Here is a 68,533-nt window from a genome sequence, read left to right on the forward strand (position 1 = left end):
TTCAAGACACCACTGACTTCCTGAGGAAACTACAATCCATCGGTGATCTTCCTGATAACACCATCCTGGCCACTATGGATGTAGAAGCCCTCTACACCAACATTCCACACAAAGATGGACTACAAGCCGTCAAGAACACTATCCCCGATAATGTCACGGCAAACCTGGTGGCTGAACTTTGTGACTTTGTCCTTACCCATAACTATTTTACATCTGGGGACAATGTATACCTTCAGATCAGCGGCACTGCTATGGGTACCCGCATGGCCCCACAGGATGCCAACATTTTTATGCCTGACTTAGAACAACGCTTCCTCAGCTCTCGTCCCCAATGCCCCTACTCTACTTGCGCTATATTGTTGACATCTTCATCATCTGGACCCATGGAAAAGAAGCCCTTGAGGAATTCCACCATGATTTCAACAATTTCCATCCCACCATCAACCTCAGCCTGGTCCAGTCCACACAAGAGATCCACTTCCTGGACACTACAGTGCTAATAAACAATGGTCACATAAACACCACCCTATACTGGAAACCTACTGACCGCTATTCCTACCTACATGCCTCCAGCTTTCACCCTGACCACAGCACACAATCCATCGTCTACAGTCAAGCTCTGCAATACAACCGCATTTGCTCCAACCCCTCAGACAGAGACAAAGACCTACAAGATCTCTATCAAGCATTCTTACAACTACAATACCCACCTGCAGAAGTGAAGAAACAGATTGATAGCGCCAGAAGAGTTCCCAGAAGTCACCTACTATAGGACAGGCCTAACAAAGAAAATAACAGAACACCACTAGCCGTCACCTTCAGCCCCCAACTAAAACCCCTCCAACGCATTATTAAGGATCTACAACCTATCCTGAAGGATGACCCAACACTCTCACAAATCTTGGGAGACAGGCCAGTCCTTGCCTACAGACAGCCCCCCAACCTGAAGCAAATACTCACCAACAACCACATACCACACAACAGAACCACTAACCCAGGAACCTTTCCTTGCAACAAAACCCGTTGCCAACTGTGCCCACATATCTATTCAGGGGACACCATCACAGGGCCTAATAACATCAGCCACACTATCAGAGGCTCGTTCACCTGCACATCCATCAATGTGATATATGCCATCATGTGCCAGCAATGCCCCTCTGCCATGTACATTGGTCAAACTGGACAGTCTCTACGTAAAAGAATAAATGGTCACAAATCAGATGTCAAGAATTATAACATTCATAAACCAGTCGGAGAACGCTTCAATCTCTCTGGTCACGCAATTACAGACATGAAGGTCGCTATCTTAAAACAAAAAAACTTCAAATCCAGACTCCAGCGAGAAACTGCTGAATTGGAATTCATTTGCAAATTGGATACTATTAACTTAGGCTTGAATAGAGACTGGGAGTGGCTAAGTCATTATGCAAGGTAGCCTATTTCCCCTTGTTTTTTCCTACCCCCCCCCCCCGACGTTCTGGTTAAACTTGGATTTATGCTGGAAATGGCCCACCTTGATTATCATACACATTGTAAGGAGAGTGGTCAGTTTGGATGAGCTATTACCAGCAGGAGAGTGAGTTTGTGTGTGGGGGGGGGGGGGGTGAGAAAACCTGGATTTGTGCTGGAAATGGCCCACCTTGATTATCATACACATTGTAAGGAGAGTGATCACTTTAGATTAGCTATTACCAGCAGGAGAGTGGGGTGGGAGGAGGTATTGTTTCATGGTCTCTGTGTATATAATGTCTTCTGCAGTTTCCACGGTATGCCTCCGATGAAGTGAGCTGTAGCTCACGAAAGCTCATGCTCAAATAAATTGGTTCGTCTCTAAGGTGCCACAAGTCCTCCTGTTCTTTTTGTCTACACTTCAGAGGCTGTAGCTGGAGCTGCACTGCTCTAGCGCCTTAGTGTGGACACTTCCCAGAGTGGTGGGAGGGGTTCTTCCATCACTGTAGTAAATCCACCTCCCCGAGAGCTGGTCGCTAGGTTGATGGAAGAATTCACAGAGACTTGCTGAGATAAATCTCATGACTGAAATATTGGTATTGAGGAGTACGGCTTGTTCAGGGAGGGCAGGCACAGGAAAAGGGAGGAGGAGTTACATTCTACATCAAGAATATATGCACTTGTTCTGAGAGCCAGACGGAGGTGGGAGGCAGAGCAGTTGAAAGTCTCTGGTAAAGATAAAAGGGGAGAAAATGGGGGTGGCATCATGGTAGGAGTCCACCATAGCCCAGCAAATCAGGAAGAAGAGGTGGAGGAGAGATTTCTAGAACAAATAACAGAAATATCCAAAACACAAGACCTGATAGTAATGAGGGATTTGAACTATACAGACTCTGTTGCAAAAGTAATATAGCAAACCACAAACTGTCCAGTCAATATTTGGCATGCCCTGAAGACAACATTTTGTTTTAGAAAGCGGAGGAGGTAACCGGGGGAACAGCATTTTTCACTTGATTCTTTCCAACAGGGAGGAGTTGGTAGTGAATCTGAAGGTGGAGGCAGTTTGGGTGACAGTGACAGAAATGACAGATTTCATGATTCTGAGGAAAGGAGTGAGAGAAGGACGATGGACTTTAACCAACTCAGAGAACTGGGAGATGAGGTCCCATGGGAAGAAAATCTAAGGGGAAAAGGAGTTCAGGAGAGCTGGCAGTTTCTCAAGGAGACAGTACTAAAGGCACAGCTGCAAACTACCCCATGTCACGGAGTCCCCGGGCGATGCTCTGGAACTGCTCCATATGAAGCCGGGCAGGACTCTGAGGGAGCCTCCTCTCTGGGAGCAGACTGTCTTCAGAGCAAGAAGCCTCCACAGCTCCCACCTTCCTGGGTCTGACCTCGGAGCATTCAGCATCCCCTGCCCCACCGCGTGCTTCCCACAGCAAGTCCGCACAGGCGGGGTCCTGGGGAAGCCAGTGGGTCCTGCCCCCCAACTCCACAGTCAGATAGGACTCTCAGCCAGCCACTAAAACAGAAGATGTATTAGACGACAGGAACATGGTCTAAAACAGAGAACAGGACCCCTCAGTCAGGTCCATCTTGGGAGGCAGGGAGGCCAGAGCCCCATCCATTTCCCCAGCCAGCTCCCAACTGAAAGTCTCCCGCCCCTCCTCTGGCCTTTGTCCCTTTCCCAGGCCAGGAGGCCACCTGATCTCTTTGTTCTCCAACCCCTTCAGTTGGCACCTTGCGGGGGGGCCCAGGCCATCAGTGGCCAGAGACAGGGTGTCAGCCATTCTCTGTGCAGACACCATCACGCTGGGCCCCTAGGGCTCTGCCACAATCACGCCCCCTTATCTCACCACCTGGATACTTAAGAACTACACTGGGGAAACTGAGGCCCCCACACAGTATTCAGAGAAAACATTAAGAACGTTCCCACTTCCTCACACCCTGACACAAAACAAAGATAGGAAGAATAATAAGAGAGCACTATGGCTCCATCAGGAGCTCTTTAATGACCTGAAACTCAAAAAGGAATACTACAGAAAGTGGAAAGATGGCCAAATTGCTAAGGAGGAGTACAAAGGAATAGTACAAGCTGGTAGGGACAAATCAGAAAGGCCAAGGCACAAAATGAGTTACACCTAGCAAGAGACATAAAAGGCAATAAGAAGAGGTTCTTTAAATACATTAGGAGCAAGAGAAAGATCTTGGAAGGTGTTGGTCCTCTACTTAGCGGAGAAGGAAAGAAAATCACATCAAAAAGGCTGAGGGCCTAAGGCCTGTTTTGCTTCAGTCTTCACTAAAAGGTTACAGTGACCAAACACTCAACACACTTACCACTAATAACAGTGGAGAAGGAACAAGCCAAAATAGGGGACAAACAGGTTAAAGTCTATTTAGAGGAGTTACATGTATTCAGGTTGGCAGGGCCTGATGAAATTCATCCCAGGCTACTTAAGGCTCTAGTTGAAGCAATCTTGGAGCTGTTAGCAACAATCTTCGGGCACTTGGGGAGGACAGGTGCAGTCCCAGAGGACTGGAGAAGAGCAGACATAGCCCGTTTCTTTAAAAAGGAGAGCAAAGAGGACCCAGGGAATTATAAACCAGTCAGCCTAACTTTGATACCTGGTTTCAGAGTAGCAGCCGAGTTAGTCTGTATCCGCAGAAAGAAAGGGAGTACTTGTGGCACCTTAGAGACTAACCAATTTATTTGAGCATAAGCTTTGATGCTGGAACAAATTATTGAACAATCAGTTTGAAAGAACCTGGAGAATAATAGGGTTCTAAGTAAAAACCAACATGGATTTGTCAAGAAAATCACACCAAACCAACCGAACTTCCTCCTTTGACAGGGTCACTGGCCCAATGGCTGGGGGAAGCAGTGGACGGGATATATCTGGATGTCAGTAAGGCTTTTGGCACAGTCCCACGTGACATTCTCCTAAACAAACTAGGGCAATGTGGTCTAGATGAAATTACTATCCGGGGGGTGCACAACTGGCTGAAAGGCCATACCCTAAGAGTAGTTATCCAGGGTTCATTGTCAAACTGGGAGTGTGGATCTGGTGGGGTTCTGCAGGGGTCAGTCCTGGGTCTGGCACTATTCAATATTTTCAGTCATGAGGTGGATAATGGAGTGGAGAGGATGCTTATGAAATGTGCAGATGACACCAAGCTGGGAGAGGTCACAAGCACTTTGGAGGCAGGATTAGAATCCAAAGCGACCTTGACATTGGAGAACTGGTCTGAAATCAACAAGACGAATTCAATAGAGACAAGTGCAAAGTACCACGCGTAGGGAGGAAAACTCTCCTAGGGAGTAGGGGAACTAACTGTCTCGGTGACAGTGCTGCTGAAAAGGACCTGGGGGTTGAATATTGAATACGAGTCAACAATGTCATGCAGTTGAGAAAAAGGCTATTCTCATTCTGAGTGTCTTAACAGGAGCGTCGTATGGAAGACATGGGAGGTCACTGTCCCGCTCTGCTCAGACTGGCGAGGCCTCAGCTGGACTCCTGTGTCCCGTTCTGGGCGCCGCACTTTAGGAAAGATGCAGATAAATTGGAGAGAGTCCAGAGGAAAACAGGCCTGGGATCAATAGCTCTCCATGTCTACAGAGAGTAGGCCAAGGGGTCACTCTGCAGCCAGGGAGATTCAGGTTAGAGATTGGGGCGTTGGCTACACTACCAGTTTTTTTTCTAACACTTTTGTTGGTCAGAGGTGTGAAAAAAACACGTCTGACAGACATAAGTGTCACCGACAGAAGCGCCGTGTGGACAACGCTATGTTGGCAGGAGAGGCTCTTCCAGCGACACAGCTACCGACGCTCCTTGGGGGTGGTTTAATTGTGCTGACAGGAGCGCCCTCTCCTGCTGGCAAAGAGCGGCTTCACAGCAGACTTTACAGTCTGGTACACTGTGCTGCAGTCAGGGCCATAGTGTAGACATAACCTAGGGAAAACTTTCTCTCTGCGTCATTAAATTCTAGAATAGGCTCCCAAGGGAGGTTGTGGAATCCCCATCGGTGACCCTCGGTAAACCCTGATTCACACCGTCAAACATTACTGGAATAATATCTGTACCAAATATGCCTCGCGAGCGATCACATGAAAGCTAATAACGTGCCGGTTGTTAGTATCAGTGTAAAAGGCAAGAGTTAATGTTCCATGTGAAGTTAGGGATTCCCTCTGTTTGATGTTACTTGACCATGTTTAAGACAAGACAGACCACCCTAGGTAAAGGTGATAAACAGGGCTGTCCTAGATAGAGGAATGTGGGTTTACCTCAATTTACATATTAGCAGTAAACAAAGCCATCGAGCTAACATAGCCGGGGTTATCCTGATCCTGAACTCGAGAGACAAAGAATTGTTAACACCACAAAGAGACACAGGAGACTGAATCCCCAGCAGGCCTGGGATGTAAACCAGGGTCAGAACCTTTGGGAATATAAGGAACAGAAAGCGACTCCATCTTTATCCTTCATTTAAGGAGACAAAGAATTCTTCTGTCAGCAGCCCTCTGATAAGGCTGCCTTTTTTATGCTTACCTGTGTGCTTTTGTCACCTTCCCCTTGAACCTAGCTTAGAGCACTCCTCGCTAGGTTTCTGAGTCTGTGTCCTCCATCTCCTCCCACTGACCTCCTGCCTGGAACAGCATCCCATGGTCACGGAAGCCAAAGCCCTCCTGTCAAGATTCCTTCCCCACTCTGAACTCTAGGGTACAGATGTGGGGACCTGCATGAAAGACCCCCTAAGCTTATTCTTACCAGCTTAGGTTAAACGCTGCCACCACCAAAGTGTTACACAAAGAACAGGGGAAGTGCCCACTTGGAAACGTCTCTCCCCCCAAAATATCCCCCCAAGCACTACACCCCCTTTCCTGGGGAAGGCTTGATAAAAATCCTCACCAATATGCATAGGTGAACACAGACCCAAACCCTTGGATCTTAAGAACAATGAAAAAGCAATCAGGTTCTTAAAAGAGAATTTTAATTAAAGAAAAAGTAAAAGAATCACCTCTGTAAAATCAGGATGGTAAATACCTTACAGGGTAATCAGATTCAAAACCTAGAGAATCCCTCTAGGCAAAACCTTAAGTTACAAAAAGACACAAAAACAGGAATCTACATTCCATCCAGCACAGCTTATTTTATCAGCCATTTAAACAAAACAGAATCTAACGCATCTCTAACTAGATTACTTACTGACTCTTCACAGGAGTTCTGACCTGCATTCCTGCTCTGGTCCCGGCAAAAGCATCACACAGACAGAGAGAACCTTTGTTTCTTCCCCCCAGCTTTGAAAGTATCTTGTCTCCTCATTGGTCATTTTGGTCAGGTGCCAGCGAGGTTATCCTAGCTTCTTAACCCTTTACAGGTGAAAGGGTTTTTCCTCTGGCCAGGAGGAATTTAAAGGTGTTTACCTTTCCCTTTATATTTATGACCTCCCATGGACACCATCTGCACAGCCATGAGTTCGTCTCCAGCACACTTGGGCTCCTGCCTGGCCCTGGCCCTCAACCAGGAGGATGGACAAGAACAACCTGTGCCCCTGACTCCCAGGCAGTTGGTATCTACAATCATCTCCAAATCAGTGTCACTTCCTTCCAGACTGTAATTCGCCATTACGTACGTATGACCTGCAGTCTTTGTCCCTAGATGTGTGACGTTGTGATTGGCCATATTAACCCGTGCTGTTGATTATGCCCAGCTGTCCAACCAATCCAGATTGCTCCATGTAGGGGTTTGGTCCTTGTCACTATTTACTGCCTCACCCCAAGCCTTACGTCATCTGGAAACTCTCTGAGCAATGATTGGTTTTCTTCCAAATCATTAATAAAAATATTAGATAGTGTTGGGCCAAAAACCAGTCCCCGGGGATTCCACTAGAAACACCCCCACTTGTTGGTTATTCCCCATTAACAGTTATATTTTGAGATCTATCAGTTGGCCAGTTTTTACTCCTTTTAATATGTGTTGCACTGATTTTATACAGTGCATGTAGTTTAATCAGAATATTGTGCAGTAATGAGTCAAGTGCCTCACAAAAATCCATGTATAGTAGGTCAACACCAATCCCTTTTTCAGACCCACTTGTAACCTTGTCAAAGAATGATCTCAAGTTTGTCTAACAAGACCTGCTTTCTAGGAAACTATATTGACTGGTATTAATTACATGGTCATATTGATAGTCTCATATCAGCTGTTCAATAATTTTCCCTGGGAGTGATGTCAGACTCACTGACGTATAGTGACCTGGGTTATCCTGTTTACCCTTTTAAAATAATTACACAACTTTAGCTTTCTTTCAGTCCTCTGAAACTTCTCCAATTTTCCAAGACTTACAAAAAATGAATACCATTGATTTGGAGAGCTCCTTGGCCAGCTCTTTTAAAACTCTAGGGTGCAAGTTATCTGGAATGGCTGATTTTAAAATGGTTAGCTTCAGCAGGTGCTGTTTAACATCTTCCTTTGTTACTGATGAAAAAGCAAGTAAGTGATCGTCGTGTATAATGTGGAGACATCATTCAGCTTGGTTTGAGATACAGACCGGAAATATTTATTGAACACTTCTGCCTTTTCTACATCATTATTGACATTTTTACTGCTCTGTCTCGAAATGGGCCCATACCATTGCTAACACTAGTATTTTTCTGATATATTGTATAAACTTCTTCCTATCTTTAAGCCAATTGGCCACAGATGTTTTGTTGATACTCTGGGTGAGATCTGAGCAGCTTCCCTCGCTGTGGTTCTCAGACGTGCCAAGGGAGCTTTAGCCCACAAGCCAGACCCATCCCTGTCCTGGCAGGGGAGACCTGCTGGGGTCGGGAGGGTGTTGCGCTCACCGTTGGCTGAGGTTTATGGCCCTTCCCAGGGCAGAGCGTGGGGCCAGGCTCCTAGGCCGTGGGTATTAGGCCCATGCCCAGGAGACCAGCCCTTGTCTGACCCTCATGCTTTTTCCTACATCCCCTTTCCGCTCTCTGCTCTGCACCAATTGCGTCAGGCGCTCTCCAGTCACCACCTCTCCCCTTCACCATCCCCCGTCCCTCAGGTCTCCACCCAGCTCGTCCCTCTCCAGGGTATTTCAGTGCTTGCCGGGCTCCCCACCCTCTGATAAAGCCCAGGCCCTACCTTACTGCATCAGGAGAGATCTGCACTGCAGGTGGCCTCGGTGGTACAAAGGGGTGCAGGGCAGGAGCTCACCAGCAGCCCATCACATTCCTCCCTTGCTGACTGGCAGCTGCTGCAGCCAATGGAAAGCTCAGGCTGATTGTGATGTCAGGGCAGTGCACTGGGAGGTTACAAACTCTTGATGTGCCTCTCGTACAGTCATCGAGGTGAAGGCCAGGAGGGACCTTTAGTTCACAAAATCTGACCCCCTCTCTAGCCCAGGCCATTCCCTGCCTGGAGCCCAGGGACTTGTCCGGCAAAAGCATCATCCAGGAAGGCACCAGGCCGGATGGGAAGCCAGCCAGTTGGCAGTGCCCATGGCTAATCACCCGCACTGTTAATTTGTGCCTCGTTTCTCATTAGAATTAGTCTGGCTTCAGCTTCCAGCCCTTGGCTCTGGTTCTGCCTGGCTCCACTAGACTAAAGAGCCCGTTAGCACCCACTGTGTTCTCCCTGAAGGTCCTGACACACTCCAGGCAAGTCACATCTCGAGCTTCATCTCGAAAAGCTAAACAGATGGAGCTCTGTAAGTCTCTCGTGGCAAGCCGTTAGCGCTGGCCCTCAGTCATTTCTGGGGCTCTTTTCTGTCCCATCTCCAATTTTTCTACATCCCTAGAGAGGATCCTCCTTTCAGGACATGCCTTTCAGTTCCTTGTGGGCGTCACCCTCGCTATTAACCCTTTCGCTGCTGACGTGTGTTACTGTTTTTATTTATTATCCAGACATTGCCCGACTTGTGCAGAACCCCTGACATAGACGTGCTCCATCGGGTCACACAGGACACCTAGTCCTGAGCCCCCAGAGACACTGAACATGCTCAAATGCCCTGCTGAAATTCACAGCACCCAAACCCAGGTTGTTGTATGAACTAATAGGTTCTGTGTTGGTCGGTTTGTGGAGCTGGAAATTATTGTTCTGAGCCTGGATCATCTGTCCTGTGTTTCTAGCGCACCTGTCTCCTTGGGGTGGAGCCGCGAGGTCAGCCACTGCTGGGCTGGGTTGGTGAGTGCCAACACGCAGCGCTCCAGGACGCTCCCAGAGTCCCCCCGGCACGGACAAGGTGCTGTTCCGAGGGCGCTGGCGCTGCCTACTGGAGTCCCAGGTGAGCTCGAATGGGCACTGCCAGACACCCAGCACACACGGCGCTGATAGGGCGTGGGGAGGCTGACGTCCCTTGTGTGAGGCTCCTAGAATGAGCGGGGGAGGGAATCGCTTCTGTTGGACCCGTTTCTGTAGGTGAGAGGGACAGAGCTCTGCCTCAGGCCTGCTGAAGAGATCTGTGAAAGCTGCTCTCTCTCACCTACAGCCGTGGGTCCAATAAAAGCTATTCCCTCCCCCACCTTGTCTCTCTCACGTCCTGGGACCGACATGGCTACCCCCCTAGAACGGGCTGTTCCTCTTTGTAACCTCTCCATGAGTGGTTTCAAAGCTGTTTAGATTCCAGCAGCCGTTCCTCCCAAGAGCACAGTTGCTAGGAGCCAGGGGGCATTTTGGGACAGTCTCCCTTGGACGGGGTGACACAGAGCGAGTCAGCCCAGGGGACAGAGCAGAGAAGGGGTGGAGAGCACTTAGGTTAAAGGAAAAGAGAAACAGGAAAGGATGCTAGCAAGCAGCCATCGGTCCTGTGGGGGTCCGAGCTCTCAGGATCGGCCCCTGCAGCGCTCTCCCTCCCTCCCGGCTGACAATGTCATCGCTAACGGCTGTCCAGGAGATAGGGGAGCTCAGACAGCCTCTCCCACCCAACCTGACTGCCTCATGGAAGGAATTATTATTGCCAGACGGGTGACCAGTGGATGGCCTATGGGTCTAAGGTCAGGGGAAGACCTCTCCCCTCCCCCTGTATTCTTAACCCCACATTGAAGGAGTGAAGCGGGTTCCAAGGTGCCAGGGTACTGGAACATGGAAATGGATGGATACAGTCAGTCCTCTCATCGCCAGTATCTGTGTTGTACGAGGTCCCGTGTGAAAGGTATCGGAGGTGACATGGGAGGCAAAGGGAAAAGCTAACCAGCAGAGATGGACGAGAAGACCTGGGAGAGCAATGAAGAGACCAGGGAGGGTTATTTCTTAGCAGCACCATGGAGGAGGGTTCCGTGTCCCCAGCCAACATATAGTGTTGGATTGGGCCCATGATCTGTGGGGCCCATGTGCTGGCCCCAGCATCCCGACCCCAGGGATCTACACAGCCCACCGGTTCCCCTCTTCCCCTCCATCTGATTCTCCCTGTCACTCATGACCCAGTCGGCATTGTCTAGGGTTAGGGTCTGTGCGCCTCACCGGGAGCCCCTCGCCCAGAGCGGAGCCGGGGGATGGGACAATGGCACAGCGGCTCTGTCTCGAGCCAGTGAAGTGCGCTCGGCAGCTGGCAGATTGTAGAGTTCAGCCTGGCAGACAACGGGGGTTGCGTCCACTTCCTTCCTGTGGCTGCACCAGGCGTGGGATGAAGGGGCATAGCTCAGATTGGGAACAGGTAAATGGGTGCAGCAAACTAAAGCCCTACAATGTGACTGGAGGAACTGTTTTATTTAAGGTGGACAATCGTCCCAAGTGCATCAGTGAGGAAGACATCAGGCTGATTCCCAGCCATCCAAACAGGACATTTACCCTCTAGTATTCATCACCTTCCTCTTCCTCTCCTTCTCCATCCACACTGTCTGTCCCCACCTCCTCGTAATCCTTCTCCAGGGCAGCCATGTCCTCCCGGGCCTCTGAGAACTCCCCCTCCTCCATGCCCTCTCCCACGTACCAGTGCACGAAGGCCCGCTTGGCATACATCAGGTCAAACTTGTGGTCCAGCCGAGCCCAGGCCTCGGCAATGGCCGTGGTGTTGCTCAGCATGCATACGGCCCGCTGCACCTTGGCCAGGTCGCCGCCGGGAACCACCGTCGGGGGCTGGTAGTTGATGCCAACCTTGAAGCCAGTTGGGCACCAGTCTACGAACTGGATGCTGCGCTTGGTTTTGATGGTGGCAATGGCAGCGTTGACATCTTTGGGCACCACGTCCCCGCGGTACAAGAGGCAGCAGGCCATGTATTTCCCGTGGCGGGGGTCACACTTCACCATCTGGTTGGCTGGCTCAAAGCAAGCGTTTGTGATCTCAGCCACAGAGAGCTGCTCATGGTAGGCCTTCTCTGCCGAGATGACGGGGGCGTAGGTGGCCAGTGGGAAGTGGATGCGGGGGTAGGGCACCAGGTTGGTCTGGAACTCTGTCAGATCCACATTGAGGGCACCATCGAATCGGAGGGAGGCGGTGATGGAGGACACAATCTGACCTATTAGCCGGTTGAGGTTGGTGTAGGTGGGGCGCTCGATGTCCAGGTTCCTGCGGCAGATGTCGTAGATGGCCTCGTTGTCGACCATGAAGGCGCAGTCCGAGTGCTCCAGGGTGGTGTGGGTCGTCAGGATGGAGTTGTAGGGCTCCACCACCGCGGTGGAGATCTGAGGCGCTGGGTAGATGGAGAACTCCAGCTTGGACTTCTTGCCATAGTCAACGGAGAGACGCTCCATCAGCAGGGAAGTGAATCCGGAGCCGGTGCCGCCCCCGAAGCTGTGGAAGATGAGGAAGCCCTGGAGCCCCGTGCACTGGTCGGCCTGCGGGGATCCAGGAAAGAGAGAGGGCTCAGCCTGGGAAAGGGGCAGGCAGCCGGGAGTGAGATGTGTGTCCAAGCTCAGCTCTCCCAGGCCGTGTAGCAGAGCAGCCTGTATCGCTCAGCACCCTGCCAGGGGCTCAGTCATCCCATCCCTTGTGCAGTAGGGCCCCAGGATTTCACAGCTGTGCTGTGAGATGACAGGAGGGCTCCGGAGGACTTTCAGTGCTCAGGAGCCCGTGGGGGAAGGTGGAAGTGTTCCAGCAGAAAGAGATTTATGGAAAATGTGTCGGCTTCCAGGACCCCCGTACTGACTCACTGTCACCCGCTCTCTGTCTTTCACCCCTTGCCTGTCTTTATCCTGACTCCTGAAAGCCCCCTACACACACACCCAACTCACCTTCTGCTCCCAGAGCCCTATTACTAATCCTCGCTTTAGTCTCCTTCTCACCATGCCGGGCCCGGGGCTTCTCTCTGCCAATACCACTCACCTCCCGGCTCACCGAGGAGCATGCTGGTGTGAGCTCTGGTGGCACCAGCATGGCTTCAGCATTGGATGCGCAGTCACACCAGCACCACTGAAAGCAAGAAGAGGCTGGAGGCACAGAGCCTGTCCACCGGCTCCTTTCCCTGTGTGGATGGAGAACCCATCCTCTCTCATCGTCCCCCGTCCCAGGCTCTGCCATCCTGGGCCTCCCAGGCCAGAGCCTGTCCTGGAGCTGCACTTCTCTGCCTCTTCCCTGAGAGCAGTTTGGGGTCCGCTGCCCCGGGCGTGAAGGGACCTGTTCTAGCTCCCTGGGAAGGGGTGAGACAGCTCCAGCCAGTGCCCGAGACAGCTTGAATTCACGGCACACACTTGGGCACCGAGTTCCCCTGCACCCTGAGGGCATGGACAGAACCCAGATGAAGGCTGCATTAGCAGGTCACATAAACACCACCCTATACCGGAAACCTACTGACCGCTATTCCTACCTACATGCCTCCAGCTTTCACCCTGACCACGCCACACGATCCATCGTCTACAGCCAAGCTCTGCGATACAACCACATTTGCTCCAACCCCTCAGACAGAGACAAACACCTACAAGATCTCTATCAAGCATTCTTACAACTACAATACCCACCTGCGGAAGTGAAGAAACAGATTGATAGAGCCAGAAGAATTCCCAGAAGTCACCCACTACAGGACAGGCCTAACAAAGAAAATAACAGAACACCACTAGCCGTCACCTTCAGCCCCCAACTAAAACCCCTCCAACACATTATCAAGGATCTACAACCAATCCTGAAGGATGACCCAACACTCTCACAAATCTTGGGAGACAGGCCAGTCCTTGCCTACAGACAGCCCCCCAACCTGAAGCAAATACTCACCAACAACCACATACCACACAACAGAACCACTAACCCAGGAACCTATCCTTGCAATGAAGCCCGTTGCCAACTGTGCCCACATATCTATTCAGGGGACACCATCACAGGGCCTAATAACATCAGCCACACTATCAGAGGCTCGTTCACCTGCACATCTACCAATGTGATATATGCCATCATGTGCCAGCAATGCCCCTCTGCCGTGTACATTGGTCAAACTGGACAGTCTCTACGTAAAAGAATAAATGGACACAAATCAGATGTCAAGAATTATAACATTCATAAACCAGTCGGAGAACACTTCAATCTCTCTGGTCACGCGATTACAGACATGAAAGTTGCGATATTACAACAGAAAAACTTCAAATCCAGACTCCAGCAAGAAACTTCTGAATTGGAATTCATTTGCAAATTGGATACAATTAATTTAGGCTTGAATAGAGACTGGGAGTGGCTAAGTCATTATGCAAGGTAACCTATTTCCCCTTGTTTTTTCCTACCCCGCCTCCCCAGACGTAAACCCTGGATTTGTGCTGGAAATGGCTCACCTTGATTATCATACACATTGTAAGGAGAGTGATCACCTTAGATAAGCTATTACCAGCAGAAGAGTGGGGTGGGGGGAGAGAAAACCTTTTGTAGTGGTAAACACCCATTTTTTCATGGTTTGTGTGTATAAAAAGATCTTCTGTACTTTCCACAGTATGCATCCGATGAAGTGAGCTGTAGCTCACGAAAGCTTATGCTCAAATAAATTGGTTAGTCTCTAAGGTGCAACAAGTCCTCCTTTTCTATTAGCAGGTCACTGTGACCCTGAGGGCTGCGCCTAGCTGCCGTACAATGGTGCGGATTCTAGCCATCCTCGTATTCCAGACTGAGGTGTGGCCTGGGCAGGCAGTTGCAGGTCTCAGCCTTGCAGCCTTCCAGCTAGATCCAAGCAGAGAGGCCATTCACCTCTCAGTGGATCCCTGCATGCTGGGCCCTGCAGACTCTGCAGTCCAGCTGCATGTTGGCCACCACTGCTCTTGCCCCAGGCTGACGGAGGAAGCTGGTGATGCCCAGCGAATGTGTGGGCAGCAGAAGCTGATTTTGCTCCCTCACCATCCAACCACCACTCAGCATTATCTCCACCTGGAATCCGAGAGCTTCCCAGAACCCTGCCTGCCCTAGCGTCTTTACCAGCTTCCGGATCCTGTCCAGCACCAGGTCGATGATCTCCTTCCCAATGGTGTAGTGCCCGCGGGCATAGTTATTGGCAGCATCTTCCTTGCCGGTGATGAGCTGCTCTGGGTGGAAGAGCTGGCGGTAAGTGCCGGTCCGAACCTCGTCTGGAATTCACAGCACAGCCCGGTTAGCGCCCGCCCCACCTGGAGGAACCTCGGTGCCCATGCACACCTGAGCAGGGCTGCATGGATTAGCGAGTGAGAGATGAAGGGCTCACGTAGCTTTGTTCCCAGCAGCTGTTCCTGTGACACTGACCAGCCCATGGACCCTGACGTTCCCGCCCTAGATGTTTGTTGCCCCTACCGGCCCCACAGAGGGCTCATAAACCTGCTCTGTGCTATCTGATTCCAGAGGGTGGCCCAAAGAGTCAGAGCCGGGATGCAGAGCCTTTCACACCAGACCAGTGGGGCTGGGTGGCTCAGTTTATTGTGACTGGTGCGTGCAAACGCCGAGGCAGGCCGTGCTCACACAGGGATCACTAGGTCCCCAGCCCCATCCCTCCCCCCGGCGCTCAGCACTCACCAATCACTGTGGGTTCCAGGTCCACAAAGACGGCTCTGGGGACGTGCTTCCCGGCGCCCGTCTCGCTGAAGAAGGTGTTGAAGGAGTCGTCCCCTCCCCCAATGGTCTTGTCGCTGGGCATCTGCCCGTCTGGCTGGATGCCATGCTCCAGACAGTACAGCTCCCAGCAGGCATTGCCGATCTGCACGCCGGCCTGGCCGACGTGGACGGAAATGCACTCGCGCTGGGGGCGAAGAACAAGGAACCGTCGTGGGACAGGGGGCCCAGCCGCTGTCTGTGGGGCATGTCGTGCAAGGACAGGACCCGCTGCAGACCGTCTCTGGGAGTGAGGGATCCCGAGACTAGGGAGAGCCATCTACCATCCCCGCCCACCTCAAACTGGGCTCGGGGGGGGCAGGGAGAAATTGGCCAGCTGCTTGTGCATCAGAAAACCGGATTTGTTCACTGGCCTCTCCACGGTTCTGGTGCTGCTTCCTCCAAGTTGCTAGCTGCAGCCCGGAGTTATCTTTCCTCTCCATCCCTCTGCTTCCCTGCCGGGCACTGCTGTCCTGCCTCTCGGCCCGGCTCAGGGCTTTGCTTCCTCACGCTCGCCCCACATCTGGCCTCTCCCGCTACATTCCCCTACAATCGCCCCTTCCCATCATCTGCACAGATCCAGCCCCCGACACCTCTCCCCTCCTCCTCTCTGGCCTCCCTCCATCTCTCTGGCCCCTCTCTCCCAGCTCACCTCCCTTCCCTGGCTGCCCCTCTCCTTCCCCAGCCAGAGTCAGGCTGCCTACCCTCCACACAGCCCCACTCGCCTCCGTCTCAGCCTCCTTCCAGCCTTCACCTGCCCCCCTCCCACTGCACGGCCCCAGCTTGTTCTGTCCTTTGCCCACTCCTGAATTTGTGCTGTCTGCACCCCCATCCCCCTCCCAGCCAGCAACAGCTGCTGGACAAACACCCGCCAAGCACCATCCCACTCCTGTGACGCCTCTGAGCTCTGGAGTCTGCTCTGCTCTGGGGCTGCTCCGCGTGCTTCTGCCCACATGGATCACCTTTAGGAGCAGGGACCAATCCCCCCCGTACAGCTCTCTTACGTCTAAACCCTCCCAGGGCACCACAGGAACCAGGGAGCTCAGGAGACCCTGCTCCTCCCTAGCCTGGGACTGCCCCCCACTCGCGCTGGGGGGACAGGCAGCCCCAGTCCCAGGCAGGACTCACCATGCTGCAGAGGTTCTTCGATCCGACAGCAAAGGGCTCGGAGGACGAAGGCTGGGAACGGGGGGGGGGCTCCGAGCTGCGCCTTTTATAGTAACCGGGAGGGAGGGTTTGTTGTTAGTAACAGCTGCGGTGGGGTGGCTGTGCTGGGCACTGCTCATCACGCTGCCCTTTGCTGAGCTGTCTCTGGGTTACAGCTCCTTGCAACACACAGCAAGGGCCTCATAGGGCCTTGGTTACACCAAACAAATCAGTAACTGGGCCTGGCTCCTCCCTGCCACTGCCCGGGGGTCTCGTGTTGGCCCCAGCGCAGCGCCGAGCTGCATGTCTCTGCAGAGCACAGATCTCAGGGGCACAGGAACGCAGGCATCACCAGAGGGATCAGGCTTCAGGTCCTTCGAGCTCCATCTCCTCTCTGGGACAGTGCCCGGCCCCAGATGCTGCAGAGGAAGGTGTAAGAACTAAGCAGCAGCAGAGGTGGGATAATCTGCCCCTCACCCACACCCACACATTAGGTCTCATCCTGGTCTCTAATAGTTCGAGGTTGGCTGAAGCCCTGCATCCAGAGGGACCAGAGCCCTGCCACAGTCTGTTCTAACAACCTCGGAGGGTCCTGTTTTCCAGAGAAATGTCCAGTCCCTTTTTCCATTTTGTTAAATTATTGGCCTCAGTGGCTTCCTGTGGCAGTGAGTTCCACCGGCTAATTAGACAATATGAAAAATATTTTTGTTTCATCAGTTTTGAATTTCCCACCTTTCAATTGCATCCATTGTCCCCTTTTTCTTGTTCTATGAGATGGGAGAACAGACCCACCTTCTCTCCCTTTTCTCAACCAGTCAGTATTTTATAGACTTCTGTTACCTCCCTCTTTTCCATCTCCATAGGTTCTGTTTAGGGGTTGGGGTGCAGGAGGGTACTCTGGGCTGGGACCGAGGGGTTAGAGGGTGGGAGGGGGATCTGGGCTGGGGCAGGGGGTTGGGGCATGGCAGGGGGTCAGGGGTGCAGGCTCCAGGCGGCGCTTACCTCATGCAGCTCCCAGAAGCAGTGGCATGTCCCCCCTCCGGCTCCTACACGGCGACATGGCCAAGCAGGTCTGCACGCTGCCCTGTCCGCAGGCATCGCTCCTGCAGCTCTTGTTGGCCACGGTTCCTGGCCAATGGGAGCTGCGGGGGCAGCGTGCAGAGCCCCCTGGCTGCCCCTATGTGTAGGAGCCGGAGGTGGGACATGCTGCTGCTTCCGGGAGCTGTGCAGAGCCATGGCACACACGGAGCGGGGTAAGCCCCAAACCCTGCTCCCCTGCTGGAGCCGTGGAGGGGCACAAGCCCTGGACCTTGCTCCCTGGTGGGAACTTGAGGGCCAGATTAAAATGTCTGAAGAGCCAGATGCGGTCCCCGGGCCGTAGTTTGCCAACCCCTGAGCTAGAGGCTGGATGAGATTCTGGAGAATTGCAGCATCTTCAGCAGGGCGCTGGTGTGGCACACCCCATGCTCTGGCTGTTCCCGAGCCCTGGCCCTAGGAGCGAGGTCGGCCTATCTCTGGGGCCCATTCACGCCTCGGCCTCTCTGGGACTCACTAAGGGGGCAGCTGCCCGCTAGGAACAAGACCGAGACACCCTCCAAACTCATCTCACATGGTGGCTGCCGCACAGCCACCGGGTGGAAAGGACTTTGTCACGTGGCCAGCGTCTCTCCCAGTTCTCAGCACTGGAGCTAGATCCGACTGCGGGGAGCAGATGAGTTCCCCCTTCTCATAAATGTGTTAGTCTCTAAGGTGCCCTAGTCCTCCTTTGCTTTTTGTGGATACAGACTAACACGGCTGCTCCTCTGAAAAGTGTTCAGCAGCTGTGTCAAGTTCCCAGCGTCCTTGTTACACGCTACGGGGATGGGAACAAACCACAGAACAGTGGCAAGGGACTCGGACTCCCCTCCCCCATCAGCACAGTGTGCACCGGGATGCCCCTCACAGCTGGGCACTGGTGATTGCATGGGGCGGGGCGTCACTTGGCAGCCCTGCAAAGGCTCCTTGTCTAGTTTAGTCGCCGTCGCACCACGGAGAACCCATTTCCAGAGCCCGGTCTGTGCCGATCGCGCTCCGCCCAGCCGCACGACAGCTAGTGACAGGCAATGACTGGAGACTGTGCTGTCACCCAGGCCACAGTTCACCCCGGGCAGCAGGCCAGCTAAAGGCCTCTGCTCCCCTGAGCACCGAAGCGCTCTGCCCGCGAGGAGCTGCACAAGGTGACCAAGTCAGGGAAGGAGAGTAACAAAAAAATACCCAGGTTGCTACAAGCCTGGGGCCTTCTTGGCCATCCCAGGTGGGCAGGGCTCGGCCTTGTTTGCACAGCAATTCCCTCAGCGTGCCGTGACTATGGAGACGTGGCCTGTGAAGGGGAAGGAGTTATTGCTGCCTGAGTTCAGGCAGGTGGGGCAGGCTCTGGGTGCTGCCCAAAGGCTGGGCAGTGCTCTAGGGTCGGCAACATCCCCCCAGGACCCAGTGGCCCAGTAGTCAGCATCAGCAGCCTCCCCGGGTACGACTGAGGCCTGCAGTCCTGCTGGGCAGGGAGCAGCAGGGTGGCGGAGGAGTCCCCACCGGCCAGGAGCCGTGCCTGGGAAGGAGAACGGCAGCACTCAGTGGGATGTCCTGGGCTGCGCTGGAGGCCCAGGAGGCAGAGACCCCGAACAAAGGCCTGTCTGTCTGTGCACCTCTCCCGGTGCCGAACGAACGGCCAGTGCTCAGGACCCCCGCTGTCGCTGCAGCCCAGCAGGCGTGCCCAGGAGCAGGGGCTCCGCAGGTAAGAACAAATGCAGCAGCATGGTCAGGAAAGGGCACACACCGGAGGCATGGCAGTGGGTGTCTGTGCTGCGGGAGCTCCCACGGGCCCGTCAGGAGCAGGCTCCATTGTGCTGGGCACTGCCAACACCCTCCAGTACCCTTGACTCAGGCACATTCTGGGTGCCCCCCACAGAGGTTCAGCCAGGTCGGATGCCACGTCCCTGCGGTGTGCTGGCAGGGGCTGCCCCAGACTGGGGACACCCTGGTGCCCAGAGTTCATCCCCTGTGTCCCCTCTGGAGGAGAAGGGCCATGGCGCCTTGCATGGGGCTGGAGCACCCTCTTGTGGTGGTAAGTGGCACCGTGACAGGCTGGAATCTGCAGTGGGGCTGTAGCCGTGTGGGTCCCAGGATATTAGCAAGACAAGGCGGGCGAGGGAATATCTTTTATTGAACCAGCTTCTGCTGGTGAGAGAGACATGCTGTCGAGTCACCCAGAGCTCATCTGCAGAGCTCACGAGAGCCCTGGGCAAGCTGGAACGCTGGTCTCTCTCCCCAGCAGCAGCTGTTGGCTCACCCGCCTTGCCACATGAGGCTGGAGGGCAGCTCTGGAGTCAGCAGGTCCCATGGTGCCTGAGCAGGGGTCCCTGTAACTGGAATAAAGGGAAACACAGAGGAAGAAACATCTCGCTCAGCCCTGGGAGGTTACTATTGCATTTCTCTCCCTCTCGCTACAGGGGTGAGCCACTCTCAGCTATTACCAGCAGGAGAGTGAGTTTGTGTGTGTATGGGGGTGGGGGGGTGAGAAAACCTGGATTTGTGCTGGAAATGGCCCACCTTGATTATCATGCACATTGTAGGGAGAGTGGTCACTTTGGATGAGCTATTACCAGCAGGATAGTGAGTTTGTGTGTGTGGTTTTTGGGAGGGGGGTGAGGGGGTGAGAGAACCTGGATTTGTGCAGGAAATGGCCCACCTTGATTATCATGCACATTGTGTAGAGAGTTGTCACTTTGGATGGGCTATTACCAGCAGGAGAGTGAGTTTGTGTGTGGGGGGGTGGAGGGTGAGAAAACCTGGATTTGTGCTGGAAATGGCCCAACTTGATGATCACTTTAGATAAGCTATTACCAGCAGGACAGTGGGGTGGGAGGAGGTATTGTTTCATGATCTCTGTGTGTATATAAAGTCTGCTGCAGTTTCCACGGTACGCATCCGATGAAGTGAGCTGTAGCTCACGAAAACTCATGCTCAAATAAATTGGTTAGTCTCTAAGGTGCCACAAGTCCTCCTTTTCTTTTTGCGAATACAGACTAACACGGCTGTTACTCTGAAACTCTCAGCTCCGGCGCTGAGGAGCTTCTAAAGAACTGGGCCTGGCTTCTGGACCCTTTCTGGAGACGAAACAGCTGCAGGGTTGTCCGGCCATGGCTGGTTCAAGGCTCACAGGAGGTAGGTCAAGTACCCACCAGGCCTGGCACTGGACAGCAAGTGTCTAGTTATTGCCGATTCTCCAGTAACTTGACAGCATGGATGGATGGACAAATGTGTCCAGGAAGTCCCTAAAGCGCCTCCCTCAGGCCTGTTCTTGTCTCACGTTTGTGGCCAGGATGGCTGCATGTGATTCAAGGGAACAAGTGCGTGATTCCTTCTGGGCTGCTCAGCTGCTGGTGCAGAATCATAGACATCTAACTGGTCCCTGTGGCTAGACTGAGCCCAGCGCCCCTGGACTAGAGCAGGGGAGCCCAACCCAGCCAGTTAAAGAGGGCGGGGTGGCACCAGAACCTATAAAGGGCTGCTCGGGGCAGCTGGGAAGGAAAGACTGAGACAGGCTGAGCCCTGGGGAGGGAAAGCCACGCTGGAGTGGAGCTAGCTCCTGTGGTGAGTCCCTAGAGCAGGGGGCCAAGGGCTCAGGGAAACAGCCCTGCAGGAGCTGGAGTCCATAGGCCCCTGGATGCCTGTTCCAGACCGTAACTACTCTGAGAGCTAGAAAGTTTTTCCTGACATCTAACCTCAATTTCCCTGGCTGCAGATTAAGCCCATTACTGCTTGTCCTACCTCCAGCGGACACAGAGAACAACTGATCCCCGTCCTCTTTATAACAGCCCACAATGTATTTGAAGCCTGTTATCAGGTGTCCCCCCAGCCCCCCGTCTTCTCTCCTTCAGACTAACCATGCCCAGGGTTTTCAGCCTTTGCTCAGAGGTCAGGTTTTCTAAAGTTTTTATCATTTTTGTAGCTCATCTCTGGACTCTCTTCAGTTTGTCCGCATCTTCCTAAAGTGCGGTGCCCAGAACTGGACACAGGAGTCCAGCTGAGGCCTCGCCAGTGCCGAGTAGAGCAGGACAGTGACCTCCTGGGTCTTACATACAACGCTCCTGTTCATACCTCTCAGAATGAGATTGGCCTTTTTCGCAACACACTGTTGACTCTCTGTGAGGATGTGACGCAGCAGGGAGGGGGGGTGTTGACCTGGGAATGTGCCCTGGGGATGGGAGACCTGAGAACCTGTCACCTGAGCCAGGAGGGGGAGGGGGAGGGGACACCTCTGCCCAGGAATGTGAACAGAGGCTGCAGCAGGGAACCTGGTGGGTGGGTTTAGTTTCAGTTTGGGGCTGGGTGGAGGAACACAGGGAACCCCAGGGCTGGGGTCTGAGCTCCCTGCTCCCCCAGAAGGACTTGACTGAGGGGTCCTGGGTGTACCCACAAGCTCTGTTGTGGACTGTGTTCCTGTTGTCCAATAAACCTTCTGTTTTACTGGCTGGCTGAGAGTCTCAGTGAATCCCTGGAAGAGGAGTGCAGGGCCTGGACTCCCCCACACTCCGTGACAACTGGTGGCAGCGGTGGGATGTACTGCACCCTGTGAACGGCGCTTCCTGCAGTAAGTGACTGGGGAGCAGTAAAACAAAGGGGGATTGACGGGGACCGGGCGTGCTGAAGATTCAGAGAGAGACGGTTTCAGGGGGCGGTTAACCCCTGGGAGTGTGTGACCAGAGAGAAGGACTTTTGCAGTAACAGGGTCCCCCGGGGGATTGCAGCGAGCGGTCCCGGGGCGGAGGAGTCTGCAGCTCGACCCTGGCAAAGAGGTGGTGACCTCAAGAAGGACTGGCACACTAGGGGCTTTTCCTGGAAACCGTGGAAAGCTGCCCAGGCCTGCGAGTGGCCAGCGGGGAGATGTACGCTAAACACCTTAAAAGCGACCTGGTGGAGCTGTGCAGGCAGAGGGGGCTGCGCATCGGGAGGTCCACCAAGGAACAGCTGATTGCCCAGTTGGAGGAGAGGGATCGCTTGGATGACCCGATCCCTGTCCCTGAGGGAAGCCGCCCGGCAGATGCAGCTTGGGCCCGGGGGCCTGACTGGGCTGGGAGGGGTCAGACTGGTGCCCAGGACCTCCTGAGACCCTTCCGACCTAGGCCTGGGGGAGGGGCGAACCGGGGAAGTCCCGGATGACTGGAAAAAGGCTAATGTAGTGCCAATCTTTAAAAAAGGGAAGAAGGAAGATCCTGGGAACTACAGGCCAGTCAGCCTCACCTCAGTCCCTGGAAAAATCATGGAGCAGGTCCTCAAAGAATCAATCCTGAAGCACTTGCATGAGAGGAAAGTGATCAGGAACAGCCAGCATGGATTCACCAAGGGAAGGTCATGCCTGACTAATCTAATCGCCTTTTATGATGAGATTACTGGTTCTGTGGATGAAGGGAAAGCAGTGGATGTATTGTTTCTTGACTTTAGCAAAGCTTTTGACACGGTCTCCCACAGTATTCTTGTCAGCAAGTTAAGGAAGTATGGGCTGGATGAATGCACTATAAGGTGGGTAGAAAGCTGGCTAAATTGTCGGGCTCAACGGGTAGTGATCAATGGCTCCATGTCTAGTTGGCAGCCGGTATCAAGTGGAGTGCCCCAAGGGTCGGTCCTGGGGCCGGTTTTATTCAATATCTTCATAAATGATCTGGAGGATGGTGTGGATTGCACTCTCAGCAAATTTGCGGATGATACTAAACTGGGAGGAGTGGTAGATACGCTGGAGGGGAGGGATAGGATACAGAAGGACCTAGACCAATTGGAAGATTGGGCCAAAAGGAATCTGATGAGGTTCAATAAGGATAAGTGCAGGGTCCTGCACTTAGGACGGAAGAACCCAATGCACAGCTACAGACTAGGGACCGAATGGCTCGGCAGCAGTTCTGCAGAAAAGGACCTAGGGGTGACAGTGGACGAGAAGCTGGATATGAGTCAGCAGTTTGCCCTTGTTGCCAAGAAGGCCAATGGCATTTTGGGATGTATAAGTAGGGGCATAGCGAGCAGATCGAGGGACGTGATCATCCCCCTCTATTCGACATTGGTGAGGCCTCATCTGGAGTACTGTGTCCAGTTTTGGGCCCCACACTTCAAGAAGGATGTGGATAAATTGGAGAGAGGCCAGCGAAGGGCAACAAAAATGATTAGGGGACTGGAACACATGAGTTATGAGGAGAGGCTGAGGGAGCTGGGATTGTTTAGCCTGCAGAAGAGAAGAATGAGGGGGGATTTGATAGCTGCTTTCAACTACCTGAAAGGGGGTTCCAAAGAGGATGGCTCTAGACTGTTCTCAATGGTAGCAGATGACAGAACGAGGAGTAATGGTCTCAAGTTGCAGTGGGGGAGGTTTAGATTGGATATTAGGAAAAACTTTTTCACTAAGAGGGTGGTGAAACACTGGAATGCGTTACCTAGGGAGGTGGTAGAATCTCCTTCCTTAGAGGTTTTTAAGGTCAGGCTTGACAAAGCCCTGGCTGGGATGATTTAACTGGGAATTGGTCCTGCTTTGAGCAGGGGGTTGGACTAGATGACCTTCTGGGGTCCCTTCCAACCCTGATATTCTATGATTCTATGATTCTAAGCCCAGCGAATATCGAGGGCACCCTGACCCCGGCAGCCAGCAGGGGATCCTCCCGGCAGAGCTCCCCATCCCTGGAGCGGATGCGGCTGGAATGGGAGAGGGAGATGAAAACGAGGGAGCTGGAGGATCATGAAAAACAACGTCAACATGAGGAGAAACAACGTCAACATGAGCAGGAGGAGAAGGAGAAACAACGTCAACATGAGCAGGAGGAGAAGGAGAGGGAGCATCAGGAGAAGGAGAGGGAACGTCAGGAGAAGGAGAAACAAAGACAGCATGAACTGGAGCTGGCCAGGCTGAGGAGCAGTGGGGCCCCGGCTGCGGTGAGTGTGGGGGGACCCAAGACTGCAAGGAGCTTTGATAAGTGCTTCCTGGCCCAGCGGAAGGAGGGGGAGGACACAGATAGCTTCCTGACAGCCTTTGAGAATGCCTGCGAGATGCACAGGGTTGACCCTGCAGACAGGCTCCAGTTCCTCACCCCCTTACTGGACCTCAAAGCCATGGAGGTGTACAGCCGAATGACAGGGGCAGAGGCAGGGGACTACGAACTGTTCAAACAGGCCCTGCTCCGTGAGTTTGGGCTGACCCCCGAGATGTACCGGAGAAGGTTCCGGAGTCAGCGTAAAACGCCTGAGGTCACCTACCTACAACTGGTCAACTGGATGCAGGGGTATGCCCGCAAGTGGGCAGATGGGGCCCGAGCTAAAGAGGACCTGCTTGACCTAATCGTACTGGAGCAACTGTATGAACAGTGCCCTTCCGACCTGAGGCTGTGGTTGGTGGACAAAAAGCTCGAGAACCCCCAGCACGCAGGGCAGCTGGCCGACGAGTTTGTGAACAACTCTTCACAAGATTGTGCCAATCTTTAAAAAAGGGAAGAAGGAGGATCCTGGGAACTACAGGCCAGTCAGCCTCACCTCAGTCCCCGGAAAAATCATGGAGCAGGTCCTCAAAGAATCAATCCTGAAGCATTTACATGAGAGGAAAGTGATCAGGAACAGTCAGCATGGATTCACCAAGGGAAGGTCATGCCTGACTAATCTAATCGCCTTCTATGATGAGATTACTGGTTCTGTGGATGAAGGGAAAGCAGTGGATGTATTGTTTCTTGACTTTAGCAAAGCTTTTGACACGGTCTCCCACAGTATTCTTGTCAGCAAGTTAAAGAAGTATGGGCTGGATGAATGCACTATAAGGTGGGTAGAAAGTTGGCTAGATTGTCGGGCTCAATGGGTAGTGATCAATGGCTCCATGTCTAGTTGGCAGCCGGTGTCAAGTGGAGTGCCCCACGGGTCGGTCCTAGGGCCGGTTTTGTTCAATATCGTCATTAATGATCTGGAGGATGGTGTGGATTGCACTCTCAGCAAATTTGCGGATGATACTAAACTGGGAGGAGTGGTAGATACGCTGGAGGGCAGGGATAGGATACAGAGGGACCTAGACAAATTGGAGGATTGGGCCAAAAGAAATCTGATGAGGTTCAATAAGGATAAGTGCAGGGTCCTGCACTTAGGACGGAAGAACCCAATGCACAGCTACAGACTAGGGACCGAATGGCTCGGCAGCAGTTCTGCAGAAAAGGACCTAGGGGTGACAGTGGACGAGAAGCTGGATATGAGTCAACAATGTGCCCTTGTTGCCAAGAAGGCCAATGGCATTTTGGGCTGTATAAGTAGGGGCATAGCGAGCAGATCGAGGGACGTGATCGTCCCCCTCTATTCGACATTGGTGAGGCCTCATCTGGAGTACTGTGTCCAGTTTTGGGCCGACACTACAAGAAGGATGTGGATAAATTGGAGAGAGGCCAGCGAAGGGCAACAAAAATGATTAGGGGTCTGGAACACATGAGTTATGAGGAGAGGCTGAGGGAGCTGGGATTGTTTAGTCTGCAGAAGAGAAGAATGAGGGGGGATTTGATAGCTGCTTTCAACTACCTGAGAGGTGGTTCCAGAGAGGATAGTTCTAGACTATTCTCAGTGGTAGAAGAGGACAGGACAAGGAGTAATGGTCTGAAGTTGCAGTGGGGGAGGTTTAGGTTGGCTATTAGGAAAAACTTTTTCACTAGGAGGGTAGTGAAACACTGGAATGCGTTACCTAGGGAGGTGGTAGAATCTCCTTCCTTAGAAGTTTTTAAGGTCAGGCTTGACAAAGCTCTGGCTGGGATGATTTAATTGGGGATTGGTCCTGCTTTGAGCAGGAGGTTGGACTAGATGACCTCCTGAGGTCCCTTCCAACCCTGATATTCTATGATCCTATGATTCTATGAACAGTCGGTCAGGGGGTAGCCAGGAGGAATCCCAAAAGAACAGCCCCCCCTCCCCCCCGATGCAGAGAGAGAGTCACCATGGGGCCTCCCAGCGGGAAAATAGGGAGAACCCCCTCCAAAGGGGAACGCCTGGCGTCGGGCCCCTCCGACCCGCTCGAGGGGACCAACGTGACCGGAGCTGCTATCACTGTGGCCAGAGAGGCCACGTACGGACCCAGTGCCCCGGGCTCAGGGACAAACTGAGCAGACCCAACCTACCCAGGGTTAACCAGGTAGGGACCCAGCTGGACGAGGGGCAGACGACCCAGGCAAGGGGGGCTACCAGTTTACCACCTGTGCAGGAGGGAAGAGTACCCCAGGCCAGCTCCGCCAGAGGGCTGGAGGCTCTGGACTCAGGGTGCTCGGTTTACAGGGTGGGTGTGGGGCTGTCCCTCCGGAGAGAGTGCCTTGTTCCCCTGGAGGTGGATGGGAGGAAGGTCAATGGATACTGGGATATGGGCGCGGAGGTGACGCTGGCCCGGCCCGAGGTGGTGGCCCCAGATCGGGTGGTGCCCAACACCTACCTGACCCTGACAGGGGTGGGCGGGACCCCATTTAAGGTGCCCGTGGCAAGGGTACACCTGAAATGGGGGGCCAAGGAGGGCCCCAAGGATGTGGGGGTACACCACCATTTGCCCACTGAAGTTTTGATGGGGGGAGACCTAGAGGACTGGCCAAGCAAGCCCCAGACCGCCCTGGTTGTGACCCGTAGCCAGAGCCGGCAAGGGGCACTGTGCCCTGACCTTGGGGAGGGTACCCACCGGAGGCACAGGACCCTACCCTGGTGGGGAGGGAGCACCGAGGGGCACGGCTCAGAGAGGCTGAGGCCTCAGACCTGGCCACTGAGGGGGAACCAGGCCCCATCCCTTCCCCAGCCGCTGAGTTCCAGGCCGAGTTGAGGAAAGATCCCTCCTTGCAGAAGCTCAGGGACCTGGCCGACCTCAGTGTGGGACAGACCATGAGGAGAGGCTGCCAGGAGAGGTTCCTGTGGGAGAAGGGGTTCCTGTACCGAGAATGGAAATACATTCTGGTGGTGGTAGATTTTGCCACCCGCTACCCCGAGGCAGTGCCCTTAGCTTCCATTGAAGCAGACACCGTGGCCGATGCGCTCCTGACCATTTTCAGCCGAGTGGGGTTCCCCAAGGAAGTCTTGACAGACCAAGGCTCCAACTTCATGTCGGCCCTGCTCCGGTGCTTGTGGGAGAAATGTGGGGTCCGGCACGACTGGGCCTCAGCTTATCACCCCCAGTCCAACGGGCTGGTGGAGAGGTTCAATGGGATGCTAAAGATGATGCTGAAAACCTTTATGCACCAGCACCCGCAGGATTCGGACAAGTACTTACCTCACCTGTTGTTCGCGTACAGGGAGGTGCCCCAGGAGTCTACCGGATTTTCGCCTTTCGAACTGTTATATGGCAGGAGGGTGAGGGGCCCCCTGGACCTGATGAGAGACGAGTGGGAGGGGAAGGCCACTCCCGATGGAGAGTCAGTGGTGGAGAATGTCCTGATCTTCCGAGAGAGACTGGCTGAACTCATGGGCCTGGCCAGGGAGAATCTGGCCAGAGCCCAGAGGAAGCAGAAGGTCTGGTATGACCGCACAGCGCGGGCCCGTGCCTACGCCACCGGGGATCAGGTGATGGTTCTCATCCCCGTGAGAAAGAACAAACTACAGGCCGCCTGGGAGGGCCCTTTCAAGGTCGTCAAGCAGCTCAATAAGGTAAACTATGTGGTGGAGCTGTCGAACCGGGCACACCACCACCGGGTGTACCATGTGAATATGATGAAGCCATATTATGCCAGGGGGAATGTGGTGTTGGCTGTGTGTGGACAGTGGGAGGAGCAGGGAGATGACCCTTTAGTAGATCTATTCCCTGGGACCAGAGCTGGTTCCCCCTGGAAACAATTCCCCTCTCGGATCAGCTAACCCCTGCCCAGCAAGCTGAGGTCAGGGAGGTGCTGCATCCGTACCGACAGCTGTTTTCCAACCAGCCTGGACGCACTAATCTGACTGTCCACCGGGTGCAGACAGGGTCGCACCTGCCGATAAGATGCTCCCCCTTCCGAGTCACAGGGAAAACTGCTCAGGACCTGGAAAGAGAGGTCCGGGACATGCTGGCTTTGGGGGTGATCCAGCCATCTGCCAGCCCTTGGGCCTCGCCAGTGTTCCTGTTGTCCAATAAACCTTCTGTTTTACTGGCTGGCTGAGAGTCTCAGTGAATCCCTGGAAGAGGGGTGCAGGGCCTGGACTCCCCCACATGCCGTGACACTCTCATTCCGTTTGTGATCCACTGTGACCCCCAGGTCCTTTTCAGCAGTGCGACCACTGAGCCAGTTAGTCCCCAGTTTGTACTTGTGCATCTGAGTTTTCCTCCCTACGTGTGGTACTTTGCACTCATCTTTATTGAATTGTGTCTTGTGATTTCAGACCAGTTCTGCAATTGTCAAGGTCGCTTTGGATTCTAATCCTGCCTCCAAAGTGCTTGTGACCTCTCCCAGCTTGGTGTCATCTGCACATTTCATAAGCATCCTCTCCACTCCATTATCCACGTCATGACTGAAAATATGGAATAGTGCCAGGCCCAGGACTGACCTCATGAGGCCCCGCTAGTTCTTCGCTGCGTGACTGCTCATGTGCATTCCACTCTTGGAGGGTGCTCGTCTCCAGCCCAGTGGCTGGAAATTTGTATCTCAGCGGCTTGAGCACCCTCTGCTGCCACGTGCCACTGCACGCAGGTATAAAGGGCGAAACCATCTGTGATGGGGTACACCAGACCCCCTGAGGCCCCCTGCTGGAGGCCTCGTGGCCCTGCCACACCCTGCCCCCAAAGAGGGCAGTGGAGAGAGTCCTCCAAGCTGCCTAGAGCGGCTGTGTGGCACACAGCCAATCAGGGCCCAGCAGCTGACTATAAGAAGAGCTGCAGAGCCAGCAGGAGTCCAGTTCCTTGCTGGTGCTGAAGGAGTGAGGATGGGGTGTGGCTGGCTGGAGCTACAGGACCTCGGACAAGGCCATGCTGCCAGAAGCCAAGGAGAACAAGAAGGAGCCCAGAGCTGGCTGCGGGGTCTCCATCAGGACAAGGCCCTGAGGTAAGAGTGAAGATGCCGTGGGGAAGTGGCCCAGGGAATTAGAGCAGCAGCATGACTTAGATAACAGCAGACAGCTGCTATCTACAGGTCCCTGGGCTTGGACCCGGAGTAGTAGGTGGGCCTGGGTCCCCCCTAACCCCCTGGAGGAAGTGGCCTGTACAGTGAGGCACCCTAGAGAGGCAACTGAACTGGAGAGCTGTGGCCAAGAAGCCCCAAGAGGGCAAAGACATCCCTCTCCCGGGAGGGAACCCTGGGGCACTGCTCTCATCCGGAGCAGGGACAAACTGAGCGACAGTGTGCAGCCACATGCACTCAGCCAAGGGGGGGCCCCACAGGGTCACCATCCCTGACCCCCTCACTTCCTCCTTACTGCCCGTAATGATGGTTGGAATCTGTTTATCTTGCTTCAGCAAGTTTTCTCAGAATCCAGATGCACAGAGTTACCTGTTCATAGACTCCTTTTTTGGTGTTTTTGTTTAGTAGAAGTTTGTTTTTTGGCTCCCCAGTTCTGGGGTTCTGTTCCTTGGTACCAAGGGTCACCGGGCTTCAAGCTCTGCCTTTCATGCTCTAAACCAGGCCCGTGAGTGACCCACACTCTAATTTTCTAACGTGTCTAGGTGAGTCTCACATTAGGGATCAATGCCAGATTTGTATGGACTTCAAGCTGAGGACCAAGCACGAGAGAGAGGCCAGGCCGAAGCTTTCTTTGTTGGAGGCTGCTCGTGAGACCGTCTTCAGTCACAGGGGTACTGAGCACTTCGGCCTGTGTGAGAAGTGCGCCTCCAATACTGTCCCGGCACCGCTCACCCTTGCTGGTGCCCAAGAAGGAACACCAGGCTTCCACGGATGCTGCCAGGAGAGGCAGATCACCGCCTCTAAATCTACCACGCAAGGGGGTGAAGGGTTGAGTAGAGCGCAGGCAAAATCGAAGCACTCCTGCACTCACTCATCAGGTGAGACAGCGCCTGGGCCCAAAGTGGCACCTTCATGTTCTGGAGCACCGTCTTCATTTCTTGTGCATTGGTCAGAGACTATTCCAGGACTGTCCATGCCAGAGGCATGGGCAGTGGCCAGGGACTTGTTGAGCTTGTGAGTTCCGGTGTGCCCAGGGGTGCAGGAGATTCCTTCAGTGGTCCCTGTCGACTGCATGGCACCAGCCTCCTCAGTGCAGCACCCGGTACCATGTCATCCTCCAGCCTCCCAGAGCTCTCAGCCATTGGTGATGGCTTCTCCATTATTCCCCAGACTCTTGGTACCAGTCTCCAGCACTGACAGGTTTGGCCCCTCCGTGGTTGGGAGATGATGATTCTTCTTCTTTGGACTCTTGTCTCCCAGCCCAGAGTGTGTCTCGCCACCCCATGATGTGGTGGTCATATTTTCATAAGGAATATGGCTTATGATATGAATACGACATAACTGAGATGTACTTTATGCAAGATGGCTCCTGTGAGAGTTACTGAATGGGATTATCCAGTGGGTATGCCTGTATCATTTCTGTATCTGAAGTTAGGAATATTGATTATGTATCTGTATTTCAACTATGCCACTTTGGGTGATGCCCCCTGTTAACACTTCAGATACAACAATGGAAAAGCCGACAGGGCGGATGGCTCATCAGCAAGGACAATGGATCGTGAAAAGCTTGGCCTTCCTGCGGATGCTCCATCCTGCCCCTGACTCATGGATGCTGTGATCCTACAGAGTCAGGTGGTCTTGTCACCTGATCCTAAACATTACCTGGGACTTGTAACTTCCCACTGGAAGGGGGGTGGGGGTCAAGTTTGGGAAACAAAGGATTCCTGCCTTATGTAAATCCTATTGAAGGGTGGGGAGGAAGGCAAACGGGACTCCTCCTCTCCATGGCCTCTCTGCCCAAGAAGACAGACTGCAAAAGGGAAGGCCCGGGGAGGGGGGTCCAGACTGAGATGGGCCCAGTCTGAAAAGGAATATAACAGTGAACCACAGGAGCTTTGCAACCTGCCTGCAACAGTATCTAGGGGGAGAAATACTGTTTGTCACCAATTTCTTTAGTGCGACTAGCTTAGTTTGCATGTTTGGTTTCATTTGTTCGTTATCTGCTTTGTTCTGTTACCCTTTTACCACTTAAAATCTGCCTTTTAGAGTTAATAAAACTTGTTTTGTTTATTCTAACTGGGGAGGGGGAAGACGTGTGCACACCTCTCTCCACATCGAGGGAACGGGCAAATTTCATAATAGATCCGTGGGTCTGCACCCCAAGGGAGGGGACATCTGAGGACTGGAGCAAGTCTCTTAAGCTGAGTCTTCCCAGAGCTGATCTGCAGCTGGGGGTGGCCTTGCCTGGGTGTGAGTTCAAGGAGGTTTTCAGAGCCTGGCTCAGCAAGACAAGTTAATGGGGGCCCAGGCTGGCAGAACAGGTAGACTCAGGGGTATCTCAACACATCAGGTGGCTTCCCAAGGGGTTTGACTCGTCACAACCCCCTCCTAGACCTTACCACTTGGGGTACTAGCGAGATTCTGCTGCCAGCACTGACATGGAAAGATGGCAAGGAAGTCATTGGGGTGCAATGCCCTTTCAGTGACCCCTCCCATTTCCAGATCCTCCCCATGCCATTCACATTCAGTATCTTCACCTAGACCTGGGGAGTCGTCTCATCCAGCTCCTCCTGATCTGGTGCTGGGCTTGGTACCAAGCAGAAGGAAGAAGTTCAAGAGGACCTAAGGGGCAACTGTCAGAAGAGGCACAGCCTCACCCCTGTTAGCTTCACCCACCTCCTCCCCGGATGAAGCACCTTGCTCTGTAGTGTCTTCACCCCCACAGAGTGACTGCAGAGCTCGCCAGCAGCTCTCCAAAAGGGTTAACTCAGCCTTGGGCATCCAGGTAGAGCTGGGGAGTCTTCTCATAGTCTCACTGATGCTTTGGCCTTGGCTGCTCCATCTTGTGCATCCCAGCCAAGCTCCATCTTGTCTGATTAACTAACTAGGTGATTTTGGAGCCCACCAAGATTCAGTGGCAAACTCCTTCCTCTCTCCCTCTGTCACAGTCACCGGGCCATGCTCTGGAACTACTCCCTATGAAGCCAGGCAGGACTCTGGGGGCGCCTCCTCTCTGGGTGCAGACTGTCTCCAGGGCAAGAAACTCACACAGCTTCCACCTTCCTGGGTCTGACCTCGGAGCATTCAGCCTCCTCTGCCCCTCCATCCGCTTCCCACAGCCAGTCCGCCCAGGCAGAGTCCTGGGGAAGGCAGAGGGTCCTGCCCCCCCACTCCGCAGTCAGACGGGACTCTCAGCCAGCCGGGAAAACAGAAGGTTTATTAGATGACAGGAACATGGTCTAACACAGAGCTTGTAGGTGCAGAGAACAGAACCCCTCAGCCGGGTCTGTCTTGGGGGGGCAGGGAGACCAGAGCCCCCTCTGGGCCTCCCTCCATTTCCCCAGCCCCTCCTCTCCTTTGTCTCTTTCCCGGGCCAGGAGGCCACCTGATCTTTGTTCTCCAACCCCTTCAGTTGGCACCTTGCAGAGGAGGGGCCCAGACCATCAGCTGCCAGGAGACAGGGTGTCGGCCATTCTCTGTGCACACACCATCACACTGGGCCCCTAGGGCTCTGCCACAATCACACCCCCTTATCTCACCACCTAGATACTTAAAGTCATAGGGGAAACTGGTTAAGGACTTTAAACTCTGAGATGAAATGAGGCTTCGCCGTCCCTCACTGACCTAGAAGAACAATGGCTGAGTCTCCCAGGGCATTGTCCTGCTGCCTCTTACTTGAGAGGCAGCGGGACTGGCAGGTTTCGTGGATGGGGACCATGCCCTGCTAAGGTCTGCAGGAGCGGACAGAGTCCTTGTGCCCTGAAAGGGTAATGAATAACGGCCACTGGGTGGCTCTGAGAGAGGGTCTTCTCTTTCACCCCTTTGCCTCCGAGCAGGGGGCCTCGGCCTCCCTGGTCCTGTCACTGGGGCTGCGCCAGTCCAAAGGGACAAAAACAGGCTCGGAGGAACCTTGGTTCCTGGGCCCCGTGATCTGCGCCTGGCTATGTGGCCAAGGGTCTGGTGCAGCCCTGGAGATGCAGCACGCTCTGAGTCTGGCTCTGGGGGCTGGAGGGGAGCCCACTGGCCTCACGCGGGAAGGTGGCAGGATGCTGAGGACTCTCAGCAAAGCCATGCCCGGTGCTCCCCGAGAGTCTTGGCCTTCTACGTCCCTCGTCCTTTTTGCCCAAGCCCTACAGCAGCGCCCCTCTACCCTTGTCTTGCCTGGGGTGTAAACGAGATGCCAGTCCGTGTGGGCTAGCTTGGGCTAACACCTTCCAGCAGTGGGCTCGTCTGTCCATCCACGTGAGGGAGCCAGTCTGTCCAGATGCCACCCCCACCCCGCCAGTGGAAACCAAAGCACGCCCCCCTCCCCCAGTTTTCCCTGTGAAATCCTGTCACTCATTCCTGGCCGGCTGCCAGCACTGCCATTCCAGGCCAACCGGCCCATTAAACCTTGACCTTCTACAGAAGGGTGGAGCTGCCATCAGCCCCCTTCACACCTGTCTGCACCTGGCACTCTCCCCACGAGTGCTCTGCAGGAGGCAGTCACTGTCCCTGCCTTGCAGAGACCCTGCATCCATGGGGGGCTGGGGAACTGGACTTCCTTTCTAAGGGCCAGTGCCCTGCCCCCTGGGGAGCCCCAGCCGCTCGCCTCCAAAGCCCGCTAGGGAGCTCCCACCATCCCAGCTGGGAGCCACCTAGAAACCAGATGGTGCAGGAGCTTCTGTGGGACCTCCTAGAAGCCAGGCGCTCCCAGACCAGGGGCTGGGCAGGGGCATCGCACAGCGCCCTGACTGTTCCTACATTCCAGTTGTCCTTGGAGAGGGACCGTTCCCCTCCTGCTCTGTTTGGCTGTATCGTTCTTCTGAACAACCCTGACACCCGAGGCAGTCCCGTGTGCCGCGGGCGCGATGCGTCACGCTGAGAAGTTAGAAGCAGAACTTCCTGGCCACTAGGCACCAAGCCCTCACTAACTGTCACCTTACACAGCAGGTGCCGAGCCGGAGAACGGCTGAGAGCAGAACCAGCTGATTGTTGCTGAGGTGGCTGGCGCAGCAGCCCCGCTCCCAGACCTAATGAGCAGCAGAGATCTGTGCGCGCCGGGGGGGTTTCTGGGCCCACAACAGAGCTCGCTGTAGCCAGACACTGCTGAGTGGGTGCAAGCCACCCCCAGCTCTCCTCGTCGCCACCTGCAACGCCAGCCCTGCAGGCCCCTGGCTTTGGGAGGGGGACACGGCAAATTCACGCTGCAGTTTTTGGACACATTTCAGAGGAGCAGCCGTGTTAGTCTGTAGTCGCAAAAAGAACAGGAGGAGTTGTGGCGCCTTAGAGACTAACCAATTTATCTGAGCATGAGCTTTCGTGAGCTACGGCTCACTTCATCGGATGCAGCTCAGGAAAGCTCATGCTCAAATAAATGGGTGAGTCTCTAAGGTGCCACACGTCCTCCTTTTCTCTTTGGACATAGTTTGTCTAATGCACGTGACAGTCGTACCGCCGTGAAGGGAGCTTTGTGAAATCGCACTGTCCCTAGGCTCCGTTCCCAGCAGGCGGGTGCTCAGCAACCTGGACTCCACAGTGACCTGTTCACCGCATGCCCCGCTGCCCCGACAAGCCCTGGAGTTGGAGGCCTCAGTCACGGCCACGAGCACCCAAAGCCCTGGAAGGGAGAAGCCGGGTCCACAGTCCTGCCTGTGCTCACCAGATGGAGCCATTCACTGGTCTCTAACCACCAGGATTTCTCCACCTAGTCCAGGGCTTGAGGCAGGTGCGGCAGGGTGTCGAGCTGGGAATTGGCTTCCTGCCTCTCCCCGCAGGATACGCTCTGGCCCCTGGCAGGAGTTCAGCACCCATCTCCCGCGGGCTGTGTGTGGAATCAGGGAGCTGAAGGGAACTCCACCCCCCCCCGGCTTGTCTCTCCAGCCCTGGTCCTCCTACAGCTCCCGCCACTGGCAGCTAGGAACACTGAGGCCAAGGGCCAGCGCCATGGAGTCCCTAGAGGGGACAGGGCCGGGAGCCCGCTGTTCCGCTCCTAGCAGGCCTGTGTCAGCCGCCACCCCGAGGCGGAGAGATGGTCACAGCCGTAGCAGATTCCAGCCCAGGCACTGGCACATTTGCTCTGGGCGTCACGCTGAGAAACTGGCCGTAAAGAGAACTAGGACCCGCCACAGCCCCGGCGATGCTGGAGGAGGAGGAGTGGCCTTCGCTGCACTGAAGGGGGCAGGCTGGGGACCGTGCAGCCCTTCCCCGCGCACTTGCAAAGGCAGCAGGCCACCGGGCGTGGCTGTGTGTCACCCAGGCCGGGGCAGCAATTGAGCCTCCCCCGCAGGGCACCGCTCTTCTGTGCCCAGCACAAAGGCCTGGCCAGCCAGCACAAAAGTCCATCATGTGCTTTGGAGGCTTGCCTGGCCCGTCAGCGGCAGGGCCAGGGCTAAGCTCTCTGCCTGTCTCTCTCATGATCCCGCAGCTCCAGGCTCCTTACCGCACCCCTCGCCACCTGCCTGGGCGTGGGCACCAGGTGTGCTCAGGAGGGCGTTAACCCTGCGAGTGCCGGGGGCGCTGTGCTGTGTCGCACCCCCGTGGCCCTGCTGAGCTGGGGACAAGTGAGAGCCCTGGGAGCTGGTGCCTCTGCTAGCTGCCTTCAGCCTTCCGCTAATTAACCATTTCCTCTTGAAGCCCTCTGCCTGGCTTGGCTGGCTGCCCGGCCACTTCCTCCTGCTCCCAACGGCTCTGAGCACCCATGCGGCTGGGCTGGTTCCACCTCTCTCTGCACACCCGGGTCAACAAACTGTTTGCACAATGACAGGATTCAGAGCAGCAGCCGGGTTAGTCTGTATTCGCAGAAAGAACAGGAGGACTCGTGGCACCTTCGAGACGAACCGAGTTATCTGAGCATGAGCTTCCGTGAGCTACGGCTCGCTCCATCGGAGGCACAATGTGGCTTTTGCGCAGTCTGCAAAAACACGCACTGAATAAACCCGCCCGGGGGGGGAGATCCAGAGTGCGGGGGCGGGGGAGAGCCGGGGTTCCTGCTGGGGGGCCACTGTCTGCAGCATTCTCCTTCCCCAGCCATTGTCTGTAGTGGGACCGAGTTCCTGGGGGACTCTGCTTTTGGCTCATGCCTGGGATGTTCTGCGGGCTCCCTGGAGCTAGGCCATGGCTCCCGGGGGGAGGGGCACAGGGTGTAAACTCGCTGTAATGAACTAGCTAGCGTGTCTGTGTCCCCTCTGCCTCTGCTGTGCGCCATGGGCCCTGTACTAACGGTGATTCTCCTTTGGCGCAGGTGGGCGGGGCTCATGGCTCTGGGGCAGCAGGGCCTGAGCTCTGCCCTGCCCCCCTCGCTGATGCGCCCAGCTGACCACACGTCTGTTCCAATATTGCAGAGCAGTCGGCCCCGACGGGCACAACGGCGCTGCCCTGCTGGAGCCGGCTCCCCGGCCCCGCACAGTGCAGGGCTCTCTCCTGGCTGGCCGGCTGCAGCGTGGCCCCAGCCCAGGGAACGTACCTAGTGCTGGGGGGAAGCAAATCCCGCGTTGCGTTCCTAGCCCCAGGCAGGCTCTGCTGTCGCTTGTGCATGGTGATCTCCACGTCGGTGTCCAGTTGTTCATTTACGGCCTGCCTTGCTGTCCCCACAGGCTGTGAAACCCGCAGGAGAAGGGAGAGGGGGCGTTAGCTCGCCCCATGGCACACTGGGCCTCTACCCACCTGTGGGGTGCAGAGAACATGCCGGGGAGCAGGCCCGGCATGCCCGTCCACTGCAGGGGCCCTCCACTCAGCTGGGTCTGCTCTGGCTCCTGGGGACCTCTCAGTCACACAGGGCATGGTCAGAGGAGCCTTACTACGAGCATCGTTTACTTTTCCTTGGAGGTCACTTTCATTAGCCAGTTGCCACCTATTTCACTGCTCTGGGCATCTGCCTGGTTGTCCCATGGTGTCAGTCGCACCCTGCCCCGAGTAGGGGAGGGCTTCTGGTTCCCCCTGGTTTGTGGACTAGCCCCAATCTATCTGCTAATCCTTTCCGACTGGCTGATGGGCGAGCCGTGTTTCTCGGGCCCGGTCTGTCTGCCCCCTGCCCTCGCCCAGCCTGGCAGGGTTTGGGGGCCGGAGGCAGAGGTGGACATCGCTTTCTCCAGATGTTTTGTGATCTCCGCAACTCTCTGCATTTCGCTACTGCTTTTATTTGATCTAAACCAGCAGTTAAACTGCATCTGCTCAGTATGTGTCCAACAGAGAACGTTCCTGTCAGACCAGGGGCAGATCCTCCATCTCTTGGTGGCTTCAGAGTCAGGCTGGTGCCTTCCTGCAAGATGCTTTAGTCAAACACAAGTTCTTGGGCTCATTATAGGAGTCTCTGGGTGAATTTTCTGCCCTGTGCTATACAGGAGGTCAGACTGAGAACTGGTCCCTTCCCACCTTAAAATCTATTAATGTCGGTAATATGGGTAACTGGTTTGGTGAATGGGGGAATACGATGGACTTCAGCAAGGTTTTGAGACAGTCCCACACAGCATTCTGATAAGTAAGCTGGGAAAATTCAGGCTCAACAGAACCACCATTAAGTGAATACGTAATTAACTGCAAAAAAAACATCCCCATTAATGGACTGATGTCAGAGCAGAGGGAGGGCTCAAGTGGGGCCCACAGGGAGCTGTTCTGGGTCCGGTGTTGTTTAACGTCTTTATCAGTGCCCCAGGTGGAGGACTAGAGAGCAGACTGATCAGATTTGCACATGACACAAAGCTGGGGGGGTTGCCAACACTTTGGAGAACAGAGATAAAATTCAGAGGGATCTCGATAAATTGGAGACCTGGGCCCAGCTTTGGTCCCCGCTGTGTAGAAAGGATGGAGAGAAACTGGAAAGGATCCTGAGGCGAGCGACAGGGATGATCACAGGGATGGAATGCAAGTCGGACGAGCAAAGGCTGAAGGAACTGGGTATGTTCAATTTGGAAAAGAGGAGATTGCGGGGGGGCATGATAGGGGTCTTCAAATACTTGAAAAGCTGCCACAGGTAAGATGGCGAAAAGTTTTTCTCTCTTGCCACGGGGGGCAGGACAAGAGGCGATGGGTTCAAACGACAGAAAGAGCAGGTTTCGATTAAATCTCAGGGGAAACGTCCTCCCCGTAAGAGCAGTCAGACAATGGCACAGATGCCTCCGGAGGTTGTGGAAGCTCCTTCCCTGGAGGTTTTCGAGAGGAGGCTGGAGCCGTCTGTCTGGGATGGGTGAGACCCAACAAGTCCTGCATCTCATCGGGGTTTAGACGAGATGACCCGTGCGGTCCCCTCTAACCCTGTGGGTCTATGTGTTACGCAGCCATCTTGCTGTCTGCAAAATGTGCCAAAGTATTTGATGATGGTGCTTCCGAGCCCGAGCCCGTCGTAACTTCACCAGCAACAGACTAGGCCATTTGCTGCTGGCTCTCTGCACAGGGGCAATTTCACTCAAAAATCCCTGTGCACTGACTCTTTGAAATGCCTCCACAGCAGAATTCACACCCATGGGGACCCGGGCTGCACTTCCAACACCCAAAAGTCGTCAGGCACTTGTCAGACTCCACCTGTCAGTGCTTGACCTGCATTGTGCTTCTGAGAGCTTCGCAGCGGCAGCTCCTTCCACAGCTGAGTGCTGGGGGCTCCTGGGGGTCAGATTTGTGGGTTTTCATTTATTGCTCGAGTACTCAGCACAGCCAGGCCTGGAGAGTCGAGTGTCTGGGAGCCAAGGCATGGGCGCCTCCTGGGCTGCGCAAGACACCACCGTGTTCCCTGTCTTCATACGCAGCCTGGTCCCTCCCCAACCAAACCCCTCCTCCCCTCATTTCCTCCCCCGCTCCTGATTCTCCCCACGTCCCAGCTCGCGTTCCCCTACGCGTCCCTGACAGGGGTGTGTCTAACCTGCTCTTTAATATCCCAAGTGACGGAGATTCCACAGCCTCCCTAGCAATGTATTCCAGTATTCACCACCTGCAGAGTTAGGACGTTTTTCCTAATGTCCGACCGAAACCACCCCGGCTGCGATTGAAGCCCATTGCTGCTTGTCCTGTCCTCAGAGGTTAAGGAGAACAATTCTTCCCCCTCCTCCTTCTAATATGCTTTTATGTACTTGAAAACTGTTCTCATGTGCCCCCCTCAGTCTTCTCTTCTCCAGACTAAACAAACCCAATTTTTTCAATCTTCCCTCATTTTTGTTGCTCTTCTTTGGACTTTCTCCACTTTGTCCACTTCGTTCCTGAAACGTGGCTCCCAGAACTGGACGCAGGACTCCAGTTGAGGCCCAATCAGTGCTGAGCAGAGCAGAAGAATTACTGCTCGTGTCTTGCTTACAACACTCCTGCTACTACAGCCCAGAGTGATGTTCACTTTTTTTGCAACAGAGTTACACTGTTGACTCATATCTAGCTTGTGGTCGACTCTGACCCCCAGATCCCTTTCCGCAGTGCTCCTTCCTCGGCCGTCACTGCCCATTGTGTGTGTGTCACCGATTGTTCCTTCCCACGTGGAGGACTTGGCATTTGTCCTTATTGAATTTCATCCTATTTACTGCAGACCATTTCTCCAGTTTGTCCAGATCATTTTGAATTTCAATCCTATCCCCAAAGCACTTGCAAACCCTCCCAGCTTGGTATCGTCCGCAAACTTTATCAGTGTCCTCTCTGTGCCATTATCTAAATCATTGATGAAGAGATTGAACAGAACCGGACCCAGAACTGATCCCTGCGGGACCCCACTCGTTATGCCCGTCCAGCCTGACTGTGAACCACTGATAACTACTCTCTGGGAAGGTTGTGTTGACTGACTTAACTGCTTATCACCTCAATTGTTATGTTTTCATCCGTTGGTGACATCTGCAGTCCAGCAACCTTCCCTGGGTTTAAATTCATCCTTCTTCATGTCAGGACGAATTTAAACATTTCTGGGAAAACATCTCATTGCGGCTAGCCCCCTATCAGCTCCAGCAGCATTCGCAGCCCTGGGACCCCCCCTGCAGACAGCCCACTGCTGCTTTCCAAGCACTGCGTCCATTAGACCTGCTCCGAGCGTTCATGGCAATGGTGCTGTTGGGATGAATGACCTGAGAGGTTCAAATCGCTCATTTTCCACACTTCAGTTTTTCCCAACAAGAAGCAGTGAAGACACTTTCCGTGAGGTCCCAGTGACTTCATCAAAAAGCAAACTCATGCGTCTGCCGTTACAACACGGCGTAAGTGTCTGCAGAGAGACGACAGAGCCTGTCGCTGGGAGCTCATAAGTCAGGGTGCTGAGAGAGGCTGGGGTTGATTTGTGGGGTGCTGGGTGGGTTTGATTGGCTGGGGCTCGGGACAGGTGAGTTATACAGGTCACAGGGGAGGGAAAGGATAGCTCAGTGGTTTGAGCATTGGCCTGCTAAATTCAGGGTTGTGAGTTCAATCCTTGAGGGGGCCATTTAGGGATCTGGGGCAAAAATTGGGGATTGGTCCTGCTTTTTTGAGCAGGGGGTTAGACTAGATGACCTCCTGAGGTCCCTTCCAATGCTGATGTTCTATGAAATGAGGTCTAATAAACCTTCCTAGCAGCTGCCCAAGCCCTGCTCACTGAGTCCGAGAAGGACCTGTATTGCATGGAAACGCAGGTCTGCGGGATGTTTCCGAGTGCTTTAGAAGACGGTATGTTTTTATGAAGAGTGGGAAGGAATTAGCAGAGTGGGTGAGAAGTGCACCCCAGGCACCGAACGCGGCTCAGGGAGTGATTTCGGGGGGCTGCCCTGTCTGCAAAGGGGCCTGCCAACGGAACGGACATGGAATGGGGCCCCTTTTTATTACCACCTTCTCTCTGACCTTCAGAGGCCTGGAAGATTCTTCTTTGCTTCTAAAGTGTTTTCTCTGCTTGTTTCCTTTAGCAATTCAGGTCTTGTCTCACCTGGTTTTCCTGGAAGGCTCTGTGGGCGACTGCAGAACTGGAAGGTTTCTGGCGTCTTGGCTGCCGAAGCAGTGATCCTGGTTAGGTGGGCGAGGGGTAAGTGAAACCCTTCACCATGCTCTGCGTTCTCTTTGACTTTCTTAACCTCCATTTAACTCAAATCCCCAGCAAAGCTCCCTTTGTTGAAGGTGGAGTACTGCACGCCTTCAGTGAGCAGAAGCGGATTAGGATTTATTGGTGCCCTGGACACAAAGAACATTTTGGACCCCCCCAACACCCTGAGGCCCCCAAATTGTCCAGGGCCCCTGGGCACAGCTGTAGATAAATCTCTGCATTAAGCATCTTCACATAACTTTCATATGACTTGGTGTTATGTCTCTTCAGAATAACCTTATATTAAGTCTATCTGCATGTAACCTCTATTTTTATACAACTTTTGTATCCAGTCCTTTGATACAGGAACTTTGCATCAGATCCTTATATAGAAACTTTGTATTGAACCTTGATATAATGTTAAAGCCCCTAAAATAGTATAATTAAGGTAGAAGAAAATTGTCTTTTTGCTAGGAATAGAGTAAGATCCCCCCCCCCCCCCCCACACACACACTTTGTAATCCATTGCCCTGTTGAATGAACGAGGTGTGAATGAGCAAGGTGTGGAAGGCCCGCACCTCCAGACAGCTGCAATAGTTGGAGAGGGGATGGGAGCCAGACCCAAGAACAATAAAACTTGCCAAGTGGGCTCACTAAAGAAGAGCCGACATATTGACAGGCTTGGGGGTTAGAAGCCAGCACCTTCTTTTGGGAACACCCAGAGGGAAGCGGCACAAAGGACCAACAGACGCAGACCCAGATTTTGAATCTGGGACAATTTGCATGAGAGGGAAGCGGCTATAAATGCGAGGGGTCTTGCAGAGGACCCGGGTCTCGTCTTGTCAAGATTGGAGCATCGATCCGGATCAGCAGAAGCCCGGCTCCACCCACCCCCCACCCCCCATCTAACTCACCTGGCCAGTGAAGTTAAGGGGAGCAACTAGTTGGTAACAACAAGACGGCGTGTGCGCGCGTGTGCGTGCCTGAGTGTAATATGTATCTTATGATACGGTGTTGAGTGATACATGGATTACCAACAAATGTGGCGTTTGCCTTATTCCCCCTGAAAAGACCCTGTGCAGAACTTTAAGTACAACACAGGCCCCGTGGGCCCCGTGCGTTAATTCGCCACTGCCAGCAAGGGGTGAGAGGGTCCAGCCTCCCCCGAGAGACTCCATGGGACTGGGAGACCAGGATCCCCATTCCAGATATTTCTAAGACATATGACACCAGAAACAGGCTGCCCGAAGGCGGGGGTAGCTCTCCCAGGGAGCCAGGCCCCGGGGGCCGCGGTATCCTGGGGCAGGCCAGGCAGCGCTCTGCAGGGAGCACGCTGCAGCCATGCAGGCTGGGGCCTGTCGTCTCTCCTGGCTGCAGTGGGCTTGAGCCCAGTGTGGAAGGGGCTCCCCCAGACCTGCTTCCCAGACAGTGGCTTGGATTTGGACCCCTCCCGCAGCCATGTTCAGAGACATGGTTTTGCTGCATCGAAGCACATTCCCCCTTTGCTGGGGGGGGAAAGGGGGGAACACCATGGGATTGCGCGGGGGGGTAATCTTAGGGTGGGCCTTGCATGGTACAGTGTGTTAGGACACCCCCGCTCTAAAAACAAACCACGCCCCCTGTGCAAATCTGGAGGCGGGGGCGTGGTCAGACTCGTCACCCCGCCCGTGGGCGGGGCCCAGCCCGCACCCCCCGTATATAAGGCCGGTGCGCCAGGACTGCAGTAGGCGAAGCTTCTCACCGAGACCTCGTCGCGCAGACTCACGTGAGATCCCGGCCACTACTGCGTCATGGTGAGTGGGGGGCCCGGGGGCGCTGCACTGACCCGGGGCCCCCGCCGCGCGCGCGCGGAACCCAGGAGTCCGGGGCCGGGCCCCGCCGCGCGCCTCCCGCCCCGGATCCTGTGCGGGACTCCGCGCCGCGCGTGGCTGGTGCGCTCCGCGGCGGGCCCCTCTCCCGAGGGTGCCGGGCCCCTCCCGCCGAGGGGGCGGCCGGGCCGGGCTCTCCATGGCGCCGGGCCGCCCGAAGCGACGTGGCCGGGCCTTGCTGGGTCCCTGGAAGGGCCCGCGGCGCTGGGTTGGGGGGCAGAGCCCTGGCACCGCCAGCGCCCCCCTGCCCTCGGCGCAGGATGGGCGGGGAGAGGGCGACCTTGCCGTGGCCACAGGCAGGCGCCAGCGCAGTGGGGGCTGCCCCGCGAGCGGGGATCCCCAGCCAGGCCCCCCCGGGCTGGGCTTGCTCCAGACGGGCAGGGGCAGCTGGACAGGGGCGGGGGGGCTGGTGAGCCCGCGGGGGGGGGTTGGCGCCCGGCCCGACTCGGGAAGGACACGAGGGTGCGGGGGGGACTCCGCCTGCTCGGGGGGGGGGCAGCGGCTGCCTCTGGCCGGGGGGTTATTAATAGGCGGGGGGCTCGCCTGGAAATAGCTCTGCCGGGCTCCTGGCCCAACCAGGAGCCGTAGCCCTGTCTCGGGGGCGGGGGGCGGTATTCGGCGCTCCAGGGAGCGTGGGTGAGCCGGGGGCAGCCCCGCTCGCTGCCCGTGTCTGGCGGAAGGGCCCCCGAGGCCGCCCGCTCGGTCGCTGCCGGTCCAGTGGCGGAGCCGGTTCCCCCACCTCGTGGCGAGGCCGCGGCCTGGGCGCACAGGCCGGGCCCCTGGCGAGGAGGCAGCGCCCGTCCCCCCGCTTCCCGGCAGCGTTTCCTGGCTCTCGCCCCTCGGGCTGGGCACGGCTGGGCCCCCCCTCGGCTGCGCCCCTGGAGACGGCTGGGCCAGGGCACGGCTGGGCCCCCCCTCGGCTGCGCCCCTGCCCGGGAGCCCTTCGGAGGCGCCGGTAGCGCGACGCCGCCAGATCCCCGTCCCCCCTCGGCGGAGGAGCCCAGGCCCGCGGGGGCCAGCCCAGCGCCCCGCGCCCGGAGCGGGGTCTCCCCGGGGAAGGGGTTTCCTGCCGTCGCCCCCCCAGTGCGGATGGCGGGAGGGAACGTCTGGCGGGCGGGGCTGGTGGCTTCGCAGCCCTCCCTGGTTGGCCTGGGCGCGTTCAAATGTCGGCGGCCTGGTGACTCCCCCGGGCGGGGCCGGGGCGGTACACACAGGCGGGGGCCGGAGATGGTGCGTCGGCGGCCCGGGTTCAGCGCTGGCGGGGCCTGGAGAAAGTCCCCCGCTCTGCTGATGCCCCCCAGTCCTGACCCACAGCCCGCGGCGTCCAGCACCGTGGCAGGGACCGGAACGGCTGCCGCCTCCAGCCCGGGGGGGACCTGGCGGGCGCCGCAGAGCTCTCCGCGGGCTGCCATCGGGGACGGGGATGCAGGCCAGCCCTGAGGTGGCAGCTGCAAGGAGCTGGGTGCTTCCTCCTTGTGGCTTCCCCATAAACGGCTTGAGTTTGGGGCTGATGCTGCGGAGGGGCCTCCTGGGCTTGGCCCCCTGGCTGCTGCAGGAATCCTGGCTCCCGTCCCAGACCCCCTGGGGCCCCCAGAGCGGGTGGCCCCCGCCCTGGGAGCCCCATGGCTGGTCCAGCTGGCTCCCTTGCTTGTGGGGGTGGGAGGGCCGAGTGACCAGAGGCCTCTGTCTGGCCTTGCAGGCCTGGGGGTCAGAGCTGCTGGGGGGAGGGGAGTGATTAGGAAAGGGGGGTTCTGCATCCCGGCCACCAGCGCCCACCGGATGCAGCCAGCTCTGTGCGAACAGCCCCTGTGCTGTTGTGGGCATAGATGAGCCTGCTGCCTTGTGGAAAAGCTCCCTATGTCGTCCCCTCCCCGCAGCCCTCCCACGGGCCCTGTAGCGGCTCCAGGGGGGCGCTGCTCTATGCCGCTAGGTGGAAGGGCCTTATTCCCCATAGAGCACGGGCAGGTACTGGGCAGCCTCCCTGCCCTCCCCCCACTCTGATGCCCCGCAGCCCTGCCCGCTGCTGGGTTCCCTTGGGATTGGGAATGGCGCTGCTGTGCCCAGGCTGGCTGGGAGCAGCGAGGGTGGGCCTGTAGCTCATGCATTAGGTATGTGCTTGTCCGCTCAGCACCTGCCTGACGCTGCAGTCCCGGCTCCTCCCCTCGCGCTGCAGCGAGATGGTGGATGGGAGCCAGAGCTGGTCCCAGGGACAGCCAAGCCTCCGACCTGACCCTGGGGGGCTCCAGGCAGCAGTAAGCTGCCAGGGGCTGCTGCAGTCCTGGGACAGTGAGGGGCTGCGGGCTGGGTCCGAGGGGGATGGGCACCACTGAAGAGTTTGATCCGAGCCCTCCCACCAAGGCACTGTGTGGCCTTGGGTGAGGAGTCGTGTGTGCCCCCCCCCACCCCCCGGCTGCAATTCCTCCCCTGCTCCTGCCCTGGCGTTACCTGTCCTTGGCTCTGAAGGTGGCATCGAGCAAGTGCCCAGCATGGGACCTCCCACAACGCGGCCCCGCGGTTCTATCAGCAGGGTGTGGCCGACACAATCCTTAGGAGTGTGACTGCTGCTGGATCAAGGGCAGGGCCTGCTCTTGCGGGGGGGGGGGGGCATGACACTGCCGGGCTGCTCCCCCACACCTGCAGTCTGGGCAGTGCTGCAGTGGGGGGGGGGGACACTGCCGGGCTGCTCCCCCACACCTGCAGTCTGGGCAGTGCTGCAGTGGGGGGGGGGGACACTGCCGGGCTGCTCCCCCACACCTGCAGTCTGGGCAGTGCTGCAGTGGGGGGGGGGGACACTGCCGGGCTGCTCCCCCACACCTGCAGTCTGGGCAGTGCTGCAGTGGGGGGGGGGGACACACGCAGCGTGGCAGCCAGTTGCAGCCTGCAGTGTTTCCCTGTGCTGCACGACTCACCTGGCCTCCATGGTGCTGGGCACCAGGGTCGGGGGCTGCCGGGAGCAAGCAGCCCCTTCTCCCCCGTGGAATGGACTCTCTGCTTGAGAATCCCAGGCTCCTTCTGGGCTGGGCCAGGGCTCGGTGCTGCCCCAGGCTGGGGAGCTGGTAACAGGACTGTTCTCCAAGGTCCCTTCACCCGCTGTGCTGACCCGCAGGCACTAATGCCCAGGGCTGTCTGGCAGCTCTCGCTGAACAGACCCCGGCACTGTGATCCCCCAGGAGTTTGGGGGAGCCGCGGGCCCCACCTCGCCACCAACGCTGGCATGGGGCTCTGGGTCCACTGGCCTGGAGAGGCACCTCAATGGCCCTTCTCTCTCTGCAGCGTGAATGTATCTCAGTCCATGTCGGCCAGGCCGGCGTCCAGATGGGCAACACCTGCTGGGAGCTGTACTGCCTGGAGCACGGCATCCAGCCGGACGGGCAGATGCCCAGCGAGAAGACCATCGGGGGAGGGGACGACTCCTTTACCACCTTCTTCTGTGAGACGGGCGCTGGGAAGCACGTCCCCAGGGCTATCTTCGTGGACCTGGAACCCACCGTGATCGGTGAGTGATGGTGCCTGGGTGGGGTGGGGGGGGCGCTCACTGGTGAAGGATTTAGGCCCCCAGCTAGAGCCACGTCTGCCTCCTGGACTGCCAAGCGCAGCAGCGGGCTTGTGCGGCCTCAGTCACTCCTGCCCACGGGGCAGCCCTGCCCTAGCTCTGTGCCAGGCCCTTCCGCCTGGCCTGGGACTGGCCTTCCCCACTGCAGGGGGGGCTTTGAGGATGAGAAGCGTCATGTACGCTGATGCTCGTTATCCGTGACACAGGCTTGGTGCCCAGAGAAACCTACCCAACCGGCAGGCCTGCTCCCGCCACGGCACTGCTCAGAGCTGGACTGAACGCCCTCAGGGCAGCTGGTGCCACTTCCTAGTGTGGGCGAAATGCTGTGTCCCACACCCTCCGCCACACCCTGGCAGCTTCTCCAGGGACGTCAGCCTGTGCCCCAGGCCCTCCTGTTGGGTGGAGGATGGCCGTCCTCCACCCCCTGTGCCAGCAGGCCAGCTCAGTGCACCGGCCTCTGCTGATGTCCATGGGGTGCACACAGGAACGTTCAAAGGGGGTGAGCAGCAACGCCAGGCTGCTTGGGCCAGCCCAGTGAGGCCAGGCTGGGGCAGGAGCCTGGGCTGTGAGGTAAGGAGGGTGGGGTGCAGGCAGATTCTGTTAAGGGGGGTGTGGGGACCACCACTGGCTTAGAGTCCTGTCCCACACCCCTCCTTTCGTCCCTTCCAGATGAGATTCGGACCGGCATCTACCGCCAGCTCTTCCACCCAGAGCAGCTCATCACCGGCAAGGAAGATGCTGCCAATAACTATGCCCGTGGGCACTACACAATCGGCAAGGAGATCATTGACCAAGTGCTGGACAGGATCCGGAAGCTGGTATGCAGCCTGTCAGAGGGAATATTGGGGGGGGGGGGGGGGTCCTGCGCTCTGCCCAGCCAAGGAGCTGGTAAGAGGGCTCCAGCTTCTTGCTGGAAGTCCCCACAAAACATGGCTAAACATGCTCTTGTCTGGGGAGGCCTTGAGAGCTGGCTGTACTTGGCAAGGGGTCTGGGACCTGGAGGGCTCCCTTTCTGACACTGGGGCTTGTTCTTCCCCTGGGTTGGGTGGGCTAGCCTGGGAACTGGGGGAAGTCTCGGCCAGCTGGTTCTCTATCTCTATCCTTCTTGGCCATGTCTGGGCTGCAGCCTGGATTGGCTGGTACTTAGTCTAATGAGCTCTGATATTTGTTTTTCCTGCAGGCCGACCAGTGCACAGGGCTCCAGGGCTTCCTGGTTTTCCACAGCTTCGGGGGCGGCACCGGGTCTGGATTCACTTCCCTGCTGATGGAGCGTCTCTCCGTTGACTATGGCAAGAAGTCCAAGCTGGAGTTCGCCATCTACCCAGCGCCTCAGGTCTCCACCGCGGTGGTGGAGCCCTACAACTCCATCCTGACGACCCACACCACCCTGGAGCACTCGGACTGCGCCTTCATGGTCGACAACGAGGCCATCTACGACATCTGCCGCAGGAACCTGGACATCGAGCGCCCCACCTACACTAACCTCAACCGCCTTATTAGCCAGATCGTGTCCTCCATCACCGCCTCCCTCCGATTCGATGGTGCCCTCAATGTGGATCTGACAGAGTTCCAGACCAACCTGGTGCCCTACCCCCGCATCCACTTCCCGCTGGCCACCTACGCCCCCGTCATCTCGGCAGAGAAGGCCTACCATGAGCAGCTCTCTGTGGCTGAGATCACAAACTCTTGCTTTGAGCCAGCCAACCAGATGGTGAAGTGTGACCCCCGCCACGGGAAATACATGGCCTGCTGCCTCTTGTACCGCGGGGACGTGGTGCCCAAAGATGTCAACGCTGCCATTGCCGCCATCAAAACCAAGCGCAGCATCCAGTTCGTAGACTGGTGCCCAACTGGCTTCAAGGTTGGCATCAACTACCAGCCCCCGACGGTGGTTCCCGGCGGCGACCTGGCCAAGGTGCAGCGGGCCGTATGCATGCTGAGCAACACCACGGCCATTGCCGAGGCCTGGGCTCGGCTGGACCACAAGTTTGACCTGATGTATGCCAAGCGGGCCTTCGTGCACTGGTATGTGGGAGAGGGCATGGAGGAGGGGGAGTTCTCAGAGGCCCGGGAGGACATGGCTGCCCTGGAGAAGGATTACGAGGAGGTGGGCCTTGACTCCTATGAGGATGAAGAGGAGGGAGAGGAGTACTGAGGCACTGGCTGAAGGACTTTCATGTTATAGTGTGAATTGCAAAATCCTTTAAACAATAAACCATCTCCTTGGTCTTGAACCCAAAGCTGAGGCTGTGGCTGTTTCTTGCCAGGGGCAGGGCTGTAGTGAGTGTCCCACCTCTGCTGCACTGTCAGTCCTAGGCCCACTGAGCCGGTGCTGAGCAGGTCCAGTTACAGCCCTGGGGCCAGGCTGTGTTGGGGCTGGGAATGGGGTCCCAAGACATCCTGGGCAGCGCAGTAGCATGGGCCATCAGCAGGGCAGGTTGCCCCCAAATCAGGTACCTGGCTCCTAGCTGGGGCTATGGGCAAGTGGTGGCTTCTAAGCCCTAGGCCTGACCAGGTGCCCAGTGTGGCTTGGGCTCTCGGATCTATCCTGCTCTCTCGCTGGAGGAGGGGTGGACAACTCCACCAGCAAACTCCAGGTCCTGGGGGTTGCCCCCCATATGCCCAGCTGTAAGTGGCCTGCTGAGGGCAAGGGCCCTTCCAGGCTGCCCCCCACCCCGGCACAAAGCAGCCAGCATGGCATAGCCAGTTCCGTTGCTTAGTGATGGGAAGCATCCTCCACATGACATGACTCCCTGAGCAGGGCTGAGCCTGCCTGAGGCCATGGCCAGGGCTGAGCCCAGGGCTGGACTAGCTACATGGGAAAAGGGGGCATGTCCCTCTGCAGGGAGGGGTAGAGCCTGCCCCTCCCCCAGGCCTTGCTTGGGAGGGCCCCCTGGCTATTGGCTGGGAAGGTGAGCTGGCATCTGGCTGGGCTACACTGGCCGTGCCCTGTTCCCCTCTCCTGGGGGTGGGAGGGAACCTGCCTGGGCCAGGCTCTGCCCCTGCTCCCAAGGCCCTGGGTAGTGCCAGCCATGGGGTGCTGGCTCTCCCTGCAGCCCATGGGGGAAGGGGGCAGCCTGCACTGGGAACAGCAGGGCTCTCAGGACAGGGCTGGGGTTAATCATTGATTTATGCTCTGGCCCCTGCTCCCTAGTAACTAACAGTCCCAGTGCCACCCTCTGCTAGTGGAGCCCCAGCAGCAACACTTCCCCCCCCCCCCCCCAGGAGGCTGCTTGCCCCCTGTTGCGGGGGGGGGGGGGAGGGAGGGAGGTATTTTTCATCCCTGCCCCATTGGTGGCCCAGACAGCCACAGCCCCTTACCCCCACCCCAGCAGGAAAGCCTCTGTTGGGCTGGAGTCAGGAGTTGTAGAGGTTGAGCCTATCCCCAATCCCATATGTTCCCAGGTCTTCCCTCCCCCCAGGCTGCATGGGGGGGTCACAGGAATCCCAGGGAGTCAGGCCACATTCTCTGTGCACACACTTTACTAAACAGACAAGCCCTGGTGGGGGTACAGGCTGGGCCCCACCTCCCTTCCAGCAGGAGAAGGGGAACAGGCTGCCCCTGGAGGGGGATGCTGGGCCTGGGGAGGTGCTGGGTAGAGCCCAGCAGCAGATTCAGGCAACACCCCTGAGGGTCAGAAGGCAGCATCCCTCCCCATGGCCAAGGAAATGCTGGGAAGGCCACCCCAGCTGGATTGCTGGAGGCAGCCCAGGGCCCTGGGGAAGGTGAAGTACTCGTACCACCTTCCCCTCCCCAGCCAAGTGGAGCTCTGGGGTGGGCAGGAGGGAAGGGGTAGGCTGCTGGGCCCTATGTCCTGCCCAGGCCCAAGGCTGGCAGAGTTCCTAGCAGCAGGGCAGGTGCACAGCATCGTGCTGAAGCAGACAGCATGTGCCAGCCTGGCACTGGTGGCAGGACTTAGCCCCACAGGGCTGGTTTTGCTTTTAACCTAAAATTCCATTTTAAAAGCAATGCCGTGAGTCCGTCCCTGGGGCAGGTCAGCAGCTGCCCGTAGGCCTTGTGCGTGTACACCCCCCTACACACACCAGTCCCTGTGGGTACAGAGCTGTGCAGGGCTCAGATCCGTGTGGTGTCCTGGCCACTTGGTGCTGACTGCAGCCCCTCCAGCTGGTCAAGTATGTGGGAGACGTGGGGCCGCTCCTGAGGGCTCACTGCCATCATGGAGGAGAGCAGGCGCTCCAGGGCAGCGGAATACCTGCAAGAGGCACAGCAGGTCTGTGAGGCTGGGTCCCTGTGCAGGGGGTGAGCATAGAGCAGACCCTCCCCTCCCATGTTCCTCACCTGCTGCTGGGTGGCACGCGGAGCTGGTTCTGCACAGCCAGAGCCACGCTGTCGCCCTTCTGGAAGATGAGGTCATAGGGGCCCTCGCCGAACATCATGCAGTACAGCACGCAGCCTAGGGACTGAACCAGGCCAGGTCAGCCACTCCCCTGAGTTCCCCCTTAGCCAGCACAGAGAGGGAGGGGAGAGAAGCTGCCCCGGGACAGGGGGACGCCAAGGGGTTCCTTACCCAGATGTCTGTTCGCTCGTCGATAACGCAGTGACTCTGCACCGTGAAGAGCTCAGGTGCCCGGTAGGAGATTGTGCAGCGCTGAGCCGCCCAGTCCTAGGAAGGGCAGAGCACAGGGTGAGCCCCGCACCAGGACCCCGGGGACTGGCAGGACAAGACGAGCCATTTTCCACAGGGACTGACCCAGGCTGGGGAGGGGCTATTCTCAGTCACTGCTCAGAGCTCGCCTTGTGCCCAGCTCTCAGCAGTGGGGGGCAGGGGCTGTTCAGGGGTAGCAGGGCAGGAGGCCTGTGACTGGTGTGGGACAGGGTTACACAGGGCCTCCTCCCCAGGAGAGCCCCAGCTGATGAGAGAAACATTCCTAGGACCTCTAAGACCCCACCAGCTGATCCCAGCCCTCCCCCAGGGAGGAGGTGCAGGGTTCTGCAGCCCTTGGGCAGGGAGCCTCATACCTGCACAGCCATGGCTTCCCGGGAGCCCTTGACCTCAATGCGGGCCCGGTTCATGGAGCCCAGGTCCATCAGCACTGGCTGCTCCTTGTCATCCAGCAGCACATTGGTGGGCTTCAGGTCTCTGTGGGGACCAAGAGACAGCAAGTTCCCTGCAGCTTCCCAGGCCCTAGAGGGGGCACAGAGCCTTCCCCCACCAGTCCAGTGCTGATGCCCCACTCTGACCCACACCCATGGGTCCAGTGTTGATGCCCCCACTTTGACCCACCAGTCCAGTGCTGGTGCTCCAGCTCTGCATGGGAGGATCTCGTGCCCGGTTGCCCACTGCAAGTGCTCCTGCAGTCGTGAGGGGGACAGGTCTGGTGGCCAAGGGCACTAGCCTGTGGCTGGGCTCGGCTCACCTGTGTGCATAGCCCTTGGCATGAATGGCCTGCAGCCCTCGGCAGATGCCAAGGAGAATGGGGACAATCCGCTCCTCAGCCAGGAAGATGCCTTTGTCTCGCAGAGCTTCCACCTCGCTCCACAGGGTCCCTCTCTGGTGAGCAAACAGGCGGCTGGTTAGTGGGACACTCCCTGCAGGGCACTGGCAGAGGGGGCATAGAAACCACCTTCCCCAGCTGCCTAGCCTGCCAGCACTGCCCCACACTGGGGGATAAGCCATGAAGGGCTTCCTGCGCCAGCTCCTAGTAAGAGCCCTCTGCTAACAGCTCTCAGATAAGTGACAGCAGGTGGAGGGGGGGAGCAGAGACAGCTTTGGAGAGTGACAAACTACAGCATCCTGGCCCAGGCCTCATTTCCCAGCAAGCAGCTGCTCTAAGCTATGGGCCCTGCCTCATCAGCAGGGACAGTGATGCCGCACACAGACACCAGTCATCTGTGGAACTCACTGCCATAAGAGACCAGGTGGGCCCCAGGGCTCTGCTGAATTCAGCAGGGGCTGGAGGGGTGTCTGGACAGCGTGGACCCCTTTCTAAAGGCTATTTGCCCCAACTCAGCACCCCCACTGCAGCCACCTGGGAGTTTTAAACTTTCCCCTCCAGCTGCTGGGCCCAGGCCCTGCCCAAGCCAGGACTCTGCTGGCTGGGCGGTTCCAGTCCCCAGCTCACAGCCCTGGCTGTGTGAGGCCCAGTGCAGACCCTCACACCGGTGGCTCTGACCCAGGTGCAGAGCAGGGCTGGAGTAACAGCTGCCTGGAGGGACAGTAACCATCCTCCTCCTCCCCCACACTGCCTCAGGCTGCATCTCCTACTCCCTTTGCCATTGGCCTAGAGTGCTGGCCCCCAAGACTGCCCCTCCCAGGATGCATTGCTGCACTGGGCTCCAAGGCCAGCTGCAATCTGACCCCTTGGCTACAAACAGAGCTTGGCACCAGGCACGGTGCCCCTGGGGCAGGGGGATGAGCACCTCTGGCCGTGTCATGGCTCCCCTGGGAGGGAGGGTGGCCTCACCCTGAGAAAGGGCAACAGCAGCCAGGCCTCGTGCTTGGGCCCTTTCTCTACCATGCAGTGGGCCTCGAGCCGCAGGATGTTGGGGTGCTCGAAGAGGCCGTGCATTTCCACCTCGTGCAGGGCTTCCTGGTAGTCCTCCTTGTCATGGCACAGGATGCGTTTCAGGGCATAGAAACGGCCGTCCTGCAGCCCCTCCACCAAGTCCACGTAGCTGAAGCCTCTGAGGGGCAGAGAAGTGTGAGTGGGGCAGAAGCAGCTCCCAACACCCCAGAGCAGGGGGGCAGAGACATCGTCAAAATGGCAGATGAAATTCAATGTTGGTAAATGCAAAGTAATGGGGGAAAACATAATCCCACTTCTACCTACAAAATGATGGGTCTAAATTAGCTGTTACCACTGGAGAGAGATCTTGGAGTCACTGTGGAGAGTTCTCTGCAATCATCCACTCAATGGGCAGCAGCCGTCAAAAAAGCAAACAGAATGTTGGGAATCATTAAGAAAGGGAGAAAGAATAGGACAGAAAATATCCTATTGCCTCTCTATAAATCCCTGGTACGCCCACACCTTGAATACTGCGTGCAGATGTGGTCACTGCATCTCAGAAAAGATAAATTGGAAAAGGATCAGAAAAGGGCAACAAAAATTATGAGGGGGACGGAACGGCGGCCATATGAGGAGAGATTATCTCTTTTTATTATATTAATAAATTATTATAATAATAAATTATTTATTTTATTTATTGTCTCTTTCCAAGCTGGGACTTTTCAGCTTGGAAAGAGACGATTAAGGGGGGGATCTGATAGAGGCCTATAAAATCACGACTGATGTGGAGAGAGTGACTAAGGAAGCAACATTTACTCCTTCCCATAACACAAGAACTAGGAGTCACCAAATGTAATTAATAGGCAGCAGGTTACAAACAAACAAACAAAAGGAAGTATTTCGTCATACAACGCCCAACACCCTTCACCAGACTATAACTGGGTTCAAAAAAGAACTAGATACGTTCCTGGAGGACAGGTCCCTCAATGGCCATTAGCCAGGATGGGCAGGGACGGTGTCCCTCGCCCCTGTTTGCCAGAAGCCGGGAATGGGGGCCAGGGGATGGATCAGTGGGCGATTCCCTGTTCGGATCATTCCCTCTGGGGCAGCTGGCCGCGGTCAGAGGACAGGACACCGGGCTAGATAGACCTTTGGTCTGACCCAGTCTGGCCGCTCTGATGTTATCTCCAGGGGTCCCTGCGCCGGGAGCAGGACAGGCTGCTGAGGGAGAGGGCGACAGGCCTAGAGACAGAGCCCCTCCCGCCCAGCAGCGCGGCAAGCGGGCACACCATCACCCACTGCTCCAGCCCCGCTCCTCTCCCATCCGCCTCAGCGCCCAGGCTCCACGGGGCCCCACTCGGCTCCGTGCCGCCTACCCGTGGGCAGCCTCCCCTGGGGCCCAGCGCCCCACGCTGTCAGGGGGCCTGTACCGAGCGGAGAGCTATTGCACCCGGCCGCGCCGCGGGGCCAGGACCTGGCCTCGCCGCCCGCACACCAGAGCACAGCGATGGGGCCGGGGTCCCGCACAGGCGAGCCCGCAGCCGCTCCCATCCCGCGGGGCTGGCCCCGGCTCCCCAGGCTGCGACTGGCCCCCGGGCTCACGGCACCAGGAGCGGGGCCGAGCCCCGCAGGACGGGAGCGACTGGGGCCCGGCCCCCGCCCCGGGCTGGGAGGCGGGCATGTGTGCCCAGGCCCCGGGGAGGGCTTAGCCCCCTCGCCAGAAACGCACCAGGCCCCGGGGACACTCTGGGGCCCGGAGAGCAGCAGCCAGCGCCGCCCCCCGGGCCGACACCCGCGGCCAACTCAGGGACGCGTCCCCCATGGCACCTTCCTGCCTCAGTTTCCCCGGCTGTACAGTGGGGGGGGGAATGACACCGACCCTCCCGCCCCAGGCAGCACCAGTGGGGGGGGGAGCGGAGGCGTCTCAGGAACCGGCCGCTGCTAGAGCCCCCCCCCGCGCACCCCCCCCCGCCCGCGCTCCCCCCTCCCCCACCTCAGGCCGGCCCCCCCCCGCGCTCACCCCCCCCTCGCCTCGGCCCCTCCCGGCCCGCGCTCGCCCCCCCCAGCTCGGGCCCCCACGCGCTCGCCCCGCGCTCACCCCCCCAGCTCGGCCCCCCCGCGCTCACCCCCCCCAGCTCGGCCCCCCCGCGCTCGCCCCTCCCCCAGCTCGGCCCCCCCGCGCTCGCCCCCCCGCGCTCACCCCCCCCAGCTCGGCCCCCCCGCGCTCACCCCCCCCAGCTCGGCCCCCCCGCGCTCGCCCCTCCCCCAGCTCGGCCCCCCCCCGCGCGCACCCCCCCGGCCCCCCCGCGCTCACCCCCCCCAGCTCGGCCCCCCCGCGCGCCCCCCCCGCGCTCACCCCTCCCCCAGGCGCTGCAGCAGCAGGTAGCGCTGCCCCTCGATGCTGAGGCTGCCCCGCGCGCAGGCGCACAGCGCGTGGCCCATCGCCCGTTCCGGGCCCGGCGCTGGCGGCGGCTGGGCGGGGGCGGGACCCGGACCCCGGCGGGGACGTCATGACCCGCGAGCCCCGCCCCTTCCCGGCCGGCTCCTGGGCCGGAAGTGCCGCCACGTCATCACCCCGCGCCGGCAGCCGCGGAGAGGGGGAGGGGCGGGGCTGTGGGGGAGGGGAGGGGAAGGGGCGGGGCAGAGGGGCTGTGGGGGAGGGGAGGGGAGGGGAGGGGGGGAGGAGAGGGGAAGGGGAGGGGCAGAGGGGTTGAGGGGAGGGGGGGAGGAGAAGGGGAGGGGCAGAGGGGTTGTGGGGGGGAGGAGGGGAGGGGAGGGGGGGAGGAGAGGGGAAGGGGAGGGGCAGAGGGGTTGAGGGGAGGGGGGGAGGAGAAGGGGAGGGGCAGAGGGGTTGTGGGGGGGAGGAGAGGGGAAGGGGCAGGGCAGAGGGGCTGTGGGGGAGGGGTGGAAGAGAGGAGAAGGGGTGGGGAAGGGGCGGGGCAGAGGGGTTGTGGGGAGGGGAGGGATGGAGGAGAGGAGAAGGGGCGGGGCTGTGGGGAAGTGGGGGAGGGGAGGGGTGGAGGAGAGGAGAAGGGGCGGGGCTGTGGGGAAGTGGGGGAGGGGAGGGATGGAGGAGAGGAGAAGGGGCGGGGCTATGGGGAAGTGGGGGAGGGGAGGGGTGGAGGAGAGGAGAAGGGGCGGGGCTATGGGGAAGTGGGGGAGGGGAGGGGTGGAGGAGAGGAGAAGGGGCGGGGCTGTGGGGAAGTGGGGGAGGGGAGGGATGGAGGAGAGGAGAAGGGGCGGGGCTATGGGGAAGTGGGGGAGGGGAGGGGTGGAGGAGAGGAGAAGGGGCGGGGCTGTGGGAAGGACATAAGAACGGCCAGACTGGGTCAGACCAAAGGTCCATCCAGCCCTGTGTCCTGTCTGCTGACAGTGGCCAGGGCCAGGTGCCCCAGAGGGAATGGACAGAACAGGTAACTATCAAGTGATCCATCCCCTCATCTATTCCCAGCTTCTGGCAAACAGAGGCTCGGGACACCATCCCTGCCCATCCTGGCTAATAGCCATTGATGGACTTAACCTCCACGAATTTATCCAGTTCTCTTTTAAACCCTGTTATAGTCCTAGCCTTCACAACCTCCTCAGGCAAGGAGTTCCACAGGTTGACTGTGCACTGAGTGAAGAAGAACTTCCTTTTATTTGTTTTAAGCCTGCTGCCCATTCATTTCATTTGGTGGCCCGCAGTTCTTATATTATGGGAACAAGTAAATAACTTTTCCTTATTCCCTTTCTCCACACCACTCATGGGTTTATAGACCTCTGTCATCTCCCCCCTTAGTCTCCTCTTTTCCAAGCTGAAAAGTCCTAGCCTCTTTAATCTCTCCTCCTATGGGACCCGTTCCAAACCCCTAATCATTTTAGTTGCCCTTCTCTGAACCTTTTCTAATGCCAGCATAGCTTTTCTGAGATGAGGGGACCACATCTGTACGCACTATTCAAGATGTGGGTATACCATGGATTTATATAAGGGCAAGAAGATATTCTCCGTCTTATTCTCTGTCCCTTTTTTAATGACTCCTAACATCTCGTTTACTGTTTTGACTGCCACTGCACACTGCGTGGACGTCTTCAGAGAACTATCCACAATAACGCCAAGATCTTTCTCCTGATTAGCTGTAGCTAAATTAGCCCCCATCATGTTGTATGTATAGTTGGGGTTATATATATATAAGTGGAAGGGGTGCAGGAGAGGAGAAGGCCTTCCACTCTGTCAACCATGAGGCTCTGTGGAAAATCATGTCAAAGTTTGGCTGCCCAAGCAAATGTAGCACCATTGTAAGACTCCTCCACGACCAGATGACTGCCTCCATCCTGTGCAGTGGCTCTGCCTCTGAGCCCTGAGCCATCCGAACTGGCGTGAAACAAGGCTGTGTACCAGCACCCACCCTTTTCTGCCTTTTCTTAGCAGCTACGAAAACACTAACCCAAGACCGGTTACCACAGGACATTGGCATCCAATATCAGATGATGGCAACCTCTTCAACCTTTTTCGTCTCCGTGCCAGAACTAAAGTAATATCAGCAACAATAGCTGAACTCCAGTATGCAGATGATTGTGCTGGAGTTGCACGCTCAAAGGAGGATCTTCAAACAGCCCTTAATTGCTCTCTGAAGCTTACAAAAGCATAGGGATAACTCTGAACATCAGCAAAACAAAAATTCTCCACCAACCAGTCCCCAGTCAATCATCAGACCCAGCAAGGAAGAACTATATCGACAAAGCAGATCTGGAAAAGGTAGAATACTTTGCCTATCTTGGCAGTCATCTCTCACAGAGGGCAGACACAGACGTCGAGATTCAGCACAGAATTCGCTGTGCCAGCCTTGTCTTTGGCAGACTGTCTCGCCGGGTGTTCAACAATCACAACATCAGAACACACACTAGACTTTTAGTTTATAAAGCGGGGGTAATCCCAACTCTCCTCTATGGCTGTGAGACTTGGGTGACCTACAGAAAACAGCTGAAAAACCTGGAACGTCAGCCCCAGCACTTTCTTCGGAAGATCTTCAACATAAAGTGGGAGGATCATCGCACTAATGTCAGTCAGGGCCTGATTAACTCTCCTGTGGGCTTGAGGCTATTAGATTTTGTGGGGCCCCCCGTATACAAGTCTTTTTCCTAATTTAAAACAAAATTATCACAATTATGGCATCGAGGCTATTAACACTATACCAAACTTGCCTTTAAATTAACATCAAGCCGTTCTGTGGTTACATTTCAGTCTTAAAACATAGTGGTTAAGTTAATTCAAAATAGCCTACTTCTTACTTTAAACAGCTGTTATATTAGTTTCCTTCTGGTCTTCAGGGCTGAGAAATCCTCGATGATGTCACTGAAATCCAGTTGACGAAGCAAGTCATACTGTACTGACATTAGATCCAAATTATTCAGTCTCATCTGGTCCATGCTTGACCTCTGCTTGTTTTTCATTGAGCCAGTTTTGAAAACAATCATTCCCTTCCAGCGTTAGTTACTGGCAATGTCAAAAAAATCTGTAAGGCAATGGACTGCAGACACCGTTGTCTTAAAACGTGAAGTAGTGTGTTTGCTGTTTTGTTTTCCTCGTTTTTTGTGAAGTTCCTAGATTGAACTAGTTCATCTGCAAAATCCTCTTGTAAGTCGGTACTATATTTGTTTTGTAGTTTAATCATATAGTTCTGATGCAGAAAGTAGATGAAGATTGTTCATAAATCCGAAGTAGCCACATACCTCTTTGTATGCTTCATACCTGCGATGCAACTCTGCAACAAGTTTATCAATAACAACGCTGAAAACCTCCATGCAAAATTTCTCTCGACCTGACAACTTACAGTCCGGCTCCCCAGACTCGTCCTGTTGGTTTTTACGCTTCAGTTCACAGTGCTTTTCCGATTTGTGCTGTTGAGAAACTCAAAGTGTCATTTGTTTAGCAGTAGTTTCAAAGCTGTCAAACTGAACTTGTAGATCAGCCACAAAATCCTCTAAAGAGCCCACCAACCTTACAGCATTAGGCAAGTCAAGGTCAGCAGCCTGAAGTGTTTGTGGCTTGAAATCTCTGCAGAACTGTGTTCCAGAGGTTGCAAAGAAAAGCAATTTCCAGCTTGTCCATTTTCATGACCAGTGATCAAGCATCGTTGCACACTGTTTGGGTTCTGATTTTGATTGTTGGCTAGTTTTCAGAGAGATTCCTGAATATTTTCATAATTCACCTGTACTGCTCTTGTAGCCTGGGCATGTGCAGACCACCTTGTATCTGAAAGAGCTTTCAGCATCTCAATTCACTATTGTCATTTGGCTCTAATCCTGCAGTAACAATTTGCCAGCGAGTGGTTGATTTGGAGCAGAAATTAAAAAGTGACCGAACAAAGGAAAAAAACGTTTGCCTCCTAGCAGCAGTTTACGCTCATAACTGCAACTAAATGGAGAGTGTGAGCTGCGCAAGGTACCCACTCTACTAAAGGGTTTATCTCGTGAATTCGTGATTGCAGACCATTGTATGCCCCTGACGTGTGTGACAGTGTACCCCATAAAGCTCTATGGAAATATGCTTATGAATGTATATATATGACATAACTGGAATATGTTCTATGCTACATATGCCATGTAACATATCTCTGGAAAGGTTATGATCTACTAAATCTATTCCTCCTCTTTGTATGCCTGTATCATTTTTGTAGTTGAAGTTACGAATATTGGCCGTGTACTGGCTTGATTTCTAAATAACCTTAGTAGAGCATTTGGTCAATTCCTGGAGAAAGGAATTTGTGAAGTTACGTGCCCAGTCAAGAAGCACTTAAGGAACAATGCATCTTGGAAGGCTCCAATCCACATAAGAAGTCTTCCTGGAGACATTCAAGACGCCATGTGGGCAATGGCTGCTGTCTGTAAAAACTGTTAGTTATGAATGGACATGTGACTTGCCCAGGTGACTCCAGAACTCCCTCTTGGAGCTGGACTTTCCATAGGAGAGAGGAGGGGGTCTCCACCCAAAAGAGAGAGTCTATTTAAGCCCATGGGAGACCCCTCCATTTTGTCTTCAGCTGGCTAAGGAGAGAGCCTTTCTGCCCCCAAGGATACCTGAAAGAAACTGGAACAAAGGACAGTAACCACGGGGGTGTGAGTGATTGCTGGACCCAGACTAGAAGGAGATCAGTCTGTAAAAGGAAGCTTACTGGAACTGGTTAGGTTTATCATAGAATCACAGAAGATCAGGGTTGGAAGGAACCTCAGGAGGTCATCTAGTCCAACCCCCTGCTCAAAGCAGGACCAATCCCCAACTAAATCATCCCAGCCAGGGCTTTGTCAAGCCTGACCTTAAAAATATCTAAGGAAGGAGATTCCACCACCTCCCTAGGTAACACATTCCAGAGTTTCACCACCCTCCTAGTGAAAAAGTTTTTCCTAATATCCAACCTAAACCTCCTCCACTGCAACTTGAGACCATTACTCCTTGATCTGTCATCAGCTACCACTGAGAACAGTCTAGATCCATCCTCTTTGGAACCCCCTTTCAGGTAGTTGAAAGCAGCTATCAAATCCCCCCTCATTCTTCTCTTCCGCAGACTAAACAATCCCAGTTCCCTCAGCCTCTCCTCATAAGTCATGTGTTCCAGTCCCCTAATCATTTTTGTTGCCCTCCGCTGGACTCTCTCCAATTTTTCCACATCCTTCTTGTAGTGTGGGGCCCAAAACTGGACACAGGACTCCAGATGAGGCCTCACCAATGTTGAATAAAGGGGAACGATCACGTCCCTCGATCTGCTGGCAATGCCCCTACGTATACATCCCAAAATGCCATTGGCCTTCTTGGCAAAAAGGGCACACTGCTGACTCATATCCAGCTTCTTGTCCACTGTAACCCCTAGGTCTTTTTCTGCAGAACTGCTGCCTAGCCATTCGGTCCCTAGTCTGTAGCGGTGCATGGGGTTCTTCCATCCTAAGTGCAGGACTCTGCATGTGTCCTTGTTGAACCTCATCAGATTTCTTTTGGCCCAATCCTCCAATTTGTGTAGGGCCCTCTGTATCCTATCCCTCCCCTCCAGCGTATCTACCTCTCCTCCCAGTTTAGTGTCATCTGCAAACTTGCTGAGGGTGTAATCCACACCATCCTCCAGATCATTTATGAAGATATTGAACAAAACCAGCCCCAGGACCGACCCTTGGGGCACTCCACTTGATACCGGCTGCCAACTAGACATGGAGCCATTGATCACTACCCGTTGAGCCCGACAATCTAGCCAACTTTCTATCCACCTTATAGTCCATTCATCCAGCCCATACTTCTTTAACTTGCTGGCAAGAATACCGTGGGAGACCGTGTCAAAAGCTTTGCTAAAGTCAAGGAACAACATGTCCACCGCTTTCCCCTCATCCACAGAGCCAGTTATCTCGTCACAGAAGGCAATTAGATTAGTCAGGCATGACTTGCCCTTGGTGAATCCATGCTGACTGTTCCTGATCACTTTCCTCTTGTGTAAGTGCTTCAGGATTGATTCCTTGAGGACCTGCTCCATGATTTTTCCAGGGACTGAGGTGAGGCTGACTGGCCTGTAGTTCCCAGGATCCTCCTTCTTCCCTTTTTTAAATATGGGCACTACATTAGCCTTTTTCCAGTCGTCCGGGACTTCCCCAGATCGCCATGAGTTTTCAAAGATAATGGCCAATGGCTCTGCAATCACATCCGCCAACTCCTTCAGCACTCTCGGATGCAGCGCATCCGGCCCCATGGACTTGTGCTCGTCCAGCTTTTCTAAATCGTCCCGAACCACTTCTTCTTTCACAGAGGGCCGGTCACCTCCTCCCCATGCTGTGCTGCCCAGTGCAGCAGTCTGGGAGCTGACCTTGTTCGTGAAGACAGAGGCAAAAAAAGCAGTGAGTACATTAGCTTTTTCCACATCCTCTGTCACTAGGTTGCCTCCCTCATTCAGTAAGGGGCCCACATTCTCCTTGACTTTCTTCTTGTTGCTAACATACCTGAAGAAACCCTTCTTGTTACTCTTAACATCTCTTGCGAGCTGCAACTCCAGGTGTGATTTGGCCTTCCTGATTTCACTCCGGCATGCCCGAGCAATATCTTTATACTCTTCCCTGGTTATTTGTCCAATCTTCCACTTCTTGTAAGCTTCTTTTTTGTGTTCAAGATCAGCAAGGATTTCACTGTTAAGCCAAGCTGGTCGCCTGCCATAGTTACTATTCTTTCTACACATCGGGATGGTTTGTCCCTGTAACCTCAATAAAGATTCTTTAAAATACAGCCAGCTCTCCTGGACTCCTTTTCCCCTAATGTTATTGTCCCAGGGGATCCTGCCCATCAGTTCCCTGAGGGAGTCAAAGTCTGCTTTTCTGAAGTCCAGGGTCTGTGTTCTGCTGCTCTCCTTTCTTCCCTGTGTCAGGATTCTGAACTCAACCATCTCATGGTCACTGCTTCCCAGGTTCCCATCCACTTTTGCTTCCCCTACTAATTCTTCCCGGTTTGTGAGCAGCAAGTCAAGAAGAGCTCTGCCCCGAGTTGGTTCCTCCAGCACTTGCACTAGGAAATTATCCCCTACCCTTTCCAAAAACTTCTTGGATTGTCTGTGCACCGCTGTATTGCTCTCCCAGCATATATCAGGATTATTGAAGTCTCCCATGAGGACCAGGGCCTGCGATCTAGTAACTTCCGTGAGTTGCCGGAAGAAAGCCTCATCCACTTCATCCCCTTGGTCCGGTGGTCTATAGCAGACTCCCACCACGACATCACCCTTGTTGCTCACACTTCTAAACTTAATCCAGAGACACTCAGGTTTTTCTGCAGTTTCATACTTGAGCTCTGAGCAGTCATACAGAGTTTACTCTGTATTCAGTTTTATTTTATTTTGCTTGGTAATTCACTTTGTTCTGTCTGTTACTACTTGGAGCCACTTAAATCCTTCTTTCTGTATTTAATAAAATCACTTTTTACTTATTAATTAACCCAGAGTATATATTAATACTTGGGGGGGCAAACAGCCGTGCATATCTCTATCATAGAATCATAGAATATCAGGATTGGAAGGGACCTCAGGAGGTCATCTAGTCCAACCCCCTGCTCAAAGCAGGGCCAGTCCCCAATTTTTGCCCCAGATCCCTAAATGGCCCCCTCAAGGATTGAACTCACAACCCTGGGTTTAGCAGGCCAATGCTCAAACCACTGAGCTATCCCTCCCAGTGTTATAGAGGGCAAACAATTTATGAGTTTACCCTGTATAAGCTTTATACAGGGTAAAACGGATTTATTTGGGGTTTGGACCCGATTGGGAGTTGGGCATCTGAGTGTTAAAGATGGGAACACTCCTGTAAACTGCTTTCAATTAAGCCTACAGCTGTTAGGGGACATGGTTCAGACCTGGGTGTGGGTTTGCGGCAGTCTAGCAGGTCTGGTTCAACCCAGGCAGGGCACTGAAGTCCTACGCTGACGGCAGGAAAGCAGGAGCAGAAGTAACCTTGGCACATCAGGGGGCAGCTCCCAGGGGGTTTCTGTGATCCAGCCCGTCACAGTGTTACTAGCATTGTCATAACACTGACCTCTGCCGTTTGCTGTGTCAATGTCCATCCTGTGAACTGTCCAAACTGTGAAAACCGAATGACAAAGTGACTCTCCAGTATGACTTATTATTGCGAGAGATTTAAGAAAACGCTCTTGAATCTGCGTCTCTCTTGCAACACATAGCGGACAATGAATATAAGTTGATCTACGTGGGATATGTCAGGAGTGGAATCTACAATAATTGAAAAGTACTTTGCAATCTGCAACTGACTGTTTATTTCTGTAAGCACCCTTTGTCCCATTAAAGTTATAAATTCCTCACAAATCGTTGAAGAAAGGTATGAAGGCCTTCCTTTACCGGGGTTCCCATATTTTTTTATATGTTCATTTAGAAAAGGATCAAAGTGACTCAATAATTCCAAGGTGCCCAAGTGTCACGGAGTCACTGGGCGATGCTCTGGAACTACGAAGCCAGTCAGGACTCTGGGGGAGCCTCCTCTCTCTGAACAGACTGCCTCCAGGACAAGAAGCTTCCACAGCTTCCACCTTCCTGGGTCTGACCTCGGAGCATTCAGCATCCCCTGCCCCACTGTGCCCTTCCCGCAGTGAGTCCGCCCTGGCGGGGCTCCTGGGGGGGGCCAGAGGGTCCTGCCCCCCAACTCCGCAGTCAGACCTGACTCTCAACCAGCCAGTAAAACAGAAGGTTTATTAGATGACCAGAACACAGCCCAAAACAGAGCTTGTAAGTACACAGAACAGGACCCCTCAGTCAGGTCCACCTTGGGGGCCAGGGAGCTGGGCTCCCTCCTTTTCCCCAGCCAGCTCTGAACTGAAACCCCCTCTAGCCCCTCCTCTGGCCTTTGTTCCTTTCCCGGGCCAGGAGGCCACCTGATCTCTTTGTTCTCCAACCCCTTCAGTTATCACCTTGCAGGGGAGGGGCCATCACAGACACTCTGTGCAGACACCATCACACTGGCCCTCTAGGGCTCTGCAACAGTCACACCCCCTGATCCCCCCACCTGGATACTTAAGAACTGCCTAGGGGAAACTGAGGCACCCCCACAGTATTCAGAGGAAACATTAAGAACGTTCCCACTTCATCACACCAAGTAATTCCCGTTAATGGGGGATCCATCAGTTTCACTGTCTGCTCCGAAAGAAACCCCGGGCTCTGCCAGAAACTTAACAACTGCAACAACCCGTCTGAGGACCTCTTTCCAATGAGCAAGGTCAGTTTCAAACTCTTTTTTCAGTTCTGAGTCAATTTGCCCTTTGGCTTGTGTCTGAGAAATCTCGGTAAGCATTGCATCTCTGTGACTCGGCTGGACAACAGGGACTGCAGCATGTTTCCAGTCATTAAAGCCACAACCACTGAATGCCCTTGTATGAGAGGATGAATCTCCAAACAATCAACACACAAAACGAAAAACAGACCCTGTCGATGGAGAATAAAGAAGTCACTCCCAAGGAACAGATTCCCCATTTTGAAAAGTACATGTGAAGAGGGTTTTCGATAAACACCTTTTCTGCTGTTTGTTTTTCAGACACTGAAAAATCACAATTTTTGTTTTGATTTTGTGATCCAATAAGATCGCCCCATTTCACTTCCTGGGCCCCAGTGTGCTGCATCCGGGCTGCATGGGTCAAAGTTAGCTGCGTTTTTACCTTCATCACATACAGCGCTTGCACTCTCGTCTGAAACTGGCTGGCTGACAGTTGTGGCTGCTGTCGCTCCCTTGCGCGGATTTGTGACGCTCGTTGACTTATTTTCCAAATCACTGATATCTGGTGCATTTGTTGGCGGTTGACTGAAATAGCCTGTCAGTATCGGTATTTTGTTTAACAGCTGTTCCTCACGATTCGTTTTTAGCTTCTGCACTTTCCTCTTTTGAGCTCGACAGTTGTATTTTCTCGGTTCACGTGCACCATCATCCGACAGTTTTATGAAACCTCTGCACAGATGCACAAATCCAAGCAATAAGAAATGGCACGTAATTGGATTTTATCACATGATAATTATGATCAGGAAGGAAGTTGTTTTAATAGGACATGTTAGTAAAATAGATTTGTTCTATGCTCTTGTTTCTTTGGCTATTTGCACACGTAATTGCAATAACTGCCCATGTAAATTGGGTATGGAAGGACACATGCATTTTGCATGCAGAATTGTCCCATCTATGTTTTTAGAAATCAAGGCCCTGGCTTCAAGGTTAACATGTCATTTAGATAAATGAGGGGTGGTGGTTTTCACATCTCTCAACGCTACAGCTTCACTCTAAGACCATGCTACATTGCTTGGTGTTAGTTAGGTTTTCTTAGTGACCATAAGAGCCAGAAAGTTTCTTTGTTTTGTTTTTAAATAAAATCTGGAAATTGGCAGGATCTCAGTGTGCTATGAGGACATTAATAATACATTACATAGGCCCAGTCTGGCCTGGCTACCCCAAACCTAGATCATACTTTTTTTTATATATGGGGTCGGCAACAACCTTTGGCCCGAGGCCTGTCAGGGTAATCCGCTGGCGGGCCACAGAGTTTATTTACCTGACAGGCCGCGTGCCAAAAGTTGTTGCCGACCCCATTTTTTTCAAAAATATATAATTGGATTTATTTTTGCAGGGCCAGGGCCCCCCTTAGCCTGAGGCCCTGGGCTGCAGCCCCTAAAGCCCCTGCATTAATCCAGCCTGATGTCAGTGTCCTCACAGAGACCAACATCTTCAGTGTTGAGGCCCTGACTACCCAGCACCATCTGAGTTGGAGAGGGCACTGCGTGCGCACGCCTGATGTGCGCTTACCAGAACAACGGCTGTATGCCCAGCTCACCAAAGGAGAAGGGAAACGAGGAGGCCCAAAAAACCGCTATAAAGACACCCTGAAGATAAACTTCAAGAGACGTGACACCACATACTGGGAGACAGCAGCCCAGGAGAGGAGTAACTGGCAAAGGAGGGAGGGAGGGAACGTCCACCTTTGAGGAAAATCGCCTTGCCCTGGTCATGGCAGAAAAATGCCAGAAAAGAAAGGAAAGACAACAGCCACACAGCAATCACAGCCCGACCCTGTCTTCTAACACCACCTGCAGTGTCTGCCGACCAGCCTGCGGCCCAGGGATTGGACTCCTCAGTCCCCAAAGGACCCATGAAAAATAAAACCTGAGACAGAGACCCTCCTCGACCTCGAGGGATTGCTGACGACCATCCGCCCCCTCTCTTCCACAACCCCTGGAGTCCCTCCCAGTCCCAGGTGTTCTTATAGTTAACGAAAAGGAGGCAGAGGGGATGCAGAAACCCTCCCTGTCTGCCTTTGGCTCCAAACACCAGAGAGGCCTTTCGGGGAGGTGGGTGTTAGCCCTTTTGAATTCAGTTTCTTTTCTATGGCCTCAATTCCCTCCCCTGGGAAGGGAAATTCCCCCATGCTGCCGGGGAATCATTTACCTGCAGCAAAATAAGCTAGAAGACAGTGGAATCTGAGCCAAGTTCACGGTCACCAGCCCGTAGCACTGACAAAATCCTCAGTCAGGCCCCGAAAATCTGGAGCATGGCTTAAAGATCACAAGATTGTTGTTAACAACGATCAACCTTGGGTTCTTTCTGTTTGTCTCCTGGTTTCTGAGTCATTGTGTGTGGGAAGGGGGGGCATGTTTCTAAGCTTTTCTCCCCGTTCAGGAGGGCTAGAAACATACGTATTTTTCAAATGGAAGCTGAGATTCTCCCATCATCACCTGATAAATTAGAGGATTGGGCGAAAAGAAATCTGATGATGTTCACCAAGGACAAATGCAGAGTCCTGCACTTAGGAGGGAAGAATCCCATGCACCGCTACAGACTAGGGACCGAATGGCTAGGCAGCAGTGCTGCAGAAAAGGACCTAGGGGTTACAGTGGACGAGAAGCTGGATATGAGTCAACAGTGTGCCCTTGTTGCCAAGAAGGCTAACGGCATTTTGGGCTGTATAAGTAGGGGCATTGCCAGCAGATCGAGGGACGTGATCATTACCCTCTATTCGGCACTGGTGAGGCCTCATCTGGAGTACTGTCTCCAGTTTTGGGCCCCACACTACAAGAAGGATGTGGAAAAATTGGAAAGCGTCCAGCGGAGGGCAACAAAAATGATTAGGGGTCTGGAGCACATGACTTATGAGGAGAGGCTGAGGGAGCTGGGATTGTTTAGCCTGCAGAAGAGAAGAATGAGGGGGGATTTGATAGCTGCTTTCAACACCTGAAAGGGGGTTCCAAAGAGGATGGATCTAGACTGTTCTCAGTGGTGGGAGATGACAGAACGAGGAGCAATGGTCTCAAGTTGCAGTGCGGGAGGTCTAGGTTGGATATTAGGAAACACTATTTCACTAGGAGGGTGGTGATGCACTGGAATGGGTTCCCTAGGGAGGTGGTGGAATCTCCTTCCTTAGAGGTTTTTAAGGCCCAGCTTGACAAAGCCCTGGCTGGGGTGATTTAGTTGGGGTTGGTCCTGCTTTGAGCAGGGGGTTGGACTAGAACCTCCTGAGGTCTCTTCCAGCCCTGATAGTCTGTGATTCTATGACTCTGAGAGCTGGGGCTTTACGAAAAACATCGACTGTCGCAAGACTCCTGCTAAAATC

At 55.3% G+C, this 68,533-nt stretch overlaps 4 protein-coding genes across 5 annotated transcripts; 2 read left to right on the forward strand and 2 right to left on the reverse strand.

Moving 5' to 3' along the window:
• Positions 1–11,125: 11,125 nt before the first annotated feature.
• Positions 11,126–16,642, reverse strand: LOC311528047 (tubulin alpha-1D chain). Of its 2 annotated transcripts, XM_084642650.1 has the most exons (4): positions 16,531–16,642; positions 15,328–15,550; positions 14,761–14,909; positions 11,126–12,212 (listed from the first exon to the last, which is right to left on the reverse strand). In XM_084642650.1, exons 1-4 carry the CDS (start codon positions 16,531–16,533, stop codon positions 11,229–11,231), a joined length of 1,359 nt encoding a protein of 452 aa, XP_084498776.1. In that variant the 5' UTR covers positions 16,534–16,642; the 3' UTR covers positions 11,126–11,228. The 2 variants fall into 2 exon arrangements, with proteins under 2 accessions (XP_084498776.1, XP_084498775.1); XM_084642649.1 differs by lacking the exons at positions 14,761–14,909; positions 15,328–15,550; positions 16,531–16,642 and adding an exon at positions 12,700–13,257.
• A 4,055-nt stretch (positions 16,643–20,697) lies between these two features.
• LOC311528072 (uncharacterized protein) lies at positions 20,698–31,672 on the forward strand. Its single transcript, XM_084642701.1, has 4 exons — positions 20,698–20,748; positions 27,846–28,197; positions 28,906–29,564; positions 30,182–31,672. Exons 2-3 carry the CDS (start codon positions 27,925–27,927, stop codon positions 29,032–29,034), a joined length of 402 nt encoding a protein of 133 aa, XP_084498827.1. The 5' UTR covers positions 20,698–20,748; positions 27,846–27,924; the 3' UTR covers positions 29,035–29,564; positions 30,182–31,672.
• An 11,541-nt stretch (positions 31,673–43,213) lies between these two features.
• Positions 43,214–49,226, forward strand: LOC311528373 (tubulin alpha-4A chain). Its single transcript, XM_084643342.1, has 4 exons — positions 43,214–43,358; positions 46,707–46,929; positions 47,656–47,804; positions 48,167–49,226. The coding sequence occupies exons 1-4, from the start codon at positions 43,356–43,358 to the stop codon at positions 49,139–49,141; spliced, it is 1,350 nt and encodes a 449-aa protein (XP_084499468.1). The 5' UTR covers positions 43,214–43,355; the 3' UTR covers positions 49,142–49,226.
• Positions 49,227–50,451: 1,225 nt separating this feature from the next.
• STK16 (serine/threonine kinase 16) lies at positions 50,452–55,977 on the reverse strand. Its single transcript, XM_084643343.1, has 7 exons — positions 55,811–55,977; positions 53,413–53,632; positions 52,366–52,499; positions 51,968–52,088; positions 51,516–51,611; positions 51,287–51,408; positions 50,452–51,200 (listed from the first exon to the last, which is right to left on the reverse strand). The coding sequence occupies exons 1-7, from the start codon at positions 55,894–55,896 to the stop codon at positions 51,062–51,064; spliced, it is 918 nt and encodes a 305-aa protein (XP_084499469.1). The 5' UTR covers positions 55,897–55,977; the 3' UTR covers positions 50,452–51,061.
• Positions 55,978–68,533: the final 12,556 nt, after the last annotated feature.

This window comes from Lepidochelys olivacea (genome assembly GCF_965140295.1).
Source record: "Lepidochelys olivacea isolate rLepOli2 genome assembly, chromosome: 11".
NCBI classification, from domain to species: domain Eukaryota; kingdom Metazoa; phylum Chordata; order Testudines; family Cheloniidae; genus Lepidochelys; species Lepidochelys olivacea.

Excerpts from the sequence above, each read along its gene's own strand:
- LOC311528047 (XM_084642649.1), bottom strand. The coding sequence starts at position 13,098 with ATGCCCTCAGGGTGCAGGGGAACTCGGTGCCCAAGTGTGTGCCGTGAA. Across the intron at positions 12,213-12,699 it reads GCTCCTCGGTGAGCCGGGAG|GCCGACCAGTGCACGGGGCT; the intron begins GTGAGTGGTATT and ends GGATCCCCGCAG.
- LOC311528072 (XM_084642701.1), top strand. The coding sequence starts at position 27,925 with ATGAGAGACGAGTGGGAGGGGAAGGCCACTCCCGATGGAGAGTCAGTG. Across the intron at positions 28,198-28,905 it reads TCGTCAAGCAGCTCAATAAG|ACCAGTTCTGCAATTGTCAA; the intron begins GTAAACTATGTG and ends TTGTGATTTCAG.
- LOC311528373 (XM_084643342.1), top strand. Across the intron at positions 46,930-47,655 it reads CCTGGAACCCACCGTGATCG|ATGAGATTCGGACCGGCATC; the intron begins GTGAGTGATGGT and ends CGTCCCTTCCAG. Across the intron at positions 47,805-48,166 it reads TGGACAGGATCCGGAAGCTG|GCCGACCAGTGCACAGGGCT; the intron begins GTATGCAGCCTG and ends TTTTTCCTGCAG.
- STK16 (XM_084643343.1), bottom strand. The coding sequence starts at position 55,896 with ATGGGCCACGCGCTGTGCGCCTGCGCGCGGGGCAGCCTCAGCATCGAG. Across the intron at positions 53,633-55,810 it reads CTGCAGCGCCTGGGGGAGGG|AGGCTTCAGCTACGTGGACT; the intron begins GTGAGCGCGGGG and ends TCTGCCCCTCAG. Across the intron at positions 51,612-51,967 it reads GGGAAGCCATGGCTGTGCAG|GACTGGGCGGCTCAGCGCTG; the intron begins GTATGAGGCTCC and ends TGCCCTTCCTAG.